Here is a 67,227-nt window from a genome sequence, read left to right on the forward strand (position 1 = left end):
CTTCCAGGAAACTTCAGGTTAGCTTCAGCCTGCATTTTGAACAATCAGTAACAAGTGTTCAGTTCGGATTTGGGATTTGGGACAGTGTGGAGTAATCAGAAGGCATTTTGCTCCTGGTCATCACAAACCATGTGATGTGCCCAGCAGGGCTGGGCGAGGTCAGGTTTTCAACATTGTGATATATCACCAGCCAATCACTGCGATCTGACGATACACCACAATGTTGAAACTGTAAGCTGCATTGGCCCCAGCCTGCGAGGTGCAGGATGAAACTGCCACAGCTCTCACCATGGGAGCTGAGGCACTTTCACCCCAGCACCTCAAGGGGCTGAGGATGACACAGCTGGTTTGCCCTGCTCAGCTGGGTGGCAGGAAGGCTCCCACCCTCCCACCAGCCTAGCGGGCTTTGATGTCCCTTCTGCTCCCTCTCCCCAACTGAGTGAGCCCCACGTCTCTCCAGCTCATGCATCATCTGGCCGCAGGGAGCAGTTTAAAGAAGCAGAGGGAGAAATAGATCATATCGGCCCATCGATACAGCTTGCTTCTCCCTCTGTGGTATGAGCATGGTGGTGGCTTCACCCGGCAGTATATCACGGATGAAACCGCCGCTGCTCCTGGGTCCCTCTGCTACCAGTGGCCCAATGTTGAAAGCGGTGCTGGTAGCAGAGGGACTCAGGAACGGTCTTGGTTTCACCCCCTAATACCAGTCCTGGGCGATGTATCAATACAGTGGTGCCTCGCAAGACGAAAAGAATCCGTTCTGTGATTCTCTTTGTCTAGTGGTTTTTTCGTCTTGCGAAGCAAGCCCATTGACAGATTAGCGGATTAGCGCTATTAGCGGCTTTTAGCGGCTTATCTGCTGATCGGATCAGCTGATAAGCGGCTTAGCGGCTTAGAAAAAGGGGGGGAGGGGGAAAACCAGCAGGAACTCGCAAGACATTGTCGTCTTGCAAAGCAAGCCCATAGGAAATTCGTTTTGCGAAGCACCTCCAAAACGGAAAACTCTTTCGTCTAGCGAGTTTTCCGTCTTGCGAGGCATTCGTCTTGTGGGGCACCACTGTACATCGCCCAGGCCTAGTGCCCAGGCTTTATTGGGATACTGAAAATTGTAATCTGAGCTTTTTATTTGGGGCCCAGCTCTCAATTTCTCACACTATTGAGTCATATATTTTTGGGCAGTGCTCGATTTACAGGTGTGGGAAGGCAGAGGGGTCTGGCCCTCTTACCTTTTCTATTCCCCATAGCTATGGGGGGGGTATAATTTTGCAAAAATTGTGGAGGTCAGGGGGTAGGACTTTCAAATTTCATCCAGGGAAGTTCTCCCCCCCCCCAATTTTTTTTGAACATTTATTTTGGAAATGTTTTCCTTACCACAGCAAACTGGGATGTGGGCTAAGGAATCCCGTTGCCACCCAGTGACTGAATCCATGCTGCTTCAGAATAATATCTGCAAGTGGTTGTGTAGGTTTGGCTGTGACCTACCCCTTTCCCACCTTGTTGAAATGGTCATACGATCATCTACCTTGAGGCAAGAGCTGTGTCTTTCAGCCATAGCCTGTTTCTCCGTTTCTCCCCAAGCTGGTGAAAACAAAAGCAAGACACACTGGCTATGCAGCAGCTGCCCTGTCAATTGTAATGAAGGTACTGCACTACAGAAACCTAATAAAAGATTTCGGGTTTCATCCAGTGACATCTATTGCTACTGCCTCAGCCTGTTTTCTTTTTCTAAACTGTGGAAACAGACTTGGAATGATGCCTCTGGCTTCTGTTTCGTAACCTCTTTTGTAAGCAACCTGGTTCTCCAGTGAAGATTTTTGTTACTGAAGCTGCTGCAAATTTTCCATCAGCTGCCACACTTCAGCTGGACTGTTACCTACAACTCCAGCCCCACCCTGCTGGCCGTTCTGAAAAGCCCCTGCCCCCAACAACAACTTGATGTTGACGTTAAGACACAGGCTGAAGATTTCCAAGTGAGTGAGAGAGGAAGAAATCTTGCATCATTTGTTTTCCTTTTGAATTAAAAGGTGGAAAGGAGGTGTCGTGTTTTTAAGATCTTTTTGTGCATTTACAAATCCGCATAGTTTTATATGAAAGCAACACAAATGTATGTCAAATGCTCTGCCTGCTCCTGTGGGATAAATTGAAGCAGAATCCAACCATAGGGCATGGCTTAGTAGAGGAAAAGGCACCGTAAGTCTCAATTTTCATTTGGAGGATGGCACAGTGAAGGAGACCTGGAGTCACGCTTCCATGGCACATGCTAATCTGTCCCAGTGTAATCTTACTATCAAACGTTGATGGCACAAATTGCTTTAGAGTAATGTGTAGTTTAACATCTGATAATTTTTTTTCAAGTGAGTAACTCATATCATGTTTTTTATGTCGCATCCAGAACTACCCAGAGACTGTATCCAATGGGAGTGCACTTTGGCTCATGTAAGGTCAAGTGCCTGATTTTTTGCTGATTCCCCCCTCCACTCCCCAGAAAAGTTGCTTCGGAGCAATAGGAGATATTTTGTGTTTTTTATACTGTGATATTATGTTGTGAACCACCCCAAGATCTACCAGTATAGGGCGGTATACAAATTTTTATTAAAATCATAATCATAATATATAATGGTGCGGTGGACCATGGTGGAGAGGAAAGATCAGGTAAAACTGGGTGAACCACCTTACATGAACTGAAGCAATTTTGACTACCACATTAGCTACAACTTCTGGGCCTCAAGGACACCATGGTCATGCCCCAGCAGCGCTGAATGCATGAAGGGAACTTGGTATGAGCAGGCACTCACAGATGCTCTTTCAAAAGAAAGGGAAATGTTTTGTGAGCAAAATGGAGAATATCCTGTTCAAAAAAGCAATATCCCCCTTCGCAGAAGAGAACAGAAAACCACTGTGTGTAGACAGTGCCCTGGTTTACAATCCAGGTGATCTCATAGCTGCGTTTCAGATGCTGCTGGACTACAACTCCCATCATCCTTGACTATTGGTCATGCTGGCTTGGGCTGATGGGTATTGGAGTCCAGCGACATCTGGAAGCCACCACATTGGTTACCGCTGTCCTAGGTACAAGGGGGCCCTAAACACCATAGGTTTTTCTTTCTGGTTTTAAGCTGCCAAGTGCCATTTTAAAAATAAGATTATTCCTGCTTTTGTATTTAAAAAATGTGAATATTTAGGGTAGAACAACTGCCCTGCATGTAGAAAGTTCTAGGTTCAATTCCTGGCATCTCCAGGGAGGGCTGGGATTGTGTTTTGCCTGAAAGTCTGGAGAGCCACTGCTAGTGGACCAAAAGTCTGACTACCAAAAGGCAGCTTCCCGCATTCATGATAGCTCAGTCAGTAGAGCACGAGACTCTTCATCTCAGGGTCGTGGGTTCAAGCCCCACGTTGGGCAAAAGATTCCTGCATTGCAAGGGGGTTGGACTCGATGAACCTTGTGATCCCTTCCAACTCTGCAATTCTATGATTCCTACTCCAGTGGATCATATATCTACCAGACAGATACCAGATCTAGTCCTCACAGCTGTTTCCATATTTTCAACTAAGAAGCCATATTCTGAAGACCTTACAGGGCAAGTCTGCGTGTGTCTCCTGTTAAGCAAGTCTGATAGGGCTCCATAGACTTAACTCCTAGGTAAATGAAAACAGAATTGCTGCTGCAAATACTGGGAAATTAGAAACAAAATTGAATGCTTCTGAGTCATTAATATATAAGAGGAAAACATGGAAAGGTTTGTTATCTCACATTTTTCAATCATTATTGACTTCAGATAATTCAATTGGAAATAATTCAGAAACAGCTCGCCAAGGAATGTTTAACCAAAGGGCTGGCGCTATCTGCACGTAAAAGAAAACAATTTTACTGTTTAGGGTTTTTAGAGTTGGTTTTAAAACACCCTTTGAGCTCAGCAGAATTAACAAGAATGGAAAAAACCCAGTACAGCTAGTCAGCAAGATTTTAAAATGCCTGCAATACTTTAAAAGCCTGGGAGAATAAAAATGGGTTTCTCCTTTAACCTAAACGAAAACAGCATAGGCATCGGGCAGAGGGCTTTCCATAAATGAGAGAAACTTCTCTCTAGTTGAGAGAAGTTTCTCTCATTTATGAGAGAATGAGAGAAACTTCTCTCTAGTTGTCACTGTCCGTCCACTGATGAGAAGCTGCTTATTCAAACCCCTAGATCTCAAGCCCTTTAGAGATTTAAACAGAATAGACATTCGGCGAAGCTTTTTTAAACCCTGATGTGATATTTTTGATCCAAATAGGCTGTGCCAGCCAAAATCCTGGTACTTCTGTGCCTGCTGAATTCTATGCCTACTGAAGTTTCAAAAGTATTTTCATAGGCAGCCCCACATCCATTTTTTCCCCCTGAGCTGTTTCCTACAGTAATGATAAATGTTGACAGAGTTTCCAGACTAATGCAGATTGATTTGTTTCATCTATGATGGGATTGTCTTAAAATTAAATTATTTTGGAGGAATGTTCTGTACGGTTGGCTTGGTGATTAAACATGCTTTGCTCCTTAATCTGTTGGTCATCTTGCTTAGATATATGAAGAGTGCTAAGAATGAGCTTGGAACTCATTGAGAGCAGCAAAAAAATATTCATAGCAAGTAAATGGAGTGAGCATAAACGCCCAGCCTTGAAAGACTGAATTGCTAAAACATGGAGGATTGCTAAAACTGCTAAGCTAACTGAATATGTACACTTAAAAGATGGTAAAAAAGAGGAAAGGATCAGAGGCAATTCAGGGATACAGTTTCCATTTATTGGCGTTGTAATCATAAAGTATAATTTGGATATTATTAAATGTAGGACATTTCACCTCATTTCTAATATAAAATAAAAGATAGTTTCTGCTTTTGCGAGACCAAGGAATGAAACCTGGGACAGGGTCATGAAAATGAACTGACAGAATTAGCAGCCATGCACTAGCTAAATTCTCAGTGGGTTGTAACCAACTGGTATACATCCGGTGACAGAAAGCTCTTGGATTCAGTAGAACCTTCTGTCAGCAGGACAGGGTTCATGGTGATCTTTCATGATCCTCTCTCAGCCCTCCATTCCACCTCCCATGCTGTTCTGAAAGGTCACCAAACAATCTGGAGCAGGTTTGAGAGGGGTGGGGCAGGAGATCCCTTCAGCCCCTGATCTACTGACAGATGGCTCCATTGGATCAGAGACCCTTCCATTGGCAGAGAGGTCCTGATTGGATACAACCCAGTGATCCCCATGAGTTATATTGAATTAGACAAAATAAGTGGGCTTCAGTTTGAGTCACAGCTGATGAGGGCAAAATTAGTTCCAGCCATAACCTTCTACTCATGAGTCCACTCCTTTGCTTTCTCCCATGTAAGTGAACAGCTGCCATTTTGCTACCATGGGAAAAGGTAAAGAACTATATACTTGGAGAACACCATTGTGAGAGCCTACGCTTGCCAGATCACTGGGGCAGAATGTACAGAGACTGTTCCCCTCAATAGTCTATTAACATATGAGCTTTCTCTGCCTACTCTTGGGGGGAAGGGCATTTTGTGACTCATATAAAATAATGAAACACCCATGGTATTTTAAGGTGGGCTGGAGAAATCTCCAGTTCTTGTCGGTCCCAATTTAAGTTATTAAATTGTTTAATATCTTTTTGCTTCAACTTCTACCCCCCCTTGGTATTCCACTTCCCAGCTTCTCCCCCTGATCACTCTGCATTTCCAGTCACTATTGGGAAAAGAGAATAATATTGGAAATAGATTGCTCCCCTGGCAATTCCACTACCAAAATTGTCATAACAAAACTTCTGTCTTTTGAAACATTCTCTAGTGTGACAAAAGAGAATGTTGGAATGGCTGTGTGGACACCATACATTTAAAGCACATGATTTACGTCAAATAATCCTGGGAATTGTCATTTACCCCTCTCAGAGAGCTGCAATTCCTAGCATCCTTAGCATACTATAGTTCCCAGGATTTTGGGGGGGAAGCCATATGCTTTAAATGTATGGTGTGTATGCAGTCCTAGAGAAACAGATAGACAAATGTTTATTACTGGATAGGCTACTTGTGTCCATGACAGACATTGGACCGTGGTCTACAAGTGAGAGAGCATTACAATTGAGTCTCTCCTCCCCACCCCCACCAGTGCCAAACACAGTGACCTCTTGCTTAGAGGCTGTGTGTTCAAGTCCCATGCAAAGGGAGCTTTCAGGAAAGGCCTTTATCTTAGTAGTAGAGTACATGCTTTACATGCAAAAAGTCCCATGTTCAATCCTTAGCATCCTTGGGAAGCATCCTTGTCTGATTTCTTGGACAGCTTCCAGCCAGTACTGAGCTCGATGGACCAATGGTCTGGTTCAATATAAGGCACCTTCCCCTGTTCCTTCCTATACCCCGCACCCATTCATCCCACCCAGGAGACCATGGAGTGGCTCCAGTTCTGAAGCTCATCTGCCCTCATCAGCAGCAACAGCAAATGACTTGGATGCTGAACTATTGGGCAGGGAAGACCTCATCACATGCAGTTTGCTGGTTGCTCATAATGTGTGCCCTTTTGTGTCTGTATTCAGGTGTACCAGCACATAATTTCACTGTCAACCTGACAGCACAGTGCCATGCAGCACCACTGTATAAGTTTGAATCTAATGATTCACCTAGTTCTAGGTAAAGGAATCCAATTAATCAGTGGAAATGCCCCATTTCTTTGTGGGTTTCGTACTCAATTGTGCTAAGTCTACCACTGGCACACAGCTAGCCCACTTCCCAAGCTCCTTTATTCCCTTAAACATTATTTTCATTTGATTCCCCTTTTGATCCTAAGGAATTTGCTTACTATTACCTGCCAGAGAATATGTCCTTGTGCAAATTCCTCCTGACAGCAATATGCAAACTCTTATTATGCTAAAGAAGAGGTAGTTCCCTATAGCCATATATGTCTTCTGTGCAAATGTGCTTACTGACCTTCAGGATCATCCACATAATAGTGCACAAATTATTTGGGCAGTAGTTTTCTTTGGAATTGGGAGTTTTCGTTTATCTCCCCCCCCCCCTCTCCTTAGCCATGCTGTAGGGGAGAATTTTCTCTGCAGAGATCTCACTCTCTTCTGCTCATGATTAAAGTCAGATGGGAAAAAGGGACCTTGCATAACTAGTATAAACAGAATATTATTGAGAAAAATGCAGTTGGGAATGGGTTTGCAGGCAATGTAGCGACAAAAGCCACAATCCTGCAAGTACAGCTCTCTTGAATCCCCCAGATGACAGATAATCCACCAAGCTATTCTTTTAGTGGGTCCTAAAATAATGTCTAAATTTGCATCTTGACATATATGTTAGCATAGGCCAATCTGTGTTTTCTTTTGGTGTTCTCAGTTTTGATTATGCATTGATTATGCATCCTACAGCACAGTGCCCCCACTGCCACTAAAGGCATGGAGTCTTTCTCCCCTCCTCACTCATTGCTCAGCAGTGGTAGTCAAGCAAACCATCCCACCAGCCTTGCAATCTCAACGTGAGCTGCCCCTGGTAAGAGTGCTGTCCTTGCTTCAGCATCATTGTGTTTGCAAGGGAAAAGGCTTGTTTTTATCCATATTTGCCAATCCTAAAGAGGCGTCCTCAGAGCCACTGGTGAGGAGATCATGTCGCAAACTGACTAGGTTTTTGACAATATACTGCTTTGTCTATTGTCACAGTTTATGCTCTGGATTTTCATTTGAGAGTTCGCTATTCAGAGCCTGAAATGCAATGCTTGTTGGGTAGCCACAATTTCATATAGACAGTCCTCTCTGTAACACATCGTTGTTAGTAACTTACAATCACAGTCTCTGGACCAAACTCCTTGTTTGGGGTGAGTATGTTCATTGAAATCAATTGCATTGACTAACTTAAGTTCATTAATTTCAATGGGTATACCCTTAGTTGGATACAACCCTGTATTTGTGTGTGTGTGATGTTGTTGTTTTTTAATCACTGCCAAATTTACCATCCTGAGGCGATAGTTCAACATAATCACTTTGCTAAATCCATCTGTTATAATTCTCCGTATCAGACAAAAGTACAGCTAGCCACATCGTTTAGAAAAAGGCTAAGCTGTTTTACTTGCTAGCAAAGAACTAAAACCACAAGAACCCAGGAGTTGAAATAAGCCTTAAATCGGGCCCAGGGCTTTCCTCACATGTTTTGAAATAAGGATGACAGTATGTGGGGTGGGGGGAGAGAGTGATTCCATGTCGTGTGACAAATCTGAGCGACGACAGGAAACATGTAAATCACACGTATTATCAGGCCTCATCTGATTGTCTGTACAACATATACAAGTTGAAGGATTAAGTACTGGACGGGCTTTCAGAGCAGGAAAGGTACTGTGTGGGCCTGGTGTGACAACTCTGATTAAGACACTGACAGAGCGCACAAAAAAACCCCATTTGTTGGTGTGACATGTCAGATGGATGAAGCATCAGTCTTTGTCCATGAGAGTTCAGCTTCCTTTCAAAAGGCCGTGCAGATCTGCTGTGGGGGGAACAGGGAGACAAGTAAGGCATTTGCTTAATACAAGCAACATGTAAAGCACCTAACAATGAAAATCAAAGTGATTTCTATAGCATTGGTAAAGCGCAGCGAACAATATGATTTAATGCAAGCAGCACTCCCTTTTGCCTCTTACTTCTCCAAAGCAGCTTGCATTATACAGTTAATTCTCCTTCTGCCTATGACTAAATTGTTTAGCTGGCTTTACCTTTGTTTGATATTGAAAAAATAAAATGATGGAAAATTGGAGCCAACAATGTGTTCTGATTATTCCTATGCTATAGAATATTCTCTCAATGTGACAAACCATGTTTATCTCACTAGGGATAAAGAGGGAGGAATTCCGTCTGATTTATATTCATTGATGTGAGCCACTGTTAAACAGCCACATTATTATCAAGCCAAAGACAATACTATATTTTTAGTTCACTTTTTCCATAATTATCGGATTTCCATTTTCAAAATTTAACCTAACCACAAGATTGATGTTGGAAAATAAAAATGATTGGGAGAATTAGTTAAAACTATTTTATCCATCTTCTCTCTTCCATGTATTTTTTTATCCCTTCGTTCCTGAGTGCCTAATCTTCTGTGTTCTTAAGAAAATTCCCTAATAGCTCTAGACTGGATATTTCTATAGAAATATGTTGTGAGTAGTATTGAGACTGTCTTTTAAAAAAATAGCACAAATGAAAGAGACCATTTGCTCTTGATGGAAAATATTAATCGCTTTGTGGAGTCTTGCAATGGCTTTTCAAGCTTTTATTTTAAATTTCTCATAATCGGGAGGAAGAAGGACTGAAAATGAGAAAAGAAAAGAAAAAGAAATGCTGTGTAATTAATAGTCTGGTTATAATGCTTGCACAGCCAACAATGAAATACCTAAGAATGGACAGTTGCATCATCATCATCATCATCATCATCATCATTTATTACTTAAACTCCACCCATCTGGCCAGGCCTTCCCAGCCACTCTGGGCAGCTCCCAAAAGAATATTAAAAACACGATAAAACATCAAACATTTAAAACTTCCCTAAACAGGGCTGCCTTCAGATGTCTTCTAAAAGTCAGATAGTTGTTAATTTCCTTGACATCTGATGGGAGGGCGTTCCACAGGGTGGGTGCCACAACCAAGAAGGCCCTCTGCCTGGTTCCCTGTAATGTTGCTTCTCACAGTGAGGGAACCGCCAGAAGGCCTTCGGTGCTGGACCTCAGTGTCTGGGCTGGACGATGGGGGTGGAGATGCTTCTTCAGGTATACTGGGTTGAGTCCGTTTAACTGCATCCATCAAACTCTTGTTGTCAAATAGTCAGATGAAATGACTGGTGGCTCATGACACACAGACATCTGTACCCATTTGTGCTATGTGTACTTGAAAAAGTTGGTTCTTCCTTGCTAGCTAAGCAGCCTGGGACCTAAGACATGTTGAGGGCACCACACTGGTTTCCCGAGCAGCGTATCTCATGTATCATCTGGTTGAGATTTCTACATTGAAGGGGGTTAGATGATATGATCCTTGTGAACCCTTCTAACTCTACAATTCTATGAGTTCAGGATTGATTACATGAGCTATCCTCTTTACTTATTCGTTTTGTGGAAGCAGCTTCTTGCTGAATAGGTTGCCTCATGGAGCTTCACACATGCAAAACTAGATTTTGGCTCTCCACAAGATTACAGCGTTTGGCAACGCTTTGGGTCCTGTTTCACAACAACCTCCTTACTTCCATCTGATTGTTATTTCTAGGTATTCTTGCCATCCATGGGAACACAGTGGTCTGTCAGTCTCCCTTCCGCATCATGGGGTACAACAACAGCATAATGATGTGTATCTGGTTACCTCATGTTAATGATGATTAAACTAGTCACTAATTTAGCCTCCTGGTCATTTTGGCCCCACACCCTTCTAGTTTTCAGAGTGGGAAGGGCAGGCAAAATATAATAATGGTATTTTACAGAATATCTTACAAAACTGGGACCCTAAAGTTCATGACTGACCAGAAGTTGATTAGCTGATAAAATTGGCAACCAAGATCTTATAAAGATAGGGTTTAAGATTTATTCATAAAAGTATTATTTCCTATTGGGCTCATCATCTGCTCCCATCTTCCTCCACCATAAGGAAGAGACTGGAATCTTTTATTTCCATTTCCAGTTAACCATGGTTTATCAATATGTTCAAACTTTATCAAGAACAAGCTCTTGTTAATCTTAACTATGGTTTATTGAAACGAGCCGACCTCTGGCTTTATGACCCTGGTTTATTTCCTTAAACCATGGTTAAGATTAACCACTGTATAGGACTCAGACGTAATTATAAACTGTGGTTAGGGATGAGAGAGAAATTTGATTCAGTTCGCATTTGAAGGCAAACGTAACTTGCACTTTCTAAAGTGATGCGAAAACTGAAACACAGTCATCCTTAGAAACTGGCACTTCTCCAAATTTTACAATGTAGGTCTTCAGCTAAGTAATATATGCAGAAATACTTATACAACAGTATAGTGTGCTTAAAAATGAAAATAACAATACAAAAATACATTATATCGGGGAAAACTGTTTTGCAAAAATGTGTAAAAGGTAAAGGTAGTTAAAGGGGTCCCATAATGTGGGTTCAATATTAAGTGTGTTTACAGTTTTAAATGTTTTATTTTACGGTTTTTATGTTTCCCCCCCCCTTTAATGTAATGATTTTGTTTGTTGTGAAAATTAATAAAAAATATTATAAAAAGGACCCCCAGATGGTTAAGTCCAGTCAAAGGCAACTATGGGGTTGCGGCGCTCATTTCGCTTTCAGGTCAAGGGAGCCGGCATTTGTCCATAGACAGCTTTCCGGGTCATGTGGCCAGCAAGACTAAACTGCTTCTGGCACAACGGGATACTGTGACGGAAGCCAGAGTGCACAGAAATGCCATTTATCTTCCTACTACAGCAGTCCCTATTTATCTACTTGCACAAGTGTGCTTTCGAACTGCTAGGTTGGCAGAAGATGGGACAGAGCAACGGGAGCTCACCCCGTCATGGGGATTTGAACTGCTGACCTTCCGGTAGGCAAGCCCAAGAGGCTCAGTGGTTTATAGTGTATCGTGGGCTAAATTGCATACCCCAAAAATGCATGCAAAATCCTGCCAATTTTTTTAAAAAGATGCAAACTTCTGTGAAAATGTAGAGAACTTAAGATTGGGAAAATGACAGAGAAAAACAGAAATTGAAAGATTGGCCAATTTCTGCTTGCAGTTAATGAGAAATCAAATCCGTCTTACAGCCATGCCAGAGCAGGAGAGGCAGGGTGGAGCATATGAGCCTAAGGTTCATGCCCTGAATATTAAACCATAGTTTGGCACTGTTTCCAAACCAGGCCACTGAGTACAATGGAATTAACTTTGTCTTTTAAAAGAGACATGGACTACACCTTCACTATTGATTGCCTTGATTTTTGTTCCCATGAGCTTCCAATGCATTCGTTTATCTCTCACTAGCAAAACTCCATCTGAATATGTTGGGTTATGCTGAAACTACTGACCCTGCTGACCCTGTAACAACAAGCACTGATCTGATTTCCTGATCTGAGAGGTCTTGCACCATTTTCTATCTCATCTCTGATGAGCACTGCTGAGTGACTGTGCCTTTCCCCAACCCTTTTGTATATTATTTACATGGATTGCATAGGCATATATCCATGATGTATGGGAAACAAAAACAGGAATATCCCAATAGAATATCACTCCTCAAATTATATAGGAGGACAGGGAAGGGGGGCTTAGCAATTGACCAAAGCAATCCTGTCCTTCCCTTTGTTTCTCTGCCATCAAAAACCATCACTTACGACGTCTCGTTGCTTCTTCATGTTGTACATGAAGTGGCCCGACCAGCTTTCCAGCATACATTAGACTATTGTCTTCTGAAATGCTCTGCCGAAGCCAGCTCTGCACATCACATGGAATGCTTAAGCCGCGCTGGTCTTTGTTTGACATCCAGTTTGTCTGGCATCTGACATTAGCATTGCTAAGTATCAAATTGCTGAGCGCTTACCAATTTGGCTATTGTGCCACCACATCATTCATCCAAATCCACAGCCAAGAGAAGGAAAAGAGGGGGGCAGAGGGGAGAGAGAAGAACACAAAGCAATTTTGTAGTCAAGAAGATGAAAAACACTATGGCATCCCAGGAAGAGTGTCAGGAGTCAGTGGTGTTAGAGTGCAGTCATCATTAGTAGAAGGTCCCTGCGTTCATCTTAGATAGCAGGCCTGCAGAAAGCTACCTAGTGCTGCTGCAAGTCTGGGTAAGTAATATTGAGCTAGGTAGACCATTGGTCTGAAGAAGCTATTGTAGCTCTTTACAGAGGCTGCAATATCCTATCCACCTATGTAGTCTAGAGTTAGGCTGAAAGGTCAGTTATAGTCATGCTCCAATGGCATGATTGGTTAACCAGACCTGCCTCACATTAAGACAAGGCATACTTAGAATCAGCCAAATTGACAGACATAATAAGACAAAAACCAAAAAGTGAAGTAAAAAAAAGAATGGGAGTGCCTAAATGAATACCTCAAAAGTCAAGGTTTGAGGACAGAAATCTGGCTGAGTCTGGAATAACCTTGTGAAGTGAAAGGATAAGAAAGAGGGATTTATATCTAGATGTTAGGATAGAGAGGATAAGGAAAACAGGAAAACAGGAAGACACAATGAGAGATAAAGGAGGTGCTGCGGGATTGGTGGAAGTCAATGTTTTGTTGTTGTTCTTTAGTGTTTATATTATTAACTTGTAAGATATGGATTTGTTTTGTTGTTGCTGCTGCTTTTTTAGTTTTTCGAATGTTGGCTTTTGTGTGTTGTGTATTGTTATTTTTTGATGTTGTTGTTGTGTGGAAAATACTAATAAAATTTATTTAATAAAAAAAAAAAGACAAGGCATCTTGTTGATAGCAAAACAATGTTGCAGTGTGTCTTCTCCCCATCTGCCATATATGGGCTACATGTGTGCTTCTGGTTCTGAGATTTCCAATACTGTAGCACAGAACACATACTAGGCTAGCTCACCTGTGTGGCATGGCATCACAGACCCTCCAAGTGTCCCTATTCTCCAGGGACACTCCCAGATTTATAGAAGGTCTCCCGGTTTCTGATTTGATCCCGGGATGTACTGCTTTTCCTTAGGACGTCCCTATTTTCATTGGAGAAATGTTGGAGGGTATGGTAGGACATCCCTATTTCCATCCGAGAAATATTGGAGGATACGGAGTTATGCAACCCCAGAGCCAAGGAGATAAGTAACTATACAACCTTTAGAAGACATCTGAAGGCAGCCCTGTGCGAGGACGTTTTTTAATGTTTAATGTTTATTATGTTTTTATATATATTGGAAGCCGCCCAGAGTGGCTGGGGCAACCCAGTCAGATGGACGGGGTATTATTATTAATAATAATAATGATAATAATAATAGAATTTGTTGTTGTTTAGTCGTTTAGTCATGTCCAACTCTTCGTGACCCCATGGACCAGAGCACGCCAGGCACTCCTGTCTTCCTCTGCCTCCCACAGTTTGGTCAAACTCATGCTGGTAGCTTCGAGAACACTGTCCAACCATCTCATCCTCTGTCGTCCCCTTCTCTAGGATGTCCCTATTTTCATTAGGGATATGTTGGAGAGTATGGCCTCATGGACACAACTATGTGGGGGAAGCCAAGTCTCAGATGGTGCACTTTAGGTAGCAGCTGGGAAATGCACTGCTGTGTTCCCCAACACCCACATGATGGACTGGCACATTCATTTCTTCCCCTATATTGTTGCCAGTTTTAGAATACATTTTCAGAGCCCCTGGACAGCTGTTTCCTTCGTGCGGCACTGTCAAGTGGTTGGGGTTTGTGTTGCAGTGGCACACCTCTGTTTTGGCCTTCTGTTAAATAAATTGGCAATTAACAATACAGCAGATCTTGCTGCCCCTCTCTTGGGAGGCTTTTGTAAACACTTAGGGCGCATTGCTTAAAATGGCAGCACCATTTCAAGAGAACTTAAAGAGCATTCAAACGACATGATGTGGTTTTCGTATGAAGAGAAACCAAGTCAGCTCCTTGATGCCAAATGTGAACAGCAGCCGTGAAACCCCTGCAGCCTCTGTAGTTGAATCAAGGTTTAGGGAAATATGTTTTAGGATTAATTTTGTTTTATTTTTAACCTGACTCTGAAATGCCAGAGCTTCAAGAATATCGATTTTATACTGTATACCATAAAAAGCTATCATTCAAGGCAGAATAAAGAGTAAAATCCATTCTGCGGAAAACTAATGCATACATAGAATCACTTCAACACATATTTTAAAGTACATTATGCAATACATTAAAAATAATGATTTTGAGACAAATTAAGCCATAACAGCCTCAAATCAGTTTGCCTACACAGTTAATATGTTGATTAATGTCCTGTTAGAACCAAGACACTCATTTTTATCTCATTATTCAACTCAGTGTTTTCCCAAAGCTATTGAATAAAAATGTAATTATTGCTCTAAATTATGTTATTATTAACTTTCGCATGGTGTTTCTTGATAAACAGCACCACAAATAGTAGAGCCTAGTGGCAGAGAGACAAGAATAAAAACCACATCAATAAACAGAGCCATTTAGAAATATGTATTGGAGGAGGATTTGGGCAAATAAAAAGTAGGCAGGGTTTTCAAGAATATACAAAGACAATATGGGACCAAGTTGTTTAAACACTGGGGTGATGGATCTTACTCTCTCTCTTTTTTTCAATTAAAGTGCAATTGCTGTGGGGGGGGATATGTAATGTTGTTCTCTTTTAAGCTGCACACTGGAACTAAGCATTATGGTTGACAGAGCGGCGCCCCACACACCTCCTCTCTCTCCTGTGAATTTGGCTTTACAAAATGCAGGGATGTGGGAACATTTTGTGGAAATTCTTGAGCTCCACTACACTCCTTTGGCTGCCGCTGTAGTGGTCATGCTGAGGATATAGGCAATGCAACCATTATGCTATGAGTCAACTTTGCATTTCTAAATATAAGGGGGGTGGTCGAGGAAGTATAAGGCTGGTGTACATGGTGTTAAGCTACGGGGCACCTGTAATGTGTAGCTGTGTCTTGGTTTTTTATGTTATATGGGGAAAGCCATTCATAGCCTCATATTTTCAAAAGTGACCTTACCTAAGATCCTTCATGCAAGTGCTCCTTTATGCTTTTCCAATACCAAAAGCCTCAAAGGGCCAGTTGTGGGTGACCTTTACCTAAAACAAACATGAGCCCCGGAAAAGCAGGTGTGGGATCTGGTCTGGGGGCCTGGATACTGCATGGAACTCCCCCCCCCCAGCCTTGTCAGAGATATTATTATACAATTCATCATAACAAAGCATCTATGAAGTCTTCAAAGATAACTGTATCAATATTCCACTTGAGTTTTATTCTAACTAAGCGAGCTCTTTTCAGAGTTATGATTTTGACATTGTTATGCAAAACTCTATTTTCATGCATTCATTCCCACAAGAATGGTGCCTGCTCCTAGTAATGTTATCTAATTCAGGACGAAAGAGTGCTGCTGAATTTGGCACTTGTGGTTTCTTTGGTTCTGTGATTAAGAATGATACATTTTAAAAGTGGGCTTTAAAAAAAACGACACTACATTTGCAGCTGACAATTTGAGCTAGCCGAGTTGTTGTCCCCCCCCCCCTCACGGGGTATATGCTCTTGATGTTGGCTGGTTTCCACAACCAGTAAAGTCGGAGTTATTGAATTTAACTTGATTTGATCCCACTAATCAGTAACTTAAATTTCAACTGAAAAAATCAATTCAAATGTTTAGTTACCACAACAACATAAGTAGCAATGGACATAGGCCTAGCCTATCATCCGCTCTTAATTCCTCTTGATTTCAGTGGGAGAGTTAAGCACATGTTTCATTTTCTTCCACCGAACAAACTTAAAAACAGTTACCTTTGGCTGAATCATTCCCAGTATGAATTAGCTAAAATAGCTGACAGAAGAAACCTCATAGATATGAGCTGTGGGTATATATAAACTGGGGTAACCATAAACCTTGTGTCATAGCTTCAGTCGCAAGCTAAGGGTGGCAATGGCTCCTGCTTAATAAAGGACAGTCCTCTGAAAGAGTCCCTTATTTGAAGGGCTGTCTGGTCCAAGAAGAGAGAGCAGGAGGGGCCTTGAAGTTGCCCATCAACAGTTCTAGGGTTGTCATATTTTGAAGAGCAAAAAAGAGGACACATTTGCCAACTTCTACTTTTAACTATGGATCGCTATCACGACTCTACCCTGGAAAAAGAGGGTGTGTCCTGGAAAAAGAGGACACATGGCAACCCTATGGTAGCAGCACCTAGGCAGGCCCCAACGTCACCCTACCATAGCTTTCCCCACTATGGTGAGATACTTGTATTCTTAATGGTTGGCATCCATCTCTCTCAAGAGACCAGGGGTGAAGTCAAACTGCTGTGTTAGCATCACCAAAGTGACCTTGCTGGGGCGCAGGCCTGGGCAGTGTGTATGGAGGTCTTTAATATTCCTTAAAGATGTTCCAGTGTCCATTTCATAATTGTTACTGAGTGGTAAACTATTGTTGGCATCCATCTGTCTCTAGAGGTTGAAGTCAAACCACTACCTTAGCAGCACCAAAGTAACCTCCCTGGGTCACAAGCCTGCGGTGTGTGTATGGAGGTCCTAGCTGCCCAGGTGACCTCTTGGCATCATCGATATGGTTCAAAGGAAAGCAGAGCAATACATTTGGCACCAGCTTGGCTGCAGGCGTACAGGGCACCATCCAACCATCTTAGGACTCCACTCTGGATTTGTGTAGAGTTTGCCTTTTCTCTCTCTCAAAGATGTACTGCCAGGCAGTGGAGACTTAGGGTCAGAGTCTTCCTTCTCCTAGATGGGCTACCTCCCCAGGTTGACGAGTCACACCCACCCCTCACTTCCCTTTACAACTTGGTCAGAAACTGTCTTCTTGACTGTTGGACCTACTATTGGTCTCATCCACTCAATCCGTCAGAGCCTTTCTCCGTATACAAGGGAAGTCCCTAACTCTTAGTTACATTATGATAATTAATTTTGCCTTTGAATCTGTATATATAAATTAGGATGTGCAAATTTAATGCAAATCAATATCCTCCGTTGCCCCCTTATTGCAGAAGCCATTCATATAGGCATCACCAAACCACAGTAAACAACAGATCAGCCTCTTTAAAAAAAAGAAAAGAATTTTTTATTTTATTTGAAAATGTGTATTTAAGTCTAGATTTTCAAGATAGCTTACAAAAGAGAACCATAAAACAAATATAAAACAGATCAAAAACAACTGAAATAAAAGCAATTATTGCAGCAACAGTAAAAATACAAAAAGCAGTAGATATAAAATCAATTAATAAGTGACTAACACTTATTCCAGACTGAAAGCATTCTTTATCATCAGTTTACTCATGGTACAACACTCCTGAGAGCAAAGTTTCAGCAGCAAGACAGCATTCTGTGTTCATCACACATGTAAGAGAAATAGGTAGATTGTACACTTCTGATGTGGGAAGGAGATGGTCTTGTTGTTGTTTACCATTGTGTGTGTGTTTTCCGTGTGGGGCTGTAAGCAGGAGAAAGCATAACATTTTCTTTCTTTTTTAAAAAACAAGGTGCCTCATCCAAAATATATGCAAACGAGAGTCTATCTTTCATATGAATTTGGCAAGAACTTGCACAGACTTTGCAAACCCAAGAAACCAAAGACCTTGCCAAGAGAATTAAATGCAAAGACAAGTGTTACTTGCTGAAATAAGGTGCGTATAGCTGGTCCGTTTGTACTGCCAGGTTTACCAAGGCATAGCAAGATAAATCTATCAAAATAGTTAGAAAAGGAATGTAGTTATTACTTAAACACAGGGACAATGCAGTAGGAGGAAAACTGCAGTTCTGTTAGTGAGTTTAGTATTCTTTGGCAACCTCCATATATATTGCCAGGAATTGTCATGTACTTCAATTCCAGCCCCTCTTTATCCTAGTTAGTATCTCATCTTTTTCATGTTCCAGAAAGCTCAGCTCTTGTTTGTGTCAGTCCCCGGGTCATGCATGCGATGACAGAGACATTCTCTTTTTTCTTGGCAAAATTAGAAATGCTTATCCTGAACATTTTCTAGAGTAGAAAAGGGCTTTATAGGAGTCTTTTCACTATTTCAAAAGCTCTTGGGAAGAGCTTTGGGAAAAGACGTCTGCTGCTTTGCTTAGTTATATATATACACACACATATCTATATATATAGATAAATATAGATATTTGCTTTCGTAGATTTTCACGGGTACAGGAATGCAGTTCCCAGGTTAATGTGCCTTTTCTTCTTTTGTTCATTAATTAATTAACTTCCTCTCTGCCCAGAACGTTGGAGGCTATACACCACACCCCCTCAACAGTATTTATAGGAACTCAAACACTGAGATCCTGCTCTGTTCTAGTAACAAGAAGCCGAAAGCACCAGCCTGAAGATGACGAGTGAGACCTCGTCGAAACGTCGCCTAGACACCCCAACTCTTACACGGGAAGACACCCGAAGACACCAAAACCTGCATAAATATAGATGTGTATATAATATATATATATATATATATATATATATACACACACACACACACATACACACACAAACACAAACACACACACATATATATATACATACTGCAATCCTATTCACATTTACCTAGGAGTAAGACCTGCTGGGGACACGGGTGGCGCTGTGGGTTAAATCACAGAACCTAGGACTTGCCGATCAGGTCGGCGGTTCGAATCCCCACGACGGGGTGAGCTCCTGTTGCTCGGTCCCTGTTCCTGCCAACCTAGCAGTTCGAAAGCACCTCAAAGTGCAAGTAGATAAATAGGTACCGCTCCAGCGGGAAGGTAAACTGCGTTTCCATGTGCTGCTCTGGTTTGCCAGAAGGGATCAGTTAAGGGATCAGTTCTGATTACGAACACAACATCTTCTTGGCACACAACACCCAATAGTGTTGCAGTTTGGAATGTTGCCTTGAATGTAGTTGCATGGATTTCTTAGGCATCTATGGACTGGATCCACCGTTAGTCCTACTCAGTCTAGATTTGTTGAAAAGAATAGGCATGCCTAACGTAGGACTTAGGACCATGACTAACCTAGGACAGTGGGTATAACTTTGTTAGATGCAACTCAATTGAATAGTGCCTGCAACAACATGATGACCACCTACCCTCGCTTGCTGTCAGTCTTCAGCTTTTTCCTTGAGTTGGGCAGGTGCTGAAGTGAAACCGATGCAGGGTTTCTCTAAGCAACCTTGCTATGGGTCAAGCTCAACTCCCATGGCAACCTTCCCTATGCAAGCCAAGTGGGATACTGTGCTTTATCTGGCCTTTTTAAGAAAAAGGAGTAGGGGCAATACAGGACAGTGATCCCATTATCCTACCCTCTCTAATGGGTATTCCACTGGAGTCTTTGCATTTAGTCTCGCACGCCTTTCCAGGAAAGCAAAAGGAAAAAGTCGTAGTAGAGGAATTGTTTCAGCTGATCATCTGGATAACCCTAACAATACATGGCACAATTCCACAACCCAGATACTTTAGGAACCTTTCTAAAGCTGACATTTAGGTGGGCACACTTTTTTGGTTAACAGTATCTAATGTATATGGATGGATGTGTGCAATGGCAAAACATTTAAAGCCCAAAGCCTGTGACCAAGAGAAAAGGAAGTATATGTGAATGATGAATTAGTGAATATAATTATTGAGATTACAATGGGACACAATGTAATTAAATAACATCAGAGAAAGAGTAGTAACCCAGACACAGATGATAAGCACTGGATATGGAACTACTCTTGTGAATGGAGGCTTGTCTTTTATCTCCATAAAAGTAGGGAAGCAGGTACTGAGCTATGGAAGAGGAGGAGGAGGAGGAGGTTGTGGTGGTGATGGTGTGAGGGATGCTTAGCTTGATTGAGAAAGGTTAATTACATGTGAAATGAGACTGGGATTCAGGCTGTGTTTGCTCTAGATTTTGTGTAATGTTATATCAACACTGGGATTCTCTGTTCATCTATTAGCAAAAGCAACCCGTTTTGTTTGGTTTCATTTCAGTGTTGTTTTAATCCCACTGAACATTTATACTGTTATTTTAATTCTGCTAAACATGTGTGGATAGTAAAATACTTCCGGAATTAAAGTACCAACGGGTATGGAAAGTGATCCAGTCCTCATAAAGATTTGATCTGTTAATTAGCCATACCAATTTTATGGATCATTGCCACCCACTTAAAACACATTGTTATATGTTCATAATCTTTGCATAATGAGCCTTTATGGAGTATAGAGGCCAACTTTAGTGCAATGTTCAACAAAGCCTTTTTCCCTCACCTAGTCAATCATAACTACATTCCATAGGGGAAATAAGCAGATAAGGATTATTAAAGTATTTTCCCTGCCCTAAATATGGAAGAATTAGACCCTTTGAAAAATTATGGACACCTTTTCCATGTATGGTTTTAAATGCATATGCAGCCCGATCCTATGCTTGTTTACTTGGAAGTAAGTCCCTCTGAGTTCAGTGGGAGCAAGCATTGCATAACGTATTGTTATGCAATTGGGGATGTCAGATACCTATATTTACTGGATCCAGTTAGTGTTAGAACTTAATCAAGGCTTACTGGAGGTTAGACACTGTAGCCCTGGATTCAGCAAGTGTTAAAATATAAACCAGGCTAGCATCCTGGTGAGATAATCACTTGCAGTGATAAATCATTATGAAAACAAAGGAAAAGTGATGGGTCATTAAGAAAGCAAGGAGAGGGGCTCTGTGCCAGACAGCAAATGGGCTGGGCCTCTCCTCCAGCTCTTAGATAGTTAGAAGGACAAAAGCCAGAGCTTAAGAGTTCTGTGATGTGATGGGACCTAGAGGAAAAAAAGGTTGCGCGATGGAAAGGGCACAGAGAGAGCCATGGCTGATTTCTTCTTGAATCTAAGGCTGTGGGCTATGGGAGAAGCAAGACCCTCTTGGCGTGCTAATGCTGTGAACCTCTCCATCATAGACTCAGGTTGTAAAAAGGTAAAGGTAAAGGTACCCCTGCCCGTACGGGCCAGTCGTGTCCAACTCTAGGGTTGTGCGCCCATCTCACTTAAGAGGCCGGTGGCCAGCGCTGTCCGGAGACACTTCCGGGTCACGTGGCCAGCGTGACGAAGCTGCTCTGGCGAACTGGCACCAGAGCAGCACACGGAAACGCCGTTTACCTTCCCGCTAGAAAGTGGTACCTATTTATCTACTTGCACTTAGGGGTGCTTTTGAACTGCTAGGTGGGCAGGAGCTGGGACCGAAAGACGGGAGCTCACCCCGCTGCGGGGATTCAAACCACCGACCATGCGATCGGCAAGTCCTAGGCACTGAGGTTTTACCCACAGCGCCACCTGCGTCCCCAGGTTGTAGATGTGGGTAAATAAGCCATATATAATAAAGCCACTACAGTCCCCACTGTGCCTTATTCCCAAACCCAAGACTCCAGGGTAGAGTCCATGTCTCCAACATGTAGATCGGGGCAGCATCAGGGCAGGTCTTTCTTTTCTCCATGCTCATTCTTAAGACCATGGTATTGTCACTGGCCTTCTCCTTTGCAAATCTTCCTATCCCTTGCCATCCCTGCTAAACCACTTCTCAGTACAACTTGATGCTTGTGTATCAGAGTCAAAGCAGCTACGAGAGGCAAGAAGGCTTCCTTCAAAATGCAAAAGTATTGTGCAAAGGAGGAGAATGAAAAGGAACACAAACTTTGGCAAAACAAAAGACCCAGCATATAGAAAGGGGTGCTCAAGAAGAATTTGAGGAATGCATTGTTGAAAGCACTGAGACTAACAACAAACGTCTTAGTCAGCCATAGTCTGGCTTACCATGTTGTGAGAACTAGATCATAATGCATTGTTGTGATCCTCCTAACAACCCTGTAAAGTAGGTATTGTTATCTCTATACTGTAGAGCAGAGGGCCATGGGAGGGGTGGTGGATCCTGAGAGACAATTCAGACCACGTACTAAATTCATAGCAAAAGGAGGTATAAAAGAGGGGGAGACATCCTGATTTGTAGCACAGCCTCTTAGACACTATGGTACACCAGCTCACAACTGAATAGAACAATAAACCACCATGTATTAAATATGGCTCTGTCACACGGCAAAATTTAATGGGCAAAGTCATTGTAACTGAGAGTGAGTTTATGGGGCCTGGTTGCCATTTCCAGTGGATTTTCTCTATACTGTTTTCATCCAGGCACAAATTTGGACAGACAAACCATGCGATACAAGGGTTCGGTTTAGGCATCCTCAGAGTACCACAGGAAGAAGTCACAAGGGAGGAAAACCCACCATGCACCAATGATTGGTTGATCATATCCTAGGGTTGCCATATTTCAAAAAGTAATGGCTGCCTTATCATATCCGAAATACTCTATGTCCAACCCTTTTAGAACAGACTCAAGGATTGGTTGGACTGGAATGAAGTCAACAGTTAAATATGTGCATCCACAATCCATTCCCTCCTGTACAAGCAGCCATGTTTAGGAGGATCTTCATAGGATTCGGTGAAGCCATTTAGATTCCCTCCCACTGTCATCCCTGAGCAGATTGCTGAATTTACTGCAGAATGTCCGATGACTGCCTGCCAGGGGAAGCGTGTAGCTGGGGTTGGTGGCAGGGTGGCATGCAGGACAGATGGATTGCTCTGGATTGCTCTGTTGCCCATTCAAGGTGTTGGCTAAACATGTTGTGTAAAAAGGGTTCATCCAAACCAATATTTATTATGCTTTCACTCACAAACGTGCTTCCGTAACTGTGGTTGGTGCCAGCCCCATAGTATTATAAGAGAGGAAGTAAAATCCATTGTCTAGTTCCCATAATATAAGAAAGGACAACCTAAATATGAGTCATCTGCAGGTCAGCCTCCACAATTTTGGTCACTATGTACAATAAGCAGAGAGGAGATAGCATCACATCCATTCTGTGCCTGTAGAGGAAATTGCACTGGATGGATTGGGGGGGGGGGAATTGAAACAGACCTAAATGAAAGGAGAAGGCAGTACCAATATGGCCTAGAGTAAAACGTGTCCTCTGATCTCAAATGTGGTTGGCTCATGAGTGTGGACAAACACCACAACACGTGGAAATCCCAGAACCATTCTTTCTATCATCTCATCAACTTAAAACAGGGTTGGCTGATAAAACTCCCAGGCTGGCTGGGGAGACTGGAATTTGAGTCCAAGATCTTCTGGAAGGATGCAGTTACACCACTGTTGACTTACAATAACCTTTTGATAAAGAGGTAGACTTTGAAGCTTAAGATATAAACCAGAATGTGGATGGTTGCATAGTTCTCTTGGCTTAGAAGGCAATCCACCCACCCACCCACCACTAAAGTCTAGAATAGAACTCTTTTGGGAATTTAGCACAATTCTATTACGTACATATATCATCCAATCACAGTCCCAGAGTTTCAGTTCTATAGCTTTGTGACATGATACTGTATTAATAGCTACACTAATTAGTGAAAGGTTCACAGCCTCTTTCAGCAAAAGGATTATCAGGCCCTTATTAGAACGATCCAATCCTCTTGGGTCTGCAGAACTGAGCTGGCAATCTCACAAGAATTGATTTCCTTTCTTGAGACACAGGACTTCCTGCTTCCAGTCAGGCCGGAAATACCAGGAGAACACCTTTGTATTTTAGAGCTTCTGCTTCTGGGCAATTTCAAGAAGTAAAAAGGCAAGGATGAAGGGGAAAGGGAAGTCAAGCCAAATGAAGAGGTGGACTGGAAGGGAGAGCTACCCAAAAGGGGGCTTGAAGCAAACAGCGTTTTGTACAGGGAACAACTCCAGTCCTTGTTCAAACCCTCTGACTAGTACTAATGTATGGTACATACAAATTCTAAATGAAATTAAACCAGAAAACTCATTTGCATGCCGATATGAAAACATTGCTTCTCAATAGAGTTGCTTTTGTGGAAACAAAGTTCAACTCAATTGCTGAGTTAAAAATACAGTGGTACCTCGGGTTAAGTACTTAATTCGTTCCGGAGGTCCGTTCTTAACCTGAAACTGTTCTTAACCTGAAGCACCACTTTAGCTAATGGGGCCTCCTGCTGCCGCTGTGCCGCCGGAGCACGATTTCTGTTCTCATCCTGAAGCAAAGTTCTTAACCCGAAGTACTATTTCTGGGTTAGCGGAGTCTGTAACCTGAAGCGTATGTAACCTGAAGTGTATGTAACCCAAGGTACCACTGTACTGTATAAGCTATGGGGTGGAACAGAGAGCTTCGCCCTCCTCAGAGCCACTTAGGTTTTCCAGAATCCCATGAACTGGGACTGAGGGCCTAACTACGTATTATGTAAATTGAATGGTTGGCAGCCCAGTTGGGGTTTAAAAAAATAATAATTTTAGGTCTATGTAGGAACTTCCAATGGGAAAGCAGTTTAACTCTTCCCTACCCAGCTGTGACTCTGATGGAAATATCCTCTCCCAGTAATGGTCAATGAAAGGAAAAAAATAATCTCCCATTGCTACCACTATGAAGTTTCTCTGCAATTGCTAATCGCAATATAGCAAGTGGCTTATATCGGATCACACCTAGGGAGGGAAGAGTTAAGTCCCCTATGTATATAGGCTATGGTCCCAATGAAAAGTACACCCTTGAACCTAGAATTAAATTCCCAGACCAGTTGTAATACACTCATAAGCAGATGGGATGCAGATCACATCCAGAGCCTGATGAACGCTGAGCACTCTGCAATTTGCCGCAGGTGGTTCCACTGCAGATTTCAGTGAAAGAAATGTGAAGGGAGCATCCCTAATCAAACAAAAGGCAATTTGTCAGTTTCTGCCTCTCCCCATGGGCTCCTGTTGTTTTGTGCTCTCCTCAGATATGGCAGTCTGGTTTGTAACTCAAGTATAGACAGCAAAGGGGGGCGAAGGGGTTCCCTGGAAGGAGGTGCTGAATCTGGTTTCTGTAAACTTTTTTAAATAGCTGTACTTTACAGTGCAGCTAGAGAATTCCCAGCCCAATATAAGCTGAAACACTAATGTGTTTCATCGGCATCACCATGACATTTCTTCTGTTAAAACAAAAAACAAAAGCAAAAAGGGGTACATTAATTCTGCTACACTCCCTGCTCCCTGATTATTACTTAATTAGGCACAAGAAGATTTTTTAAAAAAAATATTTAAAAAAATAAAGCATGAATCACCCAAGTCTGGTGTTATGCACTGACATTGACTAAGTTAACAATTCAAGGGTCAGTATTTGCAAAAGTAAGGACAAAGCTTACAAGCATTTGGATCCATCTAACAACAATGTGCACCTTGGGATAATGGACTTAAAACAATTGCAATTAACAGGCTAAGACAAAGGATTAAAATTAAAAATGAATAGTGTGGCGCTTGCAGCTTGCTTGTAAAACAGCATTAAGCCAACTTAATCCATTTTAATTCTGGGGTTGGGGGGGGGGAACCTACCGGCACAAATGAAATAGATTTGGGAGGAGGGTGTCGAGTTCAGCTCCTGCGAAAGTGCGATACATTCACCTGTGACAATTCTTTCTGGAATGATAAAGTAAGGGAAGTCTCTTAAGAACTCTGAGTGACTCTCTGAGGTCCCCAGAGATCAGGTGTCAAAGTTGTCTATCAGATGCCTGAAAAGAAAAAAAGGAAGCATTACGCACTGCTATTGTGAGACAGTTGTCATTGACTGATCAGGCCTTTTAAGCAAGCTTTCACAGTCAATGAAACCACCTGAATAGATGAAAGCCAGACAGCTTCTGACAAACAAGAGACTGTGGAATATTCATTGTGCATCTGTGAGGGAAAGATTAATGTATTAGAAATTAAAATGGGACCAGAACGTATGATCTTGCTCTAACACTTGGCCAGACCTGTGTCACCCATTGCTAGTGCCTGAAGTCGACAGACAATTCTGCCAGGGTAACTGAGAATCATTAAGCATCCTGCTATTGTGCGTGGTGAATAATAAAACTTTCCCCCTATTCTTTGCCTGGAGCTGACAATGAATAATTCTGGAGCTATTTGCAATGTTAACAGCACCTATCTTGCCCATCCATTCCTTTACGATAAGGATGGAAATATGCATTTCAACAGTCTGTACAGATACTGATTCACAGGCATTTCAAAGGACACCTGTCACTCAAGTGAAGGACCTGTCAGTCTTCAATGTATGATGGTGCCAGGAATATGGCCAAAAAGATTATCTATACTTTATTTCCTTTCCCCCTAACTCAGATTATAACACTGTTACATTTGCCATAGACTGACAAGTGATTTACACTCACAACTGTAATGTGTTTAAAGCTAAAGGGGTGGGGAGGCAAGCTATTCTCTTAGCCTTATTCTTCCAGGGTTTACAACGGTGTCAGATGTACTATCGCAAATGTGATCTAGACCATACAGAATGTCATTATGCCAGATATTAGAATCATTTAATCCACTGGCTAACTTAAAATGTGACATCCGTAACACTTTTTCCTTTCACACCAGAGTCTCCAAACCTCTGGTTTCAAGAAATAATTCAGAAAGCATACTTGTGAAGGGGTCCTTTATGAAACTTCAGTAATAATACATCTAGACCAACTGTTACTATTAAATTGGCCTTCCCCAACCTGACCCCCTCCAGATGTTTTTGGACTAAAACTGCCATCAGCCCAGCCAGCACATGCTGGCTGCAGCTGAGGAGATTTGAGGCCCCAAATATCTGGAGGTCATGTGATTGGTGAAGGTTGTATTTACATTGGTACCTCAGGTTACAAACACTTCGGGTTGCAGACTCTGCTAACCCAGAAGTAGTACCTCGGGTTAAGAACTTTACCTCAGGATGAGAACAGAAATCGTGTGGCGGTGGCACAGTGGCAGCGGGAGGCCCCATTAGCTAAAGTGATACCTAAGTTTAAGAACGGACCTCCGGGACGAATTAAGTTCGTAACCAGAGGTACCACTGTAGTTTTGGAGAGGGCAGGGGATGCACGAGGAGATGAGACGAATTCCTTCCATCAGATACAAAGAAGTAAACCTGTCATTCTGATGAAAGATAGCTAGCATCCTATATGGGTCAAATATCCCCTTAATTTTGGTATACGTTTGAAGTGAACACATCATTCTTTGTGTCCTGCCCTCCCCCAATCCTTTGACAAGCCTTAAAGATCTCGAGGGCAACTCCATTTACCGTGCCTCATGTGACCTGATATGCTTTCTATGTGGTTCTGACAAAGCTGCCGAGGCAGCCGGGCAGCCAATGGCCTTTCATACAGTGAGGCACACCCTCCAGAGCAGGACTCTCATTGGCCAATTTAAAAGGCAGGAACTGGCGGGAACTCCAGCCAGCTACCTAGGTGGCCAGGGAAATTTCCCCAACAGTCACCTGGCCATGTGCATTCTGGCCGCCCACTGGTGGTGATTGTGAAGATCTGCAACAACCACACACCCAAAGGAATAGGTAGGCATCCATCATGAAAGCTGGTGACAGGACAGGCATCCATTATGAAAGCTGGTGACAGGACAGGACGCACATCAACCAGTCAGAATGCATTTTGGGGCACTTCATTGAACCACTTGGGCTTTCTAATTTTCTTATTCTGTTCAAGACTCTTCTAAGATCTTTGTATACACACTTGACTTTTGTATCATGCATCATTCTTCCATGATGGCAAGATAGTGTCTCTGGGATTCCCTGGTGATCTCTCATCGAGGAACTGACCAGATCCAGACCCACTTAGCTTCAGCAAAGTTGCTGTGTGATGTTCCTTCAAACCAATGCTTTTAGTATGTCAGTTTCTTCATGTAATTTTCCTCTTCAGTTGTATTACCACTGGAATTACAATTACAGTGGTACCTCAGGTTACATACGCTTCAGGTTACAGACTCCGCTAACCCAGAAATAGTGCTTCAGGTTAAGAACTTTGCTTCAGGATGAGAACAGAAATCGTGCTCCGGCAGTGCAGCAGCAGGAGGAGGCCCCATTAGCTAAAGTGGTGCTTCAGGTTAAGAACAGTTTCAGGTTAAGTACGGACCTCCGGAACGAATTAAGTACTTAACCTGAGGTACCACTGTACTGTAATTGCTATTGATACCATTGCTCTCCATTTCCTTGCTGTTGGTGTACTAGGTAATGTTAGTATGGAGTGCAACTCTGAGGTATTTCTGCTTCTTGTGCATTGATGGCATGGTTATATATCTGGAAGAAGTGCATAGGCGATAATATTTGTACAGTGGTAACTCGGGTTAAGAACTTAATTCGTTCCTGAGGTCCGTTCTTAACCTGAAACTGTTCTTAACCTGAGGTACCACTTTAGCTAATGGGACCTCCTGCTGCCGCTGCACTGCAGCCACACAATTTCTGTTCTCATCCTGAAACAAAGTTCTTAACCTGAGGTACTATTTCTGGGTTAGCAGAGCGTCTGTAACCTGAAGCGTCTGTAACCTGAGGTACCACTGTACCTTGTTAAATGTGGTGTAGCAATGATTGTGTCAGCACCAAAGCAGTCCCCATAAAATGTTGACTGCACCAGTCAAAAAGGCAAAACAAGCTGGTAAGAGTAGATGATGATGTTGCTGCTGTTTCATTGCTGATCAATTATTACTACCCCTATTGTAAAATCACCAGTGTATGTGGCCCCTGCCCTACAATCCTATGCCTGCTTACTCAGATCTTTAAGATCTTTATTGTTCAATGCAGCTTTAACTGCTAAGCAAAGAAAGTTGTCAGAAAATGGCAAAAGGGCAGAAAAAGCGCCGGAAATTCCCCAGGTGACAACTACAAAGCACAATATCCTGAAAAATAGCAACATAAATTCTGTATCTCAAATTTCATAAATTGTGGGTTAATGAAACGAATCAGAGTGTGATTGCTTAGCAGTAGTTTATATTCAGGACGAGAGCTTTGGTAAGAGAAGAAACAAGATGTAGAGCAATACATAGAAAATGAGTAGGATTCAAATCCCAGCTAAGCTCAAAGTGAAAATGAATTTCTTCCTTTGATACATGTCCCCATTTATGCAGATAACAAAAACTCCAGGTGTGGAGTCTTACATACTCGAACCTGGTTGAAGCTTTTGTCCAGGGATGCCAAAAGGTAAAATACTGAGCATCTTATATTTAAAAATGGAGGAGGTAAGAGGTTCCAGAAAGCCTGCCCTGGGCTGCGCGTTTCTATATGTGAAACGTAAAAGAGAGGTCCAGAGGTGCTTTATGATCACCCAGTAATTATGCATCGTCTACCCATTGGTACTCTGAAGTCTGAGTCTTGAATCTTGACATTAATGAACGATCTCTGGTTGGCCATAGATTTCTGAACTATCTATTCCACCCAGAAATACCATTGTTCCTTTTATCTTGGACTTGCTCCTGGACTCAGCCCTGAGGTGGTGGAGAGGAGTGCATTCGCACAGCTAAATCTAGCGCATCAGCTACGCCCATTCCTTGAGATGTCTGATTTGACCACAATAGCACACGCCCTTGTTGCACCCATTTTGGATCACAACAGCATGCTCTATGTGGGGCTACCTTTTAATCCCTGGTGCCAACTCCAGGGGGCCGTGAGTGCCTAGGCATCCACAATAATATATTTGTGGGGGCTGCCCTTCCCTGCTGTCTTCATGTGAAAAAAGAAGCTGCCATGTCTGGCTCTGCTTGCTTCTCCACCACCGTCACCTCACCTCCTGGTCCGTGAGGGCGGAAGGGAAAGAGCCACTGCCACCAGCCGCCTTGTCCGCCTCTGCCTCGCCACGACCTCCTGATCTGTGAGGGGGAGGGAAGAAGAAGTGTTGCCGCCACTGCTATCTGGTGTGTGTGACCTCATACACACCACATGTATTTTCTGGGGGTTTTTTCTGGGGGAACACAGGGGTACGCATACCCCTAAACATTTTGTGAATCTTTGTACTTTGTCCATTTACTGTATTTATTTTCCCCAATTTGAACTATAAAATGGTGGTTTTCTTGAGTCAAAATGAGAGGACTCCCTAAACATTTTAAAGAAAAAAACCACATTATCATTATTATATTATTATTATTATTATTATTATTATTATTATTATTATTATTATTAATTGGATTTATATATCGCTCTATACCCAGGTGTTTCAGGGCAGTTCACAGAATAAAATCAAGATATAGAACCACAAAATCCGTAATAAAAATAAAAACAACCCAATAGCCCGCCCCCCCCAAAAAAAAAACTTTTAAAAGGGCATAGGATGTAAATCAGATCAAGCAAAGGCCTGGTTAAAAAGGAACATTTTTGCCTGGCACCTAAAAGTGCATAATGAAGGTGCCAGGTGAACTTTCCTGGGGAGAGCATTCCACAGACGGGGAGCCGGTGCAGAGAAGGCCCGTTCTTGTGTTGCCAGCCTCCAGACCTCTCGAGGAGGCGGCACACGAAGGAGGGCATGTGCGTGTGATGTCACACTTCTGCGTTACATTGTGGGCACCCACAATCTTTGGCATGAGAGGACGCCTATGGAAGCCACCAAGTCAGAGGGAACCAGGTTGTGGAAGGTTGGTTTAGTGGCCTGTCCTATTACTCCAACTTTAAGAAGTGCACTTACACCAACACAGTCCTATACATATCTACTATATAAAAAAAAAAGTGTATTAAGTTCAACAGGGCTTACTCACTGTTTATAGGATCACAGTCTTAAATATTTAGATGAATAGATATGTGGATTAAAATAACAATGGAGAGAGTTCACTCCAACTGGAAAACATTAATACAGCGTCTGAAACTCTTGAGTCATCTCATCTCACGGTATGTTCTTCATGCCTGTATCTGCCTAGTGGATACAGAAAGAAAGTCAATATTCACATGCTGAGGCTTCTTATTTGCAGAGTCTGCTTGAAAGTTACAATGGGGAGATTGCGGGAGAAACTGCTAAGGCAAGTAATCTGGAAAATACTTGAGATAAATATTAACTGTTTTGCAGGGAGCATTAGAACCAAGAATTTGAAAAACAAGTGCAGAAACATCTTTGCATACATTTTTAAGGGGGAGCCATGTAGCCCAGTCTTGTCTACTCAGCAATTAATGCTGCTGTGCAATTGGGTTTATTCCCAAGTGTGCATAGGATAAGTCTTAGGCATAGTGAGAACTAAACCTGGTAAGATTTGCTTTCAAGAAATTCAAATAAAACCAGGCTACAAATTATTAAAGGCAAATAAATTTCTAAGAGTTGGCTCAATTGGTACTTAGAGAGTCTAAAGTGGCTTGGGCAACCCAGCCAGATGGGTTGGGTATAAATAATAAAAATTATTTATTTATTTAATCATCATCACCATTATTAAGTGTATGTTCCTATGAGCAAATTGTAATGGGTAAACTAAGAGCTGATGGATATTGGCTGCAGCAACCACTAGGATAATTCCTCTGAAGATTTGGACTGAAGTGTCACTAGTATGCAGGTTACAGTATCTTCCACCTCTTTGCTATCTACTTATCTCACAAAGGATGCCTAACTTCTGAAGAAGGAAGTGTTACCCAGATGGATGAGGGTGAGCAAGCTGGAACTGAAGCCATCACATTGGGACATTTGTTTGTTAAGCTTTTGATTTCTCCAGAACTGTTAATCTGCTAGATGGTAAGCAAATATGAAAAGGTATGGGTGGGTGAAGCTATCTCTGTCGGAATTTTGTACGACGAGGCAACTAACATTCAAATGGGGCTGTTTTCATAGCTGATGTATGTACTACACATTAATTGTGAAAATAATGTTCTTTTTTATTTAAAAAAAATGGGGCTGTATTAGGTGCTATTCAGGTATCGGGCTGCATATCGTTAAAGCAGAAAGATACATACATGTAGCAACTATCCCTCTAGCTACATTAACACGAAAACCAGCTGTTACCCAGGATTGTCTGCCATTCTTAAGTGATACACACACGTTTGGAATTGGACAACCGGAAAACAACAAATTGTTCTTGTATTCACAAAGATAGAGATTAATTTAAGGTCATACTAGTTTTTTGTTTTTTTAAACACAAGAATGGCTGGTTCTTGTTTTTGCATAGAAAGGGGAATCATTATTGTATGTTTCTGCTTCTTAAGACACCTCTAGGCAACCTGATATCTGAGCAGCATCTAAAACACACACCCCCTTTTGAATGTTTGTTGCCTCCTCCATCACTTCATCATAAGCCCTTTACAAAATGCAGACAGAGATGGTCGCACCACCAGCCAAATATATGTTTTCTCCTCCCCACCCTTTTTATTTTCCCTTTTGTTTGCCACCTAGCCTGTTGAAGAGCTCTGGAAAGCTTAAAAGCTTGCATATGATTTTGTGACATTTTGGTTGGCTGTATAAAGGGATTGCCCAAATGTGGAATTTTAAACACATTCATCCACTTACACTGTGCTTATTGCCCACCCCTGCTGAAATCTACAAAGTTAGGAGACGTGAATGAAGAATGAAGACTCTGTGAAAACATCAGGGAATAAGATTGTGATAAAGTGAAAATGAATTTGAGATATAGTTTATAACAGGGATATAGAAATCCAGGCACCCACTAGCTACTCGTACCCTAGAAAACGGAATCTGACTTTCTACTACACAAGTCTGGAAGCAGGATATTTCACCTATATGGCTCCTAAGAAATCTTCTTCTTTGCAAAATTGTTTGCACTCCTGTATATTCCCCTCATTCTTGGAAGTGGAAAGAACTCTAAAATGTGCAAAGCAGCTTTCCCTAAACTCAGACTCTTCCCAGTCTTGCAATTGGCTAATCCCTTTGCCTTCCTGTTACCTCTGTCCAATCACATGCCAAGGTTTGTAACGATATATATGCCGCAGGTTATGAAAACAGCAGGAGTCTTTTCCAGCTGATTTATTCCTCGCAGTGTACGTGGAAATTGATCCTTAAAAAGAGAGAGAAGATGGTACACCTGAAGTTTAATGGAACACTGAAACAAACCAGCATCCCACTAAATTATCAGGCAAGAGCTAGCGACAGTGTTTTTTGTTTTTTTCTTCTAGTGGAAAAGAAAAAAAGGGTGATGCAATTAGAAATGTGTGGGTCTGGGATTTAAAAATATTTAACAATTATTTCCATTTAAAATAATTTTGGAAGAAAAATATTTTATACTTTGGGAAATAGTTTTTGACATTTTGGGGGAGTGGAGAAAGAACAATGGACCGTTTACAGGTCTACACCGTAGATTAATGAATCTAATTGAGTCTGTAGGGAAATGTTTCAGTTTAACTACTGGAACTAATTTATACATTCACTACATCGTAATAAGTCAATTTAAGTTTCTGGAAATAAAACTGGATATCCTGGGTATAGATTTGAACTATAAATTTCTGCAAGAAAGGAGTCTGTGTTCATTATACATTGTAAAATTACCATATGGACCTGTCAACACTTCTTAGCACAGCTTTGTAATAATGTCATTTAGTTTAACATTGTAATGTGCCGACTGAATTAATGCGTATGACAAAATGAATGCCTCCCAACCAGTGGTTTTGAGGGAAGTTTGGAACTATGTATTGTGGTTGTACAGACAAATCTCTCCTTATTTACAAAATCAACACCTACCCTTTGATTGAGCATGATTTGTGTTATTTTGTTTCTCTTCCTGTACCAGCTTGAGACCCTTCCATTTTCGTCTCACAACCAAAAGCCAAATCTGAATAGTTGCCAGACGACCAAAAACATGCACATAATCAAAGTTCTGAATAAATGAGATGCTATTTTCTCATGGCTAACGCACCATCATAATGCATGGGAAATACCCTATTAACTCAAAATATAACTTCAGATGATTTAGGCTCCAGCAATGGGTGTTTCAACTCTAGCCTTCTCTTTGTCTAGATATGCTTCCTTACACATCAGTCATTGCTAGGACTTCATTGATTGGCTGAAAATGCTGAAAGGTGGGTGCAGGCTGGTTTCTCAGAAATCAAATTAAGGTAATGAAGTTTGCATTTTTTGCATTGTATCTCAAGTTCTACAAGGACTAAAGACTTGCTTCTCTTCAGGTGGGGGAAAGCTGAGAAGCCAAGGAATGCTGCTCAACCTACTCACCTAAACCACAAACACCCATAAGTGTGGGGGGGGTCAGAGTTAAGAATACCACAAAATGTATATTTTCTATGGAAGAAGAAACTTGACGCCTTAAAATCAAACAAACCACAAACACTTGACAGAATGTATCTAGTCAGCAAATAATATTTCACCGACCTGAGCCATGCTGATCAAGGAACGGCTCAGTTCTTTCCAGCTTGGTCTGATATTCACAGCAATCACTAGAAAGTGAGAGAAACACCCTCTAGCCCTCTAAAATAAAAACATCACCGAGCATGTGTAGCTCAAGTGTCACAACCTTCTAAAATTCACTTTGCCCCAGATTCGTGGTAGCGATGGTGGACCAGGAAGGATAGGGTCTAACTAGTATTTGCTGGTATAAGCTCTGCGTTAGCTTCAGTCAGTTTAATTGCACCACAGAAGTGCCTGCCTCATATATTGTTCAGCCTTGATATAATGGAATGGAAAATGCCCAGCAAATTTTAAAGGAACTATTGGAAAGACTATTCAAGGCAGCAGAGATATGAGATGATCAGAGCCCCCCCCCCCCAAACTTTGAAGCATGGGAAGCCCAACAAAAAAATTATAATTTAGGCAGAATATTTGGACTATTTGATATGTATTTGTATAATTTGGAACATTAAATGTGATTTGATTGGATTGTTAAAATAGGAAACTTAATAAAAATGATTTATTTTTTTAAAGGAAAATGCCCAGCAAATACAATGGTCAAATGGTGTCACCCATATTCTGGTTAAACTGGTAATGGTAGATATGCTATTGATAGCCTTGAATTTGGGGTACACCAATTGGCCACAGATACCAAGCGCTATACGAAGCATCTTTCTAGAGTCAGGAAGGGTTAATCTGTGGCCCTCCATATTGTGGACTCCCAACTTCCATCAGCCCCAGTCAGCAGCAGCAGAGCATATGCCCGTGCTGCCGAGGGGGAGCGTGCTCCTGAGGGGGGTGGAGGGTGCCCTCCCAGGCACGGGATAGCCATTTGGGTGCAGTGCGCACGCCCTGCAGCCGGGGCAGAGAGAGACACCCTAAGAGGCAGAGCAAGCCACCGATGGCGGACATTCTGCGCACCGTGCGCCCGCTACTCCCAAGCCTCTCCCAGCTGTCAAAACGAAGGGGGAAGGAGGAATGCTGTCAATGTCACCCCCCCCAGCAAGGACACCCAGGGCAATCCGCCTCCACTGCACCCCCTTTTTCTGCCCCTGCCAGTCGGCATGGTTAATGGGCACAGGTGACGGTAGTTGTAGTCCAACAATATCAGGAAGGGCTCAGCCTCAAAATTTCGTTCACACAACAAGAATACCTTCCCCCACTGAACTGACAAACAGACTGTTAACATGGGGGGGGGGGGGCTAAAAAGAGGTTTGTGGTTGGCATAGAAGACCGTCGAATGAAAAGCCTGTCTGGGTCTACTTGCACTGTATCTTTCGAGTCTTGGATTACAGCCAAGATGACTAACTGGACCAACATAACTCAGTTCTCCTCTTGAGGCTGACAAAAAAACCCACTCAAGTCAGCAGACAAATTCCAAATAATTCAACAGGCTTGGGTCCTTTATGAGCATTCTTATTATATGAAAGCACTATTGTGAAATATTTGACATTTCCTTTCATTATTTGCCCTCAACGTTGATTTTAGGATTCTGGCTGTAACTCGCATTGTGGTCAATTATCTTGCAGGAGGATCCGATGTGGGAGGACGGCAAGATTTTATATCTTGTGAAAACAAACCAATGTGCTTTGTGTTGACACAAAACTAAAATAATATTAAGTGTTCATTGTATGAAACTCATTAAATACACAGTTAAGGATTAAACGGCTCCTGAAATGCTGTATTTCCATGGGATGTGTGAAGCTGCACACACACCAAAAAAAAACTGGCTGCAGAAGCTTATGGGGGGAAAGTAATCTAAAATGCTTTTTTCACAAATATTGTGTCTTATTATGCTGTCCTTAAATGGTGTGCTCCAGTGTTGTCCCATTTGCTGCGGGAAATTTGAGGCTTGGAATTTCAGATAGTCATTCATGACTCTTCTGTAGCCAGTGGCAATTCCTCCAAAAGAATAAGGGGGGAAAGGAAGGAGAGAAGAGGGGGGGAATTGTATCCTAACTTCTGAATATCAAAAGAAAACTTAATATGCTACAACACAGGTATAGAACAAGCCTGCACAACTTTCAACACACCAATTGCTACCTGTGATTCCTGCATTGCAGCGAGTTGGACTAGATGACCCTATGGCCCCTCTTCCAACTCCACAATCCTATGATTCTAAGTTGAGCGCAGGCCACCAGCACCTATATTGCAGCTGCTTAACAACCCTGCATTTCTTTTACAGTTCTGGGTAGGAATCGAAAACAAGTTTATTATAGTCCAAAAAAGCTACCTTACATGGCTGAGACTAGCTGAATTTAGCTTGGTAGGTAACATCATTTGCGGCTGGTATAGAATAACGTTGATAGTGTCAATGCTGCACAGGGCTCCACCTTGCAAGGTGTTGACCAATTTCTGGGTGGGGGCAAGTGTACTCAAAACTACATTCAATTCCCAGTGAAGCCTGCAGAGTTCGAGAGCACTCATCACTTCTAGATGTTAGGTCGCATAGTGAGTGATCCCGAAAATGCTGACAGCCACAATCATAATTGTAGTGCCTTTACAAATTCTTACAGTGCAGTGATTTCACCTTTATGCAAATGATCATATAACGATGCAGTTTGAATGCTCCCAGCACAGCAGCCAGGTGGAGAGATACCTCTTTCTGAATTCCTCTTTGTTACATCAGAAAATTATGGTAATGTGTACTGCATTCTTAAGGAAATGCTTCCTTTATGGATCTCAGAGCTATTATGGCTAAGGAGCACAGTTCCACAGAGGGCCGGGGGCGGGGTATTTAAGCTGAGTGTAGATTTTGGAACCCCAAACAAGATTTTCTCCCAAGGAGTCCTATTCACATAGATTTTATTTTTTAAATGTATTTATAATACACTTTCTGATTAAAAGTCATGGTTGTGGCTAAGAAAGCATTGAAAACGAGATAAAATTGTTGCTTAAAAAAACCCAACCACACCTAATTATGTAGACAAATGAATCAGAGCATCAAAAACAGGTAAAAATGTAAACAGAGCCACCTCCAAGATCTCTAGAGTACCTGGGCCTCGTGTCTAAGTGCCAGCGAGGGGGAAAGTTTCCCTTTGGAAAGGATTTTGATCACTTTGGTGCAAGTGGAAAGTTGGGAAAGCACTCCAGCACTGGCAGGAGGATATTAGACATACCTACGCATGGCAAACTCAAGAAACACAGTCTTACTTTGAAGTAAATCTTGTGGAGCTCAATGGCATTTACCCCGTACCAAGGGTGATTAGGATTGTCATCCTAAGACCACATTGCAGTTCTAAGTTTTAGACGTATTTACTTGGAAGTAACCAATCAAATTGTGGTGCTGGAGGAGACTCTTGAGAGTCCCATGGACTGCAAGAAGATCAAACCTATCCATTCTGAAGGAAATCAGCCCTGAGTGCTCACATGAAGGACAGATCGTGAAGCTGAGGCTCCAATACTTTGGCCACCTCATGAGAAGAGAAGACTCCCTGGAAAAGACCCTGATGTTGGGAAAGATGGAGGGCACAAGGAGAAGGGGACAACAGAGGATGAGATGGTTGGACAGTGTTCTCAAAGCTACCAGCATGAGTTTGACCAAACTGCGGGAGGCAGTGGAAGACAGAAGTGCCTGGCGTGCTCTGGTCCATGGGGTCACGAAGAGTCGGACACGACTAAACGACTAAACAACAACAACAACAACAACCAATCAAAGTAAGCCATACAGAGAGAGCGAGCAAGCAGGCGAGCAAGGGAAGAAAGGCTGGGCAGCCAGGTGGAGGACAGACATGCACACACCACACACTTACATGCGCCTGCCGCAACCGCTATGCTTTCCTTGCTCATCCTGGAGGCAAGCTGGAAACAGAGGGCGGTACCTGGCTGTGGGGAGGCAGCCAGGAGGAGTGGGGGGGTATGCAGGTGGGTGGGGGAAGCCAATATTGAGGGGGCTGTGCTCCCAGATGAAAATTATTGGGAAAGGGGGCCAAGGGATCCCAATCTAGATTTGGCACCTATGCCCTCCAGCACTGAAGTGGTAACACTGATTTCACACACCTTCACACAGATCTGGGAAATCTGGAATTTCAAATGTTGTTGACCAGACAAGATTTGCATATTACAAATTTCAGGTGCACTGGATAAAAGAACTGTGAAAAAACAAAAGCAAAGGGGGGTGGGAATGAAGGAGTCCACATTCCAACCAACGGAGGTGTGTTAATTTTGTTTTTCAGTTACATTTGTGCACCCCTACTGAGCAATACCATTTCAGTTGTTACATTTTCCCTAAGCTTTTGCATCTAGAAAAACAAAGGAGGGGGCGATATTATTTAGAAATTTACGTGCCGCCATTTGGCAAAAGGCCACAGGGCATTTTACAGGGTAACAACAACATAAGAGCCATACAACCCAGTAACTTTGCAAACAAACACAACCGTTTCAATACAACTCCTAATGAAAGCAGCAACGTCAAACTAGACATTGGAATCAGACCTTCATGTGCTGAAGAAAGAAAACATCTGCCAAATGCTCTGCATCATGGAGAGTTATTAGTATATGGATTTAGTTACTGTAGTTAAGTATGTTTTGCTATTCAGGGCATGTCTTACCATCAGGGTTGCTATTAAAAAAGATGCAGAGCCCTCTTGTTGCACATCAAGGGGGCACTCATCTGCATATGCCACTTGAAGGGAAGCTCATAGCTGTCGAAAGGCTACTTCTCAATTCCCCAGGTATTTTAAATGACCAAACAACCTGAGCACTGAAACTGATTTCCGAAAAAAAGAAAGAAAAGATGTTACTATTTGCTACTACCTAGTTCTAGATAGAGAGTATTTTTCTCCCATGAAATCTGAATTCATCGCAACATAATGGGGAGTCTCTCTTGATGAGTTGGCCACATTTTGTTGGGCAAAGGAGTCTGTGGACTCAGGAAGTGGCTGCATCAATATCAGATTCCCTTCCTTCCCCATATAAGGGTAGATAATTCTATGGAGCATTGCTTTTCTAGGATGAGCAAGCTTTGGTCGTATTCAAGGGTTGTAGTATTCCAGTGGTCCAGTTTAGCTTGCACATTCCTCCCTCTCGTGTGTGTGTGTGTGTGTGTGTGTGTGTGTGTGTGTGTGTGTGTGTGTGTGTTAGGCACCCCAAAGGAATTTACAATAATACAAAATGTGTATGAAATTTAATGAACAATGCAAATATAAAATATTAACACAGTACTCTAACCCCCACTTATCCCAAGTTGCTGGATTGAATGGAGATCTGCCCAACTCACCCATCTAAGCCAGCCTGTTAGCAGCTGCCCCCAAAAGAATGCTGCAAGCACCAGCCTGTTGGTGCTAGCTTCTCCCTTCCACCAACTGGAGGAGGCAAGAGGGAGATCTACTAGTAGTATCTCCATGGGTGGGGGCCAGTGGAATGCCCTAAAACGGGGAATTTCAAGGATGGAGCATGGGGCTGCGCCAGCTATTGTGTGATGACATCGGGCTCAAACCAGATCTAATTACTTGTGCAGTCTGGAAACAGCACAGCAATTGCTCTGCATCAGATCCAGTTGTCCTGTCCCGCTCCTTCCACCATGGCTGCAGTTGAGTGGCATGGCTGTGGAGGCAACTCCACAAAGCCCTGCTGATGCAACCTCATCTACCCTCCTTGTAAACAAATTAGAATGTATGCTCACTGAATAGCTAATGTAGCCTGACCTCCCTGCACGCAAATCAGGATGAATGCTCAATAAACCAGTTGTCCAAACGTGGTCGAAGCGTGTTCATCCAAAAAGAATGTCATGGAAAGCAGCACAAAATATCTACACCTACACACAAGGATGAACACCAGTAACCACTAGAGGCCTGACCATCAGTGTTATCCAAATACTGGGGGAAATAAAACACCTCTGCCTGGTACCAGAAAGATGACAAAGTCAGTGCCAGGAGACCTGCCTTGGAGAAGGCATTCCACAATCAGGGGGTACCATAGAAAAAGGCTCATTCTCCCATTACCACCCTCCAAATATCTCTTGGACTGGATCTCAGATCTCAGAGTCCAGATAGGTTCATTGAAGAAAGGCAGTCCATGGGGTGTTGGCATCCCAAGCTGTGCAAGTCTTTATAGGTCAGAACCAGCACCTTGAATTGGGCCAGGAAGCAGTGCAGGTGGGCCAGAACTGGAATTTTATGTTCAGACTTGTGAAATCCATTCAGTAATCTGGCTGCCACATTGTACACTAGCTGCAATTTCCAGTTGGGAACAAACTGCAGATTCTTGTTACATCTGAATATTGAAAATGTGGTTTGTTCAAACTAGAATAATAAAAAAAAACACACCACAGATTGATCCTGGTTTTACTGAATCATGGTTTGAACAAATCATAGTTTCTCATATTTTGACTCTGGGCAACTCTGGATTGTTCCAGGCCCCAAACAGAATTTTTATTACACATTTTGGAATGGTTTCTAATTTGCTGGGAGCCATCATGAACACTCTGATCACGAAAAGAAGACAGGGTATAGGTTTTCTTAAATAAGTAAATGTTTTGGAGGAAACATGCAGTGACGAGATGTCAGCATGAGGTAAGCAATAATATATTTTCCTGGGTGGGGAGGAAAGAGAGGACTCAGTATTGGAATGGTGTTTTGGCAGCAGTACCATGTCTCTGCATAATATAGTTACTCCTCCAGGAACCCCAAGCCCATCACTCACTGCAATTTGATGACAGTCTTCCATTTAGGCCTTTTATGAGGAAAATATATTTCATTGCAGTTGGCAAAAGAAATGCCCGCTTCCTAATGCAATATCATTTTCTTCTGGAATGAAGCAAGTCTGTACAGTTTAACTGCTAATGTTTACAATTGGATTTGATACTGCAAGATTTCCCTTAGGATGCAGTCTTAAGTAAGGAACAGCCGAATAGCTAAGATTCCGACCTCCGTGAATTAGTGGAATGGGCTAATCCTTGCAAACAGATAAAAATTTAAGATAGGATATTAAGATTTTTATCCAATTGCATAGATCTGTGTAGATCCAGACATATTGTGAGTTTATACAGGCAGCAACTGATAGGAAGAAATTAAATATAAACTCTGTGCCTTCTAATCCAATATCCTTCAGGACATTTTATTTCTAAGCACAGTTCTTTTATTTAACATGGACATATTGGGATTTTTTTAAATATTATTGTTATTATTATTAGCTGATTTAGCACTAAAGCCCAAATGATAAATCACAAATTAAATGCTAATGTACAGTCATTACCGAAATGTTGAATTCTGTTTTCCATCTACGGTTATAATAGTTAATGTCACCACTTGTACAATCCCGGTGGCACCAGCCTATAAAAAGAAGATGATAAAAGTTTAGAGCATGAACTATAAATTCATCTCCTCCCCTGAAAATGAAAGGCAATTCAAGTTCAGGTAGAATATTTTATTTCACACAAACAACACCGAAAGAAATGTTAAGGATGGTTATATAGGAAGTAGAATGTTCTGCTGTTGTCACTCCACAATTCTAGATGGCATGACAAAGGGCTGAAGTCCTATTAGATTATTCCACCCCCAGCGGCATTTCCAAATGCAAGAAAAATGCACTAGGTGGAAACGGTATTTAATTGCATAGAGTTGTAATAGTGCAGTATCCTTGATTGTTATGCTAGGATTAAAAAAGTTAGGAAGCTGCCTTGCGCACTCTGCGTTAGACCACAGTGGCTGGAAGTTTAAGGACGGGCAGAAGGAAGTACTTCTTCACACATCACATAGATAAACTATGGAATTCATAATCGGAAGATGGAGTTATAACACTGGCCACCAACCAACTCAAATAGCTTTAAAGGGGTGGAGGTAGACAAATTCATGGAGGACAAGGATAGCCATGAGTACTGGCCACAATGTCTGTGTACTAGCTCCAGTATTGGAGGCTGTATTCCTCTGAATACTAGTTGCTAGGGATGGGGATGCGGGTGGCGCTGTGGTCTAAACCACTGAGCCTTTTGTGCTTGCCTATTGGAAGGTCGGCGGTTCGAATCCTCATGACAGGGTGAGCTCCTGTTGCTCGGTCCCTGCTCCTGCCAACCTAGCAGCTTGAAAGCACTCCAGTGCAAGTAGAAAAATAGGTACCGCTGTAGCGGGAAGGTAAACGGCATTTCCGTGTGCTCTGGTTTCCATCACAGTGTCCTGTTGTGCCAGAAGCGGTTTAGTCCTGCTGGCCACATGACCCAGAAAGCTGTCTGTGGACAAATGCCAGCTCCCTTGGCCTGAAAGCGAGATGAGTGCCACAACCCCTTAGTCACCTTTGACTGGACTTAACTGTCCAGGGGTCCTTTACCTTTTTTTACCTAATTGCTAGGGAGCACAAGTGGGGAGAGTGCTGTTGTGCTCATGTCCTGTTTGTGTGCTTCCCATAGGCATCTGGTTGGCCACTGGGAGAACAGAATGCTGGACTAGGTGAGCAGGGCTCTTCTTCCATTTGTATGACCCACCTTCTGCCTGTTGATGATCTACCCACCTTCTACAGATCAATGTTTTTAATTGACGCTGTCATAATTCTCCAAATACTCATACTGCTCTCTCCAGCAGACCCTGACATCACACCAACTTTTACTAAAATGTGATTTATCCTCATCACCATTGAAAAACTACACTAGCACAAGATCAGAACTTCACTGGGAACTGAGACAAGTGGGTTACCCTCCTGCTTAAAGGTAAAGGGACCCCTGACCATTAGGTCCAGTCGTGACCGACTCTGGGGTTGCGGCACTCATCTCGCTTTATTGGCCGAGGGAGCCGGCGTACAGCTTCTGGGTCATGTGGCCAGCATGACTAAGCCGCTTCTGGCGAACCAGAGCAGCACACGGAAATGCCGTTTACCTTCCTGCTGGAGCGGTTCCTATTTATCTACTTGCACTTTGAGGTGCTTTTGAGCTGCTAGGTTGGCAGGAGCAGGGACCAAGCAACAGGAGCTCCTCCTGCTTAGGGTAGAACTAAAATCAAAGTGAAATTGGGCAAAGCAAGTCTGTCCTTTTCTGACTAAGGAACTGTCTTGGAACTCCAGAACTCTTCTGGAACAAGACATCACCCCAAATTCCCTATACCATGATATTCACCAGATATTCTTCAATAAGGTGCCTACAGAGTATAGTCTGAGAGGCTTTTGGAAAAGCCTGTCAAACCATACAGTGCATGGGAAGAGCTTAAAATACTAAACAAGTTTCAAAAGGGGGGATCAATAGGCAGGCTGACTGAGCAACTCCCTTCAGTTCCAGACAGAGCCCTGAAGGCCAAATTAGGTGTGACACCATTCACACAGTAAGCAATTCTGTGAATAGCATCTCATCTACTTTGGCCCTGAGAATATAAGCAAAGAGACTTCTTTTGGAATACAAACTCACGCCACTCTCTGTGTTCTCTTTGGAAAAGCCTGTTCACATGGGCAGTTATTCTACCAGTCCTTAGTTTATTTTAGGCTTGCCTGTTGCAGACCACTTTCATCTGCTTGGTTCTGTTTCATCCTGGCTCTTGCAGTTTTAATGGGACTGCGATTTAAATTATTTTAAACTGCCATGGGAGGAAGCCTTTTTGTCATGGCCAAAACGGTGGTACAGAACCCCATCACAAGTATAGGGATTTCGCTAGCATATCAAGCATATAGTGGCTGCACAAATAGGCATGGTGAGAAAATTCAGTCAGTTTTCTGCTCCCATGTTCCCCAACCAAACTAAAATATCCTTCCTAAAAGGGCAAGGAACTGCAGGATATCAACAAACAAAAATGCAAATTAAAAAATGTAAGCAAAAGGACTCCAACATGTGGCTGTGCACAGAAGATGCTGTCTAGATGAGAGCATTGTGTTCAGTGGGGTTCTCTGAGCATTGAGATGCACACAGCAAATGAGCACCTAATCCATGAGGTTCCAAAAGTCAAAGGTGATCAGATATGCTCCTGGTCACGTCACTTCTCACCTATATGAGAGGCTGTTATAAAAATGGTTTGTTTTAACGCTGGCAGCTCCCACAGACCAGGTATTTTAGGGTCAGTTCTGGTATTATAGTAAATGCTTTTAATGATTTGATTATCATAAGAATATCGGCTGATTATTTGTTCTGATTGCTCATTAAGGTGTTTTCTCCTGCCTGAGGAAATGTAGAAAGCTCTCTTATACCAGGGCCAGGCTCAGATCACTGGTTGATCAATATCAGATATCTCCAGGATATCAGAAAGTGGACTTTTCTAGCCCTGCCAGTGATTGAACTGGGATATTTTGCATGCAGAGGATGTACTCTACCAATGAGCTACAGTCCTTCTCTAAAAAAACCATCTGATCAGGTAAAACTGATGGGTAAACCAGTAATAATGAAAAGCCGTAACAACTGCAGTTAGTGCTAATTTGCAAAACAAAATTTAAAAGGTCCCTGAAAGTAATTTCAAAATCCTTTATCCTGCTATCCACTTTGCATTTACCATGGTTACAAATAATATCTAGTTCCAAATATATATGATTAAGATGGTTGTGACATATGACTACAGAATCTTTATATCATATATTTGTCTGCTCTTGTGAAAGAGTTCTCTGGCATGGTACTGGGCGGGGGGCGGTTGTGGATTTATGTTCCTTTACAAACCCCTCTTACTCTCCTTAGGAAAAAAAATCTGTTTAAAAAGATTTCTGCATAAATACAATAGCTCCCTCTGCAGGTCTTGAAAAAAAAATCAATTTAAACCCCATAAAAACATGTATCCATCACTATGGTACTTTTAATTAAAGTAGACGCTAATAATGTGCTATTCATTCCATGCTAATTGCAATTTATTTTCACACAGATTAATGCAATATATGAATGTGATCATTGCTATGAATTTTATTTTGTGTGCTAGCATTGTATTCAAATCCACTTTCATTTTGAGAATGCTAGATCTCCTTAACCGCTACTCCACTGACTGTGTTACTTGTGTCAAAATGTGTTGTTCCGATTACAAAATGTATTTTTCTTAACTCTTTGGCTGCCTGACCATCAGCATGAGTTCATCTCTGGAAACAAAAGGCCCAAGTGTAGTTCCATGTTCATTCCTTTGTATGTCATATGAAAAACAACCTCTTCACCCCTTTATGCTTTGATTTTTGCTCTGAAACAAGAGGACTGAGGATAGTATCTCCTACACCCGACATATCATTAAGTTTTGTTTTGAATCACACACTCGCCCCTGAAATTATTGGTTTTCCTTGCTCCGGTGCCCGAACGTCCAACTGGGGCTACTTTGAACAATACTAACCCAGCCATTGCATAGAGGGAGACATTCTTCCCATCCATTGTGTCACTGTCTCTGTCTCTGTTATCCCTGGACATCTACCCAGGGACATCACATCCAAATTATGGACTATGCACACAAAATCCGACATACATAGATCAAAACCACATGGTCCGATAAAATCCGGGAGCTGAGCATTCATTTTTGGCCTGTGAAAATAGGCTTTTACATGCATAGGGCATCAGCTGGATATGCCATCGCCACATAGACAAGTGAAGATTGTGATGGTGGGCACAGTGCGCCAGTGTGCCATGCCACGTGATAGACAAGATTGCTGTTATTTGAACTGGCCCTTGGGAAAGTGGCAACAGGAAATAATTTCACAGGTAAAGTATTCTGGAAAGTTGAACTAATTCAGTAATGGTTTTTAGGGGGTGGTGGAAATAGCCCTCCTTTTAGTGTGCTCATTGATATTGACACTGTTCTATAGGACCAAGTTGCACAGTAGATTGGCATGGAGTTTGCACCACATGATACCACATGGGTAAGTGAAACTGCACAGTATGAGGGGAGAAAGACCCAGTGTGCTATGCAAACAGGCTGCATTGAGCATGGCCATTTACGCATTGCGCAAACAAATGCCCCCTCCCCGCAAAAAGAAGCACAGCACCAAAAAGAGACAGCAAAAGAAGACACAGATTTGCATTAAACTTATATGTGCAGGTATATATGTAGAAATGCAAAATTTGACGTTGTCACTTTAAATTGAACAGAAATATAACACATCTTACCATAGTGGGGAAGTCAATGATAAGGTGACCGTTGTGCCATTTCAGTTTGCTGCCTAAGTATTTAGTGTTGAGGTAGGCCACCTCAAGGAGCACCCCACTCTCCCTTCTTATGGTTCCCAGACTGAACAGCCCCTCTCACAGAAGACTCCTTCAATCAGAGGACTCGCCTCTGTAAAATAGGAGAGGAGGTGGTCCCTCTTAGCCATACTTGGCAGCAACCATCTGCCAGCACATATAGATTGCCGCAAAGGTTTTACAATGTGTTGCATTAACTAACGTTTGAAAGGGCACCCAACCCTGCTTCTGTGTATCTGGAGAGGGATGGTGGAAAAAAGAGGGATGCAGATTATTATGAGGCGTTTTAAGTGCTCAGCCCAAGTTACACATTGCTATCTAGGGAAGAACCTTTTTAATTTTACATTTATGTTGTATATTGATTTCCTTTGAAAGTGTTGACAAGGGCTATTACTAGTACCTGTCTAGTTAATACTTAATGGCGGTTATGCTCCTATGTCAAATGGGAACAATCTCACCTTGCACACAACTGAACACATTTCTGCACACATATTACTTGTGCAGGGATGGTTGTTGTTGTTTTTTAATCTATATGTTCAAACCCAGTTACCATCTATGTCCATCTATGAAAAATGAAAGTCTGCAAGCAAAATCGTTTCTCCATGTTTATGGCAGATTGCACTTCACTATTATTAACTGAGATTTTTCTGGTGGTCTCTCAACATGTTGATGCTGTTTTGTGAGGCTGTTTGCGGAACAGCTCGTGCTGATACTAACATATCCCTGAGGATTTGGAACAAACAAAAAAGCAAAATGTTGGGTCTAAGCCGAGATCACTCATTTGGTTTCAGTTGGGGTTTTTTCTTCCCCAATCAAAAAGCACCTCTATTTTTTATAATGACTTTTGGCACCTCTCTCGTTTTCTTGCAGTGGGAGGGCGGGCATTCATTTCTCACTTCCAATAGGCCAGAAGCCATCCAAGCAAGCCCCAAATGGACAAACGCCCAATGATGGATGTGTTCTGCCCCTGAAGTAGCCCATGTGATTGTGGGCATGGCTAAGGACATGACTTCTGATTGGCTGGTGAAGAGCGCTTCCCAAGGATGTAAACAGACAGGCTACGGGTTCATATCAAGCTCAGTCCAACCAGTTCTCCCCTCAGTATGGCCCCTAGGGACTGCACAGCTCATGCCTGATTTTATTCCCTCCCCCCTTTTAATTAAGAAGTATGTAGCCATTTTTGTTAGCGATGCCTGTGAGTGCTCCTGTAGGGAGAGCAAAAGCATGCCAAGATAAACGGAATGTGTTGTAGGTGTTAGGAAGACGAATTAATTTTGGATGAGCCAACCTCAACTTTCAAATTTCCTAACCTCCATCTGGTTAGCTATGCAGCTTTAATATTCTTTTAACAGATGCTTAATTTCCCTACCACCACCTCAAATGTATTTTACACATGTGATTGCATGCTGCCTCCTGAATGATTCCTCAAAGGGCCTAACTAGTACATATGGGGCTGTGTACACACAGAGCACCTGTAAAACGCCATTTCCTCCAAATAATCCTGGGAACTGGTTTATTTAGGGTGCTGGGAAATCAACCTCTGTGAGGGGTAAGCTGGAGTTCCCAAGGTTCTTTGGGGGCAAATAATGTCCTTTATACGTTATTTAATTGTATGGTGTGTATGCCGCAGGGTCCCAGGCCCCAACGAGCTTAGACAGCTGCCCTTGCTGTTTGCAGGCACAAACAGTCCCTCCTTCTCTGTCTTCTTGTCATACCAGAGAAGCCCTGGGAGAGTAAGCAGCCCCACCTAACACTCCCCCTTGGTCTCCCCTTATGTTCTTAGAGCAAGCAAGCAGCAAACTGTTTAGGAAATATCTGTTTGTGTTTTCAGATATACATTGAGAGCTCTGTGGTGGAAAAATTGTCCACAAAGGTCACAAGGGACAAGAAATATGGGCACCAAACATGATTCTGAAGAATCATAACTTTACTTAATTGAAAGAGGACCACCAGAAACTCATGGACACTTAGGTAAATGGGTACTTTGGTACATGACTGCTCAGACTTGACTTAAGTAGTGACTGTTTTTATCTAAATTGGACCAATGTACTACAGTGGATAACCAGTTTCTTGGGGAAGAGAGTAAATTCTTGTTTTATATGTTTTGCTGTTTTATTTGGGGAAACTCTCTCTATATATACAGTGGTACCTTGGGTTACAGACGCTTCAGGTTACAGATGCTTCAGGTTACAGACTCCGCTAACCCAGAAATAGTACCTCGGGTTAAGAACTTTGCTTCAGGATGAGAACAGAAATCGTGCTCCGGCAGCACGGCGGCAGCAGGAGGCCCCATTAGCTAAAGTGGTGCTTCAGGTTAAGAACAGTTTCAGGTTAAGAACGGACCTCCAGAACGAATTAAGTTCTTAACCTAAGGTACCACACTATATATATATATATATATATATATATATATATATATATATATATACACACACTATACACACACACACACACACACACACACACACATATATATATACACACAGAGAGAGAGAAGAGGGATAGAAGGATTAACTATAATCTGTGGTGGATTACATATAGCTTAACCAAAATAAATTATTACCAAATAGCAACAATGTATAAAGCCAATGAAAATGGAATATTCACAACTGAGGGATGTATAACCTCTCCTTTGACACTCCTATTTATTTATTTGCATTATACAGTAATGGGGGAACACCAAGATTCTGCTTCATAGGATAGCTTATCAGTAGAATCGAACCCTCATGGCAATGTTCTGTCTCCACTGTTAGAGGCAGCATTCTCCTGAATATCAGTTGCTGGAAACTGCTGGAGGAGAAAGTGCTGTTGCACTCAGGCCCTTGTGGGATTCCCAGAGACACCTGGTTGGCCACAGTGAGAGCAAGATGCTGGGCAAGATCCAGCAGGCACTTTTTACGTGCTTATGTTCATGACACCAAAAGCTCATATAGGTCAAGGTGCAATGGTAATCCCATATTCTGGCACAGCTTTCTGTTGAACTGGAGAACAGGTTCCTGCACATTCAACCATGTACTCAAATAGGGTTCGCGATGCTCCAGGGCACCCATGGTAGCATGATGTGTGAAAATACCTTAAGCTCTCCATTGCAAACCTCCACAGAATATCTGAGGAATAAGGGCCCTTGCCAAGCACTACAATATTTCATGTGCTCCTTCTTCATAAAATGATGACAGTATGAGTAGTTGGGTCTAGCAGAGTTATTCCTGCAGTTCACTTGGTGCAGAAACAGCTTTAAAATCGGAAGGTCTTTGACAGCTTAACTTTCCTCCCTCCTCGTCTCCTCCCACCTCCCTTATTATCAGCTGCCACACAAAGAATGAGAGAAGAATGTGATAATGTGTTCCATTATCCTTTCTGTCCAGCTTTTTAGTGGCTGGCAGTATTTGCTCCAGTCTTGCCTCCGAGCCGTATATTTCAATGTCAAGGGGGCTTATGCAATATTTAAGCTTGCATTACACTAAATTAATCTTAACATGAAAAATCTTTTGATTGCATAGGATGTTTTTGTCACTGACTGATCGACTAATTCATTTTATTCATATAGAAAGAGTAAGTCCTGACTTCTGTATATAAGCAGCAAGGATTGGGAATTCCTGTCTGTCTCACACTAGCCGAAATCAAACTACTGATGCTTTGCAAAAAATCATCATCATCATTATTTGTTCTATTTTTAAACCATCTTAGGACTTCTTGGAGGGACGTGGGTGGCGCTGTGGTCTAAACCACTGAACCTCTTGGGCTTGCCGATCAGAAGGTTGGCGGTTTGAATCCATGCGATGGAGTGAGCTCCTGTTGCTCGGGCCCAGCTCCTGCCAACCTAGCAGTTTGAAAGCACACCAAAAAGTGCAAGTAGATAAATAGGTACCACTCTAGTGGGAAGGTAAACGGCGTTTCCATGTGCTGCTCTGGTTTCGGTGTTCCATTGTGCCAGAAGCGGCTTAGTCATGCTGGCCACATAACCCAGAAAAACTGTCTGTGGACGAACGCTGGCTCCCTCAGCCTGTAAAGCGAGGTGAGCACCGCAACCCCAGAGGCATCTGTGACTGGACCTAATGGTCATGGGTACCTTTACCTTTGCCTTTAGGACTGCTTGGAGAATATTTGTAAAAACAATACAGTTTCAGGGTATATCTGAAAAAAGAATAATTGGGTAATCATAAAGAAGACTTTAGGAATGTCATAAGAGCCCCACTGGATTAAACCAATGACCCATATAGTCCAGTATCCTGTTCTCACCATAGCCAACTAGTCTATGGGATGCTCATAAGCAAGATCTTATGATATTCATGGACATATTACCTATGACAGTGGATGTAAAACTTAGTCATCAAGGCTAGTAATAATCATAAACAACAATCATTTCTAAAAAGAAACATTACACCATCATATAAGTACTGTAGCAGACATCATAATTACCCTGAGCTTGAACAATCAATTTCTTCCAAAAGCCTGGGTGGAAAGATAGGGTTTTGTTTGGGTGCCACTACCAAGAAGGTCCTATTCTGTATCACTGCACAAGGGGCTACATTTGCCAGAGGGGCAGTGAGACAGACCTCCCCTGCTGATCTCAGGGCGAGGGCTCGCTGATATACGGAAATATATTCCTTCAAAAATGTGACTGTGTCGTCAGGGATACCAATATCATAGTAGTAGTATTTTCCTGATCAGGAATTGAACAGGTAATCCTGAACAATGACGGAATTGTTGTCTGTTAGGAATGTGAGTGAACTGTATAAAATACCAGTTACAGCAACAATCTGAATCTATTGTGTATTTCACATAGCTCATTGCCTCTACAAGCCTATGTAAATATACCTTCGATTTATTTGAAATTCTGATTATCTACTTTTATGTCCCCAAGGCATTTGGATAATGATTGGAACTGCAAATCTCAGAAGATCATATTTTGATGTAAAACGGGCAATGGCAGAGAAGACAACCGAAGTTTAAATATTATTACCCAGGATTCAGTTTGCTCCAGAGCGGTTTATATTAAATGGGAGTGATTTCTTGCTGTTTCAAATGTTGCATTTTATTTTTTATTTTTTTACTGAAGCAACTTCTGCATCCAACAAAGAATGAAACAAACTAACACATAGATCATAATATGTAGCAATAACACAACAGCAAGTGATATGCAAGATTTGAGAAGCTGCAGTGGGTGGCAGTATCCCCACATGCACCGTCATACAGAAAACATGTGTGATTGTTCCGTGTATCAGTCTACATCTGAATCAGATTTTGTCCTTCAGTTAAATTTCTCCTGTGTACAAAATCTGCGACATATTTTGGAAGGTTGTTTACCTGTGATGCAGTTGGACACTTCCTAAAGATAAATTCTGACTAAATTCTAAATAATGTTTCCGAAGTTTGAGGAGCCGGCTCCCATCTGTGTATGGATGCAATTGGATACCAGTTTGAATCGGGGCGATGGACAGAACCTTTCAAAACCACATTGATTTTAAACATTGATTTCCAAACTGCACTTTATTTGTTTCTTAGAATTCCAGAGCAACGGTGGGTGTGATGCTGCTAGTATGTAATGTTTGAACCAGCCCTCATTCTTTGGCTATATCTCTGATTGAAAATTGAAATGTTTAGATTTATTAGTCCCTTCAAAGCCAATGAGCTGCAATTACTAGTCATTGATTCTAGCAGTAGGCAGCTAGTTGCTGAAGGCTTTTTCAGTAGAAAGAATTAAATAAACAACCAAGCTAATACTTCTGGATAAGGATATGAATACCAAAATGCATTAAAGGACATACAGTGGTACCTCAGGTTACAAACACCTCGGGTTACAAACACTTTGGGTTACAGACTCTGCTAACCTGGAAGTAGTACCTCGGGTTAAGAACTTTACCTCAGGATGAGAACAGAAGTCACATGGCGGCAGTGGGAGGCCCCATTAGCTAAAGTGGTAGCTCAGGTTAAGAACGGTTTCAGGTTAAGAACGGACCTCCGGAACGAATTAAGTTCGTAACCAGAGGTACCACTGTATAGCATCAGTTCAGTGAGGCTTAGGTGAGTAGTGAGATGTGCATAGAATGTCCATCTCCCCAGATGAACATCTGTAGCCATTTCAGGGGGGGGGGGCGTAAGTGTAAGGCTATATCCCTTGCTGGATCAAGGAAGTGCTGCTGTTTAACAATATGGTTGATTGTTCTGCACTTGGGAAGGGAAGGTACAAAATCCTACCCAGACATTTTTGACAGAAAAGAAATCAAAGTATTTTGCATAAACCAGGACTTTTACCTGAGACTAGTGAAATTTGATTTCCAAGCTTTCTGATTTTAAACGTATATTTCATGATTTGGCTGTACTCCCAACTATAACATGTTTAATTTCATTCCCCTGTTGCTGCTGTTGGGGGTTTTTTTTTGGTGTGCTTGAATATGACTTGCTTTGCACTGAATAATGAAATTTCTTTTTCCCCACCCCCACCCATGTTCCTTGATGCCTCGCCTTCCCAGGAAAGGGGGGGTGTATCCCACCTTATTACTAAATACAGGTCTCCTGCATGGACTAATTTGCTTCACCAAAACAGTGACCATTGTCAAATGCTTTGCATCACCATGGAAACAGTTGCCTTGGCCATACAAAGATCTGAGTACGCTACAAGACTCAGAGTTTCGGAGGAGTTGGACCCCCTTGTTTAAATCACAGTGGAAAGGTTTTAAGGGTAAATCTCTTATAGTCTTCTTCTTCCTTTTTTTGCAGTCTGAGCATTGCAGCACATTTGTCTTGATATAAGAGAGAACAGAAAATGGCTTTGCATCCCTCCTCTTCTCAGTGCCTTCTCATGCCATTACTCCAAGCACACAGAATCACGAATGCTTGTGCTGCTTCTGCTGCTGCCGTCGCCACCTGACTCAATCAAGTGGAGTGCATTGGATACCCACAGGCTACAAGTGCTGGAGAGGGGGGGGAGGGAGGAAGAACTGACTTGTATTTTAATTAATAGTGTGATACAGTATCTCAGCAGCAGCAGCAGCAGCTAGGCCCTTGGCAAGCTGATTTGCTGCATTCCTTACTTGAAGTATACAGTTTTCAATGTGTGGCCAATTCTGTCTCAAAATTTCTCTTGCAAATTTGTAGTATGAACTTTAAAAAAAATTGTAGGGTGCGGTCCTTCTCTTCCCACGCCCCACTCCCTTCCCCAAGAAAACAAGGAAAACAAGTGGTTACATAAGCTTCCACAATGAATTAGTTGCTTATAAAGGGAAAGTCTGGGCTCTTGGTAAAGAAAGAAAGGAACAGGCTGTTGATCAAAGTGCATGTTAAAACCAGTGCTTTTTTTTTTTCTTAAAAAATGTTTAGGGTTACTTTCATTCTGACTCAAGAAAATCACCATTTTATAGTTCAAATCGGGGGGGGGGGATAAATACAGTAAATGGACAAAAATACAAAGATTCACAAAATATTTAGGGGTATGCGTACCCCTGCGTACCCCCAGAAAAAAAGGACTAGTTAAAACCCTAACACTTATGGAATTGTAATGAAGAATCAAATGACCAGGTAATCAGAAAGATCCCTGAGAGTCTCAGAATAAACCCCTATGAGTTAGAAGGCTGATCTAGGTGGACAAATAGTTTAATTTGCGGTAAGGCAGTTTCCTATTTTCCGGACCTCCAAATATTAGATACCAAAACCTTCCAACCACTTACTCTTAAGTACACTCTTGGAAATCAAGGCAATGTACTGAAGGAGTAAACTATGCAGTTTCAGGTTCATGCAGTGAAATCGGTCCCTCTGATATCCATGGGTCTGAAGTGGGAATGGATAACTTGTGTCCCTCCAGTTGTTGCTCCCATCATCCCTGACCATTGGCCAAGTTAGTGACGGCTGATGGAAGTGGTAGGGCAGCAGAATCTTGAAGGCCACAGGTTAGCTATCCTGGATAGCTTTCCTGTTATATTGTGAGACGATATAGGAACATAGGAATCTGCCGTATACCAAATCAGATCATCAGATCATCTTGCTCAGTGTCCCTACACTGCCTGGCAGCAGATCTCCAGGGTTTCAGGAAGGAGATGCCAGCGATTGAACCTTGGACCTTCTGCATGAAAAGCAGATGGTCTACCGGCCCTTCCCTAGCATATAGGTCTAATTTTATCTTTTAGACTATTATGGTTGGCATATATAGCCTCCTCCCCATCCTTCCTCCGACTTTAAAAGTCACTGGGGAGAAAGACAGAAATCCAAGCGAAACTGTTTTGCTTTCCTAATTGAGTATCCTTAAGTCACATAGTCTTATAATATGCACACATTTTGTAAAAACAAAACAGCCCCTCACATCACAAATTAACAATGATTATTTATGCCCTCAGAAACCATGTTACCCAGCAGTGTTGTCAAAAGGTCAACCATTGCCTCAAACGGTGTAGAGCGCACAATGACCTAGAAGTACCATTGATAATGACCCTGTGGTTATGAGTCTTGAAGACTTAATCATTTGACATACAAGCAGCCCTAAGGCAGGCATAGCTGGCATTTTGGTTACCGAAACATGCACAGACAATATGCATTTTAAACCATTCTTGTTGTTTCTTTTGAAAGAAAGTGTGCCTGAGATAGCCAGTGGCCTACACAATGTCCTTTATTGTAACTGACTTCTCACTGCTGAAGCTCAGCGAGTTTAAAAAACAGGGCTGCCTACCATGCTAAGAATAGGGCTTCGTGTTTATTTAGGCTTTTGGTGCTCGCTCAAAGCACTTTCCATATATTATCTCAGCAATCTTCACAGTGACCCTATAAGTTGGGCCCAACTTGTCAGTCCCATGTTACAGATGATAAGGTTGGGACAGGCTGAGAGGCTGTATCTTGCCACAGGCCACCTACGGAGCTCATAGCTGAAGTGAAATTTGGGCGGCCACTTCTAATTTTCAACAGCAACAACAAAAAGAAGAGGAAATACTTCATATGCTAGATTTTAGGTATAGCTGCAGATTGAGAAATAGTTACTATTGTCTAAATAAAAATACATATCCCCAGAGCTATTTTTCTAGAACAAGAGGTGCTGGAACTCACCATGAACACCTCCCCTGTTCTCTTATAGTGGCAACGGTGCCCACCTGGGAGGTGCCAGAACTGAGTTCTGGCTGAAAAAATGCCCTGTATATCTGCTGTGATCTGAGTGACTTTTCAGTCTGCTGTCCAAATGCTGACTGTTGATGGACAACTTCAAGACTCCTGCTCTTCCTCCGTAAGCTTGGGCTGACAATGGAGGACCCTCCTTTTCCAAGGAGGACACAAGACCACCTGAGGCAATATGTGAACCAAAGACGGAATATGTGAACCAAAGACGGCTCATTGCATATGCCCTGTACTACCAAACCGCAACACTCTGTTTCTTAGCTGCACGCAGTACTACAGATTGATCCATAGGGAAACGTATGTGAAAAATGCCACACACATGTAATGCAACATCAGTGGAGATTTCTGGGGCTTTGGGGTGGGTGGGGACTAACTCATATCAAAAGCTTGAGGGGAATGGGTTGCTAGTGCAAGTTTTTGCATAATGCCAGTTATTAGTGCAGACATACCTGAATTATCCCTTAGTGTGTTTAGAAATCCTCTTAGAGGTTGAGTGATACACCTGCTGCCGTGGTCCTGTGCTGCCAACCACAGCAGAGCTCAGTGGAAGGAGAAGTCTGCCAACCAGCCAAGTCTCAGGGGGAGTACTTGCCTGGCGTCAGAGTACATAAACAAGGTCCAGTCCAGGCCTAAGGTCAGGAGTATCTCAGTTCACATAGTCAGACAATCTGGGGGGTCAAGAAAACCGAGGGTCCCAGGCCATGAGAAGCAAGAAGCAGAACGGTCTGGTCAGGAACGATGAATGTTGTTTCCAGAAACTGACAGAGGCTGGAAACCCTGCTTAAGAAAGCTGAAACCAGCTGGTTCTCATCAGGAGCAAGAAGGCCGATCAGCAGTAGCTGGAGTCACTTCGCCTTCTGCTCCTTCAGTCGGCTGCTCAGCAGGTGAAGCCGACTCCTGGCCCATGACACCTGCTTACAAACATCTCCACAACAAGCTGCCTCCAAAACAGGCACCGCAGCAATTGCTCATGAATAGTGCGTCTAGTTTTTACTGCCTAAGCAGTACTGTGCACCAGTAAAATCTGGACGCATTGCAAAAGGTATGGTTTTGGATTCAGGGTGAAATAAATGTCTCCAACTCATCCCAGTGTAAGTCACACTCACATTTCAACATACTACTTTGGTCTTGAGAATTGACCTTAGAAACCCCATTTGCCCTTTGCACCTACTGGTCTGTTCGGAAGCAATGGGGCCATGCTCTTCGCATAGTGTGTGCACATTGTTTGGGTTATCTCTATCTCTCTCTCTCACACACACACATATATATAATTCTGGTTGTGCTCCTATCCCTTAAAAAAAATCTGGTATGCGCTAGATGATTGTAATTACTGGAAAGCTTGATGGTGAGCATGCAATTTGCTTCAGCAGCTACTTGGCTTGTAGTTCTTAAGCACTGACAACTTTGTACAGTATACTGTCAGAATGTAATGCAATAAGCCATTATCATATTTTGATGGAACTATGACAGCTAAGTTGGGCTCTTACATTTCATGATTTAAAAAAAAAAGGTTTTGCTGATTTATCCTTAATACATCACATCACACTACACACACACATACACAAACAAACAAACAAACAACTGTGCTTTTAAGAAAAATGATTGCTTCTGTTATGGATTTCACGCAGCTAGGAAAACAAACCCGTCTACTTGCCATATGTTCCATTTTAATAAACTATACATTCATTTCGTTCAGCAACTTCAGCCTCTGGCTATCCATTGCCCTGTATATTAGTTTTAAATACACATTGCTTGCAATAACACATATCTGCCTCAAGTTAAGAAATGGTTAGATTTGCTTTATATTTGTGGTCCCATGGAAAACATTTATTCAATCCAAGGGAAAAATAAATGTGCTCCCTCAGCTCTGTCAAGTATAAACTGTTATTGATCCTCTAAATGAAATTTGTCCATGCTGATCGATCAAACACATTATCCCGCACCCACCCACCCCGCAGTCCATTACCAGCAATTGGAAACTCTCAAGCATCAATAGTTGTTTGATGGCACGGGCCTATAAATTGAGCCTATAAGCTTCCAATACCTGAGTTACTCTGCTTTGTTCTTCCCATGCCAAACAGTTCAACCTCTGAATATTTTCCCTTCTGAGAAGAAGGCTAAACAAAATTCAATTCAATAAAAACATGGGTGATATTTTTGTGTCATATAAGACTCAAGCAGCAGAGCAATGGCCATGGGTCTGGAAAGAAGTTGTTGAGAGAGACCATGGTACTGTTCACATAAAAAGTGTTGCAGACAATCTACTCTTTTGTAATATTTTTCTTTATCTTAGTCCACCTCCTAGAAAAGTGTTAAATAGTGGGTAGACATAGCAGACAACACAGTGATTTCTCCAAAGCAGCTCTTTATTTGTAAGCTGGACAGAACTGAACAGCAAACAGCTCAGCCGGCCTGCTTTTATAGGCAGCCGGCTGTCAACAATGTAGCAACAACAACCCAGGGTTTCCCGCCTAAACCAACTGACGTGGACCTGAGTGAAAACTACATACACAATACTCCTGCTGGCCAGGGTGAGAACTTCAATACATAACAAAAAGGGCCAAAGAATTCCTCCCAAATGTTCTCCACCATTTTTTGTAGTAGCCACCATTTTCCTATCACAATGCCCCAGAACAACTCTGTGTCTGAAGCATTGTGGAGGATACAAAATGGTGGCCAAGCTGCCAACACAGTTGCTGCTACTGGCACTTGCAATAGCACTAAAAGGGGGGGGGGATATTGTGCTACTGCAACTACTAATGGTGAGCAATCTTTGAGAAACTGTTGGAGAAATGTAGTGAAAGTGCCCCCCAATTTCTCTGCTCATAAACAGAGTGGAGAATTTTAAGGGACCATTTGTGTAAAACTCTAGTTAAGACTTGATAGACTTTAGGACTCTTCAGCTCTGATGTGGCACTAAAATGAAATACTCCATATAGATTCAGTGAGTTGAAAGGTGTAGGCCAGATTCCTTAGCATCACTCCCCAATTGGATGCTGAGACATGCTTTGACATCTTTGAGATCGCAGTCCATTACACCTGTGCCATTTTATCAGGGGACTGAGTAATATTAGTTATGAAAAATGGCTATGGGTTTGTGTTGAAATGGAAGAGCATCACCCCCATGTACCATTTTGTAAATGAAGTCAGGAAGCTATGCTCAGGAAACCTCAGCTGACTGTGGGCAAACCTACTGGTATGTTCATTTGTTGTTGCTCTTAATTAAAATTAAGGAAATCAAAAATAGATTAGAAGGGTTGTTGCCAGATTTGCTTGTCAGGCTGCAAGGATAAGGGAAAGTTATCGAAATCAATATGCTATTGATTGTGCATGTGAACACGCTGTCTGATACCTTTTATTTTCCTTGAGTACGCTAAAATATATGATGTTTGTGGTCTGTATTATTTTTGATGCTGTGGTCTAACCTTGACATACTAATGGAGCTAAGAGCTGTTGGTCCTTCCACGTAGATTTCAGCTTGCCAAATGAATGCCAGGTTCATTCTTTTAAAATTATTGGTTAATTAATTGCCCTGTGCTGACCATGCTGCTATTTGTCACAGGGGAGAAACATAAAGTTAGAATATTTGCGCCTGTATGTAATAAAATCATGTGGGAAGATCCAATTGCAGATCTCTTGGCATAACACGCCCCTTAGGAACGCCCACAAATCCTTGGATCAGAGCCTCTGCCTGTAGAACAAAGCGAATGCCATCATAGAGTTCGACTATTGTTGCTTTATTTAAGAACTTCATTTCAGGTAGATGGATAAAACAAAACAAAACAAGGGACTCTTGTCTCAACAGCTAGCTATCATGAAGAACTTCTCCTCTTTTGCTGTCAATAGCTCATATGTTGGTCTTCCGTCTTGCTGATAGGTAATAATTTTCAAAGCAAGCTTAGGGAGCTGTGACTCTTGATTAAAACTAATAAGGGAGGGAGACACGGGTTTTTAAAAATCTCTCAAGAAATTATTACTGACAACTCTCCCTTGAATTCCTATACAGAAGAAGAGCAGTGAGAATTTAAATACTCAGACTGGAGAAACTAATTAATCCAGTCTCCCTCCCCAGCCTTCATACAGGAAGCATGACTATCTACATCATTCAAGATTGCCACTTGCTACTAATGCTGTATATTAGCAGAAATCTGTGCAATACATTTACAATGCACTCATTAAAATCACAGTCTCAACCCCACATATAGGGTACATTCCAGCCAACCCTAAGTACTGTTTAGGCTTACATTCTTATTAGTGGTGTCTGGTCCATTAGGAAAAATCCAGCACTGCTCCACCAAGCCCAGACTTCACTTCATACTTACAGTTAGTCCAGGGAATGGTGCAGCTGGTCACCTTCCTTCTCCTTAATCTCACTGTTGCCCTTGTAGAACTCAACAGGAAGCAGAATGAAAAGAAAACTAGAATTAGTTTGCCTGTCATTGACTCTGGCTCCCCCTACTGTTGGCCTCCTTGCCTTCCACCCTACCAGTCCTAATCTGCAGCAGTCACCTACGCAGAACCCTACGCACACTGAATTGAGAGCAAACCTCTTTGAATACAGTAGGACTTCCTTTCAGAGGAACATGCATAGGGTTGCACTGCCCATTCATTACAGTGTAACTATTTCTGTGCATGCTCAGTTTTTGTTTCCTTTGAAATCAATGGGGCTTAAAATTTTGGTTGGATTAGAAGCAGGTTTGATAGTTTTCACTGAAATGTATATCAGTCTGGAAAAGGGCCATACCCAAAAGCATACTTTCACATATCACTAAGGACCAGACCAGATGTGGCATAGCAGATGCATACAGTATCTCTAATATAATATAATATAATATAATATAATATAATATAATATAATAAAGACAATACAATACATTATATTATAATAAACTTTTTAAGCCTCAGAGAGCTATAAATATGATCAGAGCAATACCACAGGGGAGATATAAGAGTCTGGCATCCTTTTTCCCCTCAGGTTATTCTTAACAAAATCACACACTAAACTATTGGGAAGAAAAAACTTATGGAAAAAAAGTGACCTTGTATACTTACCCCTGAAGACAGAAAAATAGTGGGAGTGGGGTTGGTTTTGATTGGAGAAACTGTCCCGAAAGCAAAGGTTTACTCATCCTTTCCCCCGTGCCACTGCTCTTCAGAATCCCTCACAAGTTCTGTCAAAGTTAAAAGGACATGCCTTGTGCTTCATGACTAGTTTAGCCCTGGATAGGCCTCTACCACCTCTGCCACCACGGGAGTGGCTGATGGGACTCCAACTCCCATCAGCCCCAGGCAGCATGGCCAATGCTTAGGGGTGATGAGAGATCAGTGACATCTGGAGGGCCATCGCTGCTCTAGAACAAACATGGCAGTAAGCCTTCTTGCCCTCAAGATCTGCATAAATAGATACTGCTTCATTAGTAGTGGTTGATGTGGATAGTTCACCCCAGAAAACAGAATCCAGAAAAATCACCTGTAGCCCCATGGCCATCCCACAGGGATACTTGTTTTAATATGATGTCAGTCCATGTCAAAAAAACATCCAGCTGGAGCTGACATGTGGAAGTATACTTATTATAGGAAGTAACAGTCATTTAAGTTGCCAATATTTTTTTATCACATGAAATAAAGTAAACTGTTATAAGGCAGGATCACATTCCGATGAAATTCAGAAATAATTAATTACAAGCTACAGTTAGATCTGATTGTGACATCCTAATTAATTAATAGCAAAGTCATGAAGCATCTTCAAGAGGCTCGCCTGAGAGGTTTAACGCTGATGGAACAGCTCCAGTTCTGAGACTAATCAACAAATCTGCAAAGAAAAAAGAAAAAAAGGTTATATAGCTCAAAATCTGAGGTCACCCAACCAGCTCAGTCAACTAGCACCGCTATAAAGAGTATTAATAGTATATCCAAGGCAAGAGCGGTGTGTCCTGTTTCACTGCTTGAAGCGAAACAGGAAGTGCCACTCTGCCACTTCCACCATCTGTGGCACTTCCCCCTGCTGCTTCCACCACTGGTGGAGAAGCGGTGCTGGTATCAGCGCTGATTTCGTGTGAAATCTGGCTTATTTTGGGTGGGATCTCTTACACTCCACAATATCTCGCCTAAAATTGGCCGAAATTGTCACCGATTCTGCTGGTGCTTCTCCCGTGGTGGCAGAGGTGGTGGAGCAGGCAGAGGGCGTCCACGGGGGTGCTGCTTCTACCCCCTGAGGTGGTGGCCTCTGCTCCCCAATGGCTGCACCAGCCCTCTCCACGTTTCCAACATCAGTGTTGCATCCCAGGGGCCAATTCTTGCATTACTATTATCAGCAAGTTTACTTATATGTCACTCCCCAAATGATGCCCTCAATGGCTCACAAGAACAATAAATAAATCATCCATATATGGGAAAACACAGAAACAGATAATAGCAAGCATATTTTGCTATGTAATATTTATATCCACATTAGCAAGCTAACAAAAACATTCACTTTATAAATAAGGAGAAATAAGAACAGGATGTTTTAATGCCATCATCATTACAGAGGTGTCTATGGAGGGGATATATTCATTGAAAATGTTAACTTTTTTTCTTAAAAAAAGGGAACTGCGGCACTGGGGAGCTGGCAGGCTGGCGAGCCCCCCTAGATTTAGAGGCCCTAGGCTTCAGCCTACTTAGCCTATACCTAAATCCAGCACTGCTACCCGCGTCAACATGAGGTTGGTTTATATAGGTAAAGGTAAAGGGACCCCTGACCGTTAGGTCCAGTCGTAACCGACTCCGGGGTTGCGGCGCTCATCTTGCTTTATTGGCCAAGGGAGCTGGTGTACAGCTTCCGGGTCATGTGGCCAGCATGACTAAGCCACTTCTGGCGAACCAGAGCAGCGCACGGAAACGCCGTTTACCTTCCCACCGGAGCGGTACCTATTTATCTACTTGCACTTTGATGTGCTTTCGAACTGCTAGGTTGGCAGAGCAGGGACCGAGCAACGGGAGCTCACCCTGTCGCGGGGATTCAAACCGCCGACCTTCTGATCGGCAAGTCCTAGGCTCCGTGGTTTAACTCACCGTGCCACCCGCGTCCCTCCTTGGTTTATATACCGGGTTTAAATGTGATAATTCTTTGAAGTAACAAGGGGTAGGGAGCCACATATCCCTTCGTCTCTCATGAAGTTTATCACGAGTAATATCACCTTCTCTCCCTTTCATTGTGTGGGACAAAGTCTGAGCCATTCAATGTTCATTCTTTGGCCTATTAAACTGGCACTGTTTCACTGTTTTCCTCACATGCTTTCTTTTGTTCCAGATTGCTGGCTAACAGCTGCTTTAAAAGAAGAAGTACTTGAGAGAAACATGTTTGCCCGGTGCTGACATTAATGCTTTTGCACTCCTGCATCTCAACAGTCTTCCGGCACTCTTGCGCAGCAGAAAACCAGCAGCCCACCAAATGCCAAACAATGCCTGCTTGCACACAAGACTTCTAAGGGCTTTTATTCTCTCCCTCCCTCTCTCTCACTTTGGGCTTCTAGATAAACAGACTTAATGAGAACAATATATTTTTGAAGACAAAAAAGGGGATAAACGGAATTGGTTTGTACAGTGTTAACATTCTCTTTTAATAAAATGGAAATTCAACGGTATCACATCGGGGCTGTCTGATAGTTGGTAATCAAATGACTAGATTATGAAATCCTGATATTATTAATTATTGTTTTTTATTCAATGGCAAACAAGTTTTTTTTAAAAAAAATCCTCTTGTATATTTGTACAAAGTTACACACACATATATAGATTTAAAAATGAGTTGGTTGGTTGGTTGGTTGGTTGGTTGGTTGTTGATGTTTTTTTTGCTGTCTTGAATAAAGAAGAAACACCCATTTAAATTACAGTTCAGGTTTTGATGAGATCACAGAGAGAATTGGTGACATGAGAGCTATATGCCTGCTTTCCCACCAATAGGGGTACATTGTTTTTTGTAAATAACTCCCAGTGATAAAGGATGAAGAAGGCATGCAACTTCAGTTTTTCCCCCAAATCAGCTTTCAGTTTTAGACCCCAGGCAGGCAGCCTCCAAATCAGTTTGGACCAAAGGAGGCTGTTTACCAAAGTTCTGAATGGTTATGTGCCTTGTGGTGTAGAGAGATTCTAGGGCTGGGGAAACCCAGGTTCAAATCACCACCTAAAGCTTTCTAGGTGACCTGTGCCAAATGTTCTCTTAGAGACTTAGCCTAACCTACCTCATAGTACTTGTTGTGAGAATAAATCGGGAGGGACAGAAGAATCCCATGAACTTCTTGGAGGAAAGGCAAGATACAAATGAAATGAAATAAATGCAGAACATTTCAGAAGTGGGGAGCTTTGTCCCACATACTAGATTCTGGGAGGAGTATGTTTTATATTCAAAGCTCCTGGCTTTGAATTCCCTGAAGTCAAGTTTTATTGATTTTGATGGAGTTTAAAGTTCCTTCCCTACACTCCTATTCTGTCGTTAATGGGCAGAAGCGAGCCCATGTGGAACGTAAGTAGACACTGTATTCATTTATTCATTTATATAGTGCTTACATGCCAATGGCTTCTCAGAGGTTTACAAGTATATAGAGATAGATAGCAATAATGGTAATGAAATTATGAAAAGGCACTCTGAGTGTGAAAGGTGATTTTCTTTCAAGTAACCACGGGTGCCCGGCAATAGGGAGAGGGCAGCTAGGGGGGTAACTATTTGCCTGCCCATCAACCCATAACAATGATGGGTGGCATCTGTGAATCTCACTCTCCTGTTACCAAAGCCTGCTGGGAGGTTTTTGACATTATGACCTTCACCAATAGTTATAGTTCTTCTCACTGTGAGCAGCTAAATAAATAAACTATAAGCAGATTGAACATGCATTCACTATAAGCACAGATCTCACATTACTATTTGGGGACTACCAATATTCAGAGCTGTAACAGCATTGAGAAGCAGCTTGCTCAACCACCCCATAAACTTTTATTGCTTTCAAAGTTCAAGTAACAACATTTCAATTTTTCTAAGAAAAACCTGTCTCTCCCCACCAGATATAATACCATCTGAATATTCCGCATATAATCTCAGTTCATTGCTCAATGTCTATTTAAACCCTTTATGAAACCATAATTATATAAACAGAGAACCTCCCACACTCTTGACTAGCGGAAAAATACACATTAACTCCTGGCATGCGGTGGGTGGATGCTATTAAAAAAAGAAGAAAGGAAAGGAAAAGAGGAAGCTTCAAATCAGGATCGTGTCACATTTAACACACAGTTCCCACCTGCAAAAGGAAGATAGACAGCAAGTCCTCCTCTTTGTATTAACATGGAATAAGTTAATGCTGCGCAGGCCAATGGATTGACAGTTTGGATTGGTAGTTTGCACTACAGTGATGCAAAGCAAAGGGTGTGTGTGTGTGTGAAAGGGAAGTTAAATGCTGAACACATACAAGTTCATGACAGAACAAGTTTGCTTGTTCCCTCTTTCATAAACCCCACTCCCTCTCTAGCTCACACCTCAATCACTCCATTCATCTGGTTCGTGCTCTCAGTCACCCATGTTTCATTCTTTTTCTTTCTTTCATTCATTCTCTCTCTGTCTCTCCTTCCATGTGCATACACACATGCACACCACACAAAAAGGACAGTGGCCAGGGTGGTGTGTTTGTGTGTGTGATTTGTCAGATGAGCCAGAGTGGCACTGAGTGATGTGGCTCCCGCGTATGAATCTTAAAATGTGGGGCTCACTTAGATATGATGGTCGCAGGTTCTAGGCGTATAACATTGAGGTTGAAACTGCCCAAATCAGTGAATCAAATGCCAGATCAGAACAGTTTTATTTCAGGAATCCTTTAAGATAATAAGAATAGCCTTGCTGGATTATGTTTATGTTTATGATTAATTGAATTTACCGTATTTTTTCCTCTATAAGACTCCCTTTTTCCCTCCTAAAAAGTAAAGGAAAATGTGTGTGCGTCTTATGGAGTGAATGCAGGCTGTGCGGCTATCCCAGAAGCCAGAACAGCAAGAGGGATTGCTGCTTTCACTGCGCAGTGATCCCTCTTGCTGTTCTGGCTTCTGATATTCAGAATATTTTTTTTCTTGTTTTCCTCCTCCAAAAACTAGGTGCGTCTTGTGGTCTGGTGCGTCTTATAGAGCGAAAAATATGGTATATACCGCCCTATACCCAGAGGTCTCAGGGCAGTTCACAGAAAAGATCACAATATATAAAATCAGAATGAGAACAATAACCCAATAACCACTGCCCCAAAAAAACACATTTTAAAAGGCCATAGACCTGGTTTAAAAGGAACGTTTCTGCCTAGTGCCTAAAGGTGTATAATGAAGGCGCCAGGCGAATGTCCCTGGGGAGAGCATTCCCCAGACAGGGAGCCACTGCAGAGAAGGCCTGTTCTTGTGTTGCTACCCTCCGGACCTCATGAGCAGGAGGCACATGAAGAAGGGCCTCAGAAGATGATGTCAGGGTCTGGGGAGGTTCATATGGAGAGAGGCAGTCCTTCAGGTATTGCAGTCCTGAGCTACTGACCACTGGCCCATCTAGCCCAGCATCCTGTTCTCACAGTGGCCGACCAGATGCCTGTGGGAAACCCACAAGCAAGACCTGAGCACCAGAGCTCTCTCCCCTCCTGTGGTTTCCAGCAACAGGTAGTCAGGACCATGTCTGCCCCTGACTGTAGAGGTAGAGCATAGCGACCATGGCTAGTAGCCATTGGTAGCTTTATCCTCCATGAATCGGTCTAATCCTATTCTAAAGCCATCCAAAATGGCGGCCAACACTGACACCATCACTTTGCACCACGAATGGTGCTCTAATTATCTCCCTTCTTCCTTTTAAAAGAGTTTTTCCCCCCCCATCTCCAAACGTAACAAAAATGAAAACATTGTCAGCTGGCATCGACAATAAAAAAAATACTCCATCCGTAGTAACTTAAATGTATAGAGATTGATATGAGCAGTCTGTATGCCCTAGATGAGATTGATGATTATAAGCCACACGTTCAAATGGCAGTGAAATCTTTGGACCACTGAGTAGTTAATATTCTACCTTCTGGTGTTTTAATCCATGCTTTAAATTTTGTACAAAGTTTTATACTTTTATAAGCTGCTTGGAGGTGTGGGGTGGAAAACAAGGTATACATTTCTTAAATGAACAAACAAGAGGTGCTGGGTAAAGAATTTTGAGCCCTTCCTTTAACTGTGGTCTACATTTCTACAGCTTCACTCTTTTCTGCTCAGCCAAGCCTTGGATATTGCCTGTATAAAAACCACTTGGACTAAGGAGCTGTGGGTAGCGGTTTCAGTGCCACTCACC

At 42.3% G+C, this 67,227-nt stretch overlaps 2 long non-coding RNA genes across 3 annotated transcripts; one reads left to right on the top strand and one right to left on the bottom strand.

Moving 5' to 3' along the window:
• Window positions 1-19,486: 19,486 nt before the first annotated feature.
• On the bottom strand, window positions 19,487-60,297 carry LOC308583729. 2 transcript variants are annotated; one of them, XR_014006380.1, is made up of 4 exons: window positions 60,224-60,297; window positions 41,954-42,030; window positions 26,025-26,200; window positions 19,487-19,663 (listed from the first exon to the last, which is right to left on the bottom strand). It is a non-coding gene; the product is annotated as an uncharacterized lncRNA (long non-coding RNA). The 2 variants fall into 2 exon arrangements; XR_014006381.1 differs by lacking the exons at window positions 41,954-42,030; window positions 60,224-60,297 and adding an exon at window positions 31,191-31,290.
• Window positions 27,927-36,417, top strand: LOC308583697. The gene is made up of 4 exons (XR_014006355.1): window positions 27,927-28,011; window positions 33,355-33,497; window positions 34,376-34,437; window positions 36,248-36,417. It is a non-coding gene; the product is annotated as an uncharacterized lncRNA (long non-coding RNA).
• Window positions 60,298-67,227: the final 6,930 nt, after the last annotated feature.

This window comes from Podarcis bocagei (assembly GCF_964188305.1).
Source record: "Podarcis bocagei genome assembly, chromosome: 1".
Lineage (NCBI taxonomy): Eukaryota > Metazoa > Chordata > Lepidosauria > Squamata > Lacertidae > Podarcis > Podarcis bocagei.